General features: G+C 38.6%; 9 pseudogenes; all 9 read right to left on the reverse strand.

Annotated features, from left to right (window-relative positions):
* Positions 1-32,875: 32,875 nt before the first annotated feature.
* LOC149243460 (phosphatidylinositol 4-kinase beta 1 pseudogene) lies at positions 32,876-33,728 on the reverse strand (annotated as a pseudogene).
* Positions 33,729-33,856: 128 nt separating this feature from the next.
* On the reverse strand, positions 33,857-35,260 carry LOC149243461 (E3 ubiquitin-protein ligase HOS1 pseudogene; annotated as a pseudogene).
* A 3,434-nt stretch (positions 35,261-38,694) lies between these two features.
* LOC149243462 (phosphatidylinositol 4-kinase beta 1 pseudogene) lies at positions 38,695-39,601 on the reverse strand (annotated as a pseudogene).
* Positions 39,602-39,769: 168 nt separating this feature from the next.
* Positions 39,770-41,134, reverse strand: LOC149243463 (E3 ubiquitin-protein ligase HOS1 pseudogene; annotated as a pseudogene).
* Positions 41,135-44,483: 3,349 nt separating this feature from the next.
* LOC149243464 (phosphatidylinositol 4-kinase beta 1 pseudogene) lies at positions 44,484-46,549 on the reverse strand (annotated as a pseudogene).
* Positions 46,550-49,839: 3,290 nt separating this feature from the next.
* Positions 49,840-50,746, reverse strand: LOC149243465 (phosphatidylinositol 4-kinase beta 1 pseudogene; annotated as a pseudogene).
* A 128-nt stretch (positions 50,747-50,874) lies between these two features.
* LOC149243466 (E3 ubiquitin-protein ligase HOS1-like) lies at positions 50,875-52,431 on the reverse strand (annotated as a pseudogene).
* A 3,199-nt stretch (positions 52,432-55,630) lies between these two features.
* On the reverse strand, positions 55,631-56,619 carry LOC149243467 (phosphatidylinositol 4-kinase beta 1 pseudogene; annotated as a pseudogene).
* A 140-nt stretch (positions 56,620-56,759) lies between these two features.
* On the reverse strand, positions 56,760-58,228 carry LOC149243468 (E3 ubiquitin-protein ligase HOS1-like; annotated as a pseudogene).
* Between the last annotated feature and the right edge of the window lie 13,861 nt (positions 58,229-72,089).

A 72,089-nucleotide genomic window follows, 5' to 3' on the forward strand; every position in this document is an offset into this window, starting at 1 on the left:
TCAAAAGTCCTTTCTAATCGCTTTGACCATGAATCCAAATTTTTGGGGTGTCTTACTAAGCTCTGACAGATAGGAACAATGCAAGAATATATTAAAGCCTTTGAAGCATTAGCCTTCCGCACAGGAGGTCTAGTAGATGAATTCTACTTGGAATTTTTTATCAATGGTCTTAAAGACGCCATACAAGCCCACGTCTGACTACAACACCCAGTCTCATGGATGGCATCTTGCAAGATAGCTCGTGAAGTAGAACGCGCGTTAGCGGCCCAGTCAACGCTTCCAAATTTCATAGCCAAGGGATGCCCCACCCAGGCTCGGAGCACTACCCAAACACTTAAGGTTCTAAAGGTGTCACCAGCGGAAATGGAAGAAAGAAGAAAGCAAGGATTGTGTTACTACTGTGATGGAAAATACTCCCCGGGGCATAAATTCAAGGAACCCAAATTCTTTCAAATTTATGCTACTGATCAGAACTCATTTGAGGAAGCCCCACCATTTTGAGGGACTAGAGGAAGAAGATGAGGACAACCAGCTAGAAAATGAGCTCCCAGCTACACCTGAAGAACGAGTTAACCCGCTTCATGCTTTGGCAGGAATTTCTTCTCCCCAAACTCTCAAAATCAGAGTTTTTATTAAGCATCGCCCTGTAGTAGTCTTGATTGATAGTGGCAGTACGCATAACTTTATCCATCAAAGAGTCGCTGAAGCAGTGCATTATTTTGTCAGAGCAGTTTCTAATTTCCAAGTCCAGATTGTTGATGGGGGGACAATGAAATGTGAAGGCTGCTATGAAAATTTCAAACTTCAAATGGGGTATTATCACTTAAAGACCCACATGTTTGCCATCAACATGGGTGGGTGTGACATTGTCTTGGGTGCTGAATGGCTCCGCACACTCAGCCCAATCACAATGGATTTCCAGTAGTTATATATGAGTTTCAAGTAGAATCACCACACACATACCCTCCGCGGACTCCAAGCAAGTTCTCCTATCATCAACTCGCATAGGATGGAAAAATTGTTAAAAAAGGGCCACCATGGAGTTATAGCCCAATTTAATGCCATCCAGGCCTTCAAACCCACTTCTCTTCATATTCATCCTAAGATGCAACAGGTCTTAAACAACCATCTGTAGGTCTTTGATAAGCCGCATGAGCTTCCACCCTTGAGAGGGGAACATGATCATAGAATTACTTTGGTCCTAGGGGCACAACCACAAAATGTGTGCCCATATAGATATCCTTTCGTCCAAAAGAATGAAATTGAAAAAATCATCAAGGAACGCCTGGAAGCCAGTGTCATTCATCCTAGCATTAGTCCTTATTCATTGCTTGTGGTCATGGTGTTATAGACATTTTTGTGCCTTACAGCTCTAAGCATGAAATGTCCATAATCCAAAGGATCCAAAGTCCCTAAAAGTGTTGTTCCTACCCCTAGAGGAATAATGTCAACCAATTACAGCTTCTCCCAGAAGTTCTCCATCAGAAACTACTCAAAATTGGTCAAAACTGGATCAGAGCACCTAAATGCACTACCAGGGTGCTATGCAGCGCAGGTTGTACACACGGGAAGTGCGTTTCAGTGCACCTAAATACACTATGAGGGTGCGATGGACGGGAAAAGACAAGTGGCGGAGACAGTTTGCGAGGTGGATGATCATGGAATCTTCCAGAAACTTCTCATGGGACACTTGCCTCTCAAAATCGCCCAAGGATGAGTAAGAGATCAATGAGATCTCCAAGTGGCATCAAGAACTATCAGAGAGAAGACACTAATCAAAAACCCAGAGCTGACTCACACCTCTACAAATATCTATATATAGATCTCTCATCCCAGAGATCCAGAGGTTGGAGGCTGGAATTTTGTACTTTGCAGAGAATTGTTGTTGGTTTGAGATTGAGATTAGTACATTGGGTGATTTATGCTTTGTTGGAGGAGAGGAAGGGATTCCTTTGCTGGGAGGTAGATGCTGGATTGGGACTCACTTGGTTGTATCTCCTCTTGGACTTTCTTATCATATCAATAAAATTATTTGAGTTTCTCCTACATGCTGTGTATCAATGATGTTTTGTTATATTTGCATGTTTAGCTTAATCTGATCCTGAGCTTTTTATGAATGTATATCTATATCTTCGTGTAGTTTCTCTCTCTTGTGATCTTGCAGGAATTCGGTGAAGCTAGGTCGGTAAGGGAACAAGGAGCTGGGAGCTATTGAAGAGAGGAGTGATTGGATCAACAAACTAGAGAAAGACACAGGTTAGTTACATCCTTTCTCCTCATTTACATTTCGTAAAGAAGAATACTCAAGTAGTTTTCCTTGTTTGTTGCTAAGGCACTATCACACCTTAGAGTGGGATAGGGGCATTCTGAATAGATACTTTTCCCAACAACAAACTGGCGACTCCACTGGGGATCGTATCTAGTTAGTTTATTTGTGTTTCTATTGTTGTTCTTCTCATTACTTAGGAGTGGCGAATCGAACTGCATTTGCCATTTACAAATGCAAAGTAGAGATCTGCCACTCTAGTCCACTCACTGGGCCTGTTTATGATCTGAACAAGCTGATCCAAAAATGCTCTAACTGCCCTTTGTGATACCTCTTAGTCCTCCTTTAAATCATCCTTCTAATTATACCTTATTGATAGCTTTTATCCGGCCAAAAACATCAGATCAAACTGCAAACCGTGACCCAGAACCCAGAGACAATTCTTGTTTCTACTTCAGCGCAGGCTCTGTGAAGAGACTCTGCATTTCAACGCAAGTCCCGAGAGGGCTACCTGTGCTGCAATTCAGTTTCTATGTGCAACAAGTGCGTTGATCAGCCTTTGCCCTGTGCAACTGTGGTTCTTTGCATCCTTGTGTTCAGTTTTATCTCTGTTTTTTGCAGCCTGTTATCAGTGTGTGTACCTATCTGAAAACCCCTTTTCTCTGCCTTAATTCCACCTCAGTTGTATAAAAGAAACTGTATTTGTTACATCATTTGCAGTTTCCCATTACAAAAGTAAACTAGTCATACTGTCGCCCTTAGATCTAGACCTATCATAAGTGTCGTTTTGATCTTAGGAGTAAATTTGTTTGCTGTTGATAGTTGATTGCACTTTTACTTTTGTCTTTTGGTTTGAATTTGTGAATTTCTAGTGTCGAAACAAGTGTTTACTTCAAAATCATAAAGTGTCGTAATCGTCTTTTTGATTTCAAAAATAAACTTGTTTGTGTTTTCACTTGAAATCGAATTCAAATTTGTACAACAGGTTTCTTTTTAGGCATCAATATTAAGAAAGTGAAAACAAATACATGCATTTGTGCATTTGCATATTGATAGTTTGTATGGTTTGATTTAGGAAAAGTGCATTTACAGTGTGCTCTATGCTCTTTGAGAAAAGATTGTGTCTTTCTTTTCCCCTTGTAGCTAGGATTTTCATTGTTGAAAAGAGATAAAAGCTTGCTTATCATCTTTAGACTGCATTTAGGAATTGTACCTACATCTCGTGGTGATCCAAAAAGGCAAACTTCTAAGAAAGATCAACCTAAAATAAATTGAATGAACTTAACAACGCTTTGTAACTTAACGCACAACATAGAGGTCTAGGCTAGAGACGTGTTCCGGCATCGTAAAACCTGGTGACTGTCGGCCTCACTGATGGTTGGGTGATTCCTCCTGAGAGACGATAAGCGCCAGTACGGATTGTGCTCCCACGTACCATCGAGTATATATTGGGAGACCCCTATAAGAATAAAACCTTTATCCATAGGAAGCCGTGTCGGCCGCCCTACTGATCGCAATGCACTGAACACAGCATTCGGGAAGATTGACCGCCCATACCTTAAAAAGTATTCTGTGGTTTTGCGATTGGTTTGGCACACCCTCTACCTAGAACTCCAGAGCAGTCCCTTTCATTCCTTTTCAGACTCCTTAACGGAAAAGGTCCATCTGAGCACTTGTCACTTCAGGCTCATTAAAAATCGAAGGAGACTAGAGTCATCTTTTGCTTTTTCTCGACTCTTTAAAATTGAAAAAGTAAGTTGTGTCCAAGCGTCGTTAAAATTTATTTTAAATGGAATATTCATACCCTTTTCCTGCGTTGATCTTTAGGTTGAGAAAATGGAGCCTACCAACCAAGGAATTCCCCTTGGTGGAAATCCTAGTCCCTTCTCCTCTTGGGGAGATGTTGGTGCGCCCCATATGGCCACATTGTCGCTTCCAGGACTGACAATTGGCTTGCCAGTCTGGCTCTTCTCAACCAATGTCGTTTAGAACACCACTATTCCTGAACAGTCGAATCAGCAGTTAGACCAGTCCAGAGTTACCCACCAACCTTCTACTTCCTCTAATTCTTCCTCTCTCCCTTCCTCTTCGCTTGACGGGACTGGAAAAGCTAAAAACCAAGTTCCTAAGGAGAAGAAGGAAAAGAAGAAGAAAGAGAAGAAGAAGAAGGAGCCAAAGGTGACTGGGGGCAAACAAGTGTCGTCTAACGAAAATCCACACACTGCACTGACCAGGCCTAAATCACCATGTGTCATTTGCAAGGGAGACCACTTTCACAGAGATTGTCCCTGCATCCCTCGGATACTAAGGGACTGGTCTCCCCGTTTGCACAATCCGGTGGCATCAACCTCTGATAGCCATGTTGAAAGAACACCGTCAACTAGCGAAAGTGAATTCCCAGGACAAAAAGGGAGAGCTAGATCTCCATGTAGACTGTGCGAAGGCAACCACGCCATCCACCGTTGTCCCTTCTTAGACGAACCGAAAAGAGTTTTGGATGATCGTCCGGTTTCACCGTTACGGCTTCCTCCTGGATATAAAAAACTCTTGCCGAGTCCTTCGTTAGTTGAAAATCCAGCTGGCCCGCTCAAGTGGTCAGCTGAAGCGCCGGTCATTGAAGATGAACCAGTTGAATCCATACCCGACGAAAGTCAAAAGGTCGAGGCGGCAGTTGACCCGGTCTTTCCTTCAGAGGATTTATCTTCGAATGACACAATCACTGAAGAGGATAAAGATGACACCGTCCAAATTCTCTTCATCAACACAGACTCCGACGAACACGGGGGCAATCCACCCATTCCTTTATCACAGGAAGGAATTTCGTCAGAGCGATACCCGGCCGTCTACTCGGTCCCACCACCAAGCAACCTAGTTGTCTCCTTCGACTGGAACCAACTAGGCAGACCCCGTTTGCCAGCAAGCATACCATTCAGAATTATCGTCCAAATATACAGAATAGTCATGGCTGGCACCATCATTGATGAGGGGGCATCTGTGAGTATCCTTTCCTCTACTGCTTGGAAAGCGCTTGGTTCGCCATCGCTTTTGCCTGAAATGAGAAATCTGACAGGCTTTGATAAAGGAACCAGTCGACCTTTAGGGATCCTCCCCAGTGTTCCCATAACATTGAAAGGGAAGACTGTTCAAATGAACGTGATGGTCATTCAAGGACCCTTGGATTATAACCTACTCCTTGGACGAGACTATATATATTGCATGGGAGCCATCGTCTCCTCACTCTTTAGAGTAATGTGTTTTCCGCACGAAGGAAGAGTGGTCAAGCTCGTGGACCAGCTTTCATTTCCCGGATCACGCATCGCAAATAGTCATATACCATCCCTAAATGGTCTCTTCACGCAAGAAATGTCTCAACCCACGGTCCGTCCTCCCGATGAGCGCGAGTAATTCAGAGGGATATGACTGGAACCCAGGGGGCATGCATCCTGGTCTGCTTCGGCAGGAAAACTTTGGGTATAAGGTAGGTTTCCGCGGGAGAATATGACTAGTCCGTACCCCATCCGTGATTGGAAGAGGGGTTGTTCTAGAATAAGATTCTTTTGTCAAAGTTATGTGTTTGGCGCTCGTTGTCACTCACCTTTGTTTATCTCGGTAGACATCGCCAAAGAAGTGTTTTGTTTGAAAGATTAACAGAACAATCTTTGGGTGAACTTAAAGAGGTAGGCCTCTCTCGGTAAAACAATTTTTTTGGCGGAAGTGAAGTAGAGGTAACCTTGAAACTCTATTTTATACCTGGGGGCATGCAAACCTTTTGGAGTGCAAGCAAGGGGCGGCTATTTATTTTTTAAATTTTTAGGTCCTCCCTTTAAACCCGTAGGTCTAACCCTTTAAACTCATAGGATTAGTCGTTTTCGAACTTGCATAACGAAAGGATGCGGGGCATAGCTTTGTAAGGCGCAAGCTCCATAAAAAATGGCATCTTACATGAGACATTCTTATCATATGACTGGATTAATCGAGCAGTTTTAGCACATAGTTCATGCTCGTTAAAAAATAAACATAAGATCGAGAAATTTTAGCACATAGTTCATGCTCATTAAAAAATAAACATAAGATCGAGCAGTTTTAGCACATAGTTCATGCTCGTTAAAAAATAAACATAAGATAGAGCAAGTGTTTCAACCCGCGTTTAAGCTCGTTAAAAAATGAACTATCCTCCGGTAAATGACCACCGTGAATGTAACATTATCAGCCATTAAAGCCTTGGTCGTGTTTGCACCGTCACCTCCACTTTTCCATTGGCCGATCATTCACCTCCATTTGATTGTTTACCCATTTTGAGGAACAGCTGCGAAGAGTGATTTCACTAGCCATCCTTGTGACACTGTCGTGCTTGGAAAATTCCAACCCTTACCTGGAATCAGTTGCTACCCATTTTATCACTCGTTCCTCAAAAGACGAGTCTTCTTTAAGCTCTTTTCATCTGACTCGTAAAATATGAAAAGATTGCCGAGTTTTGGCCTTCCAGCTCGTTAAAGCGACCGGAAGTGCTATCCCTCCTCTAGATTTTAATCTTTTTGGACCTGAGGGATTATTGCACAAAAATATCGAGCGCTTGTTTTGTTCGGCTCGTTAAAACTATCGAAAATTCATCCCTTCTATATTGTTTTATACTTTTTCGGACCTAAGGGATTAGATGACGAAAAAGGACTTTCGGAGTTAACTTTACGTACCTTTTCAGACTCTCTAAAAATGAAAAGGATCGAGTTATCTTTGTCGTTAGACTCGTTAAAAAGATTAATAGCGACAAACTTGTCTTTAGACGAGAACGAGTTTCACTATCGCTAGGCTCGTTAAAACATAGCGATGGGTTTGCCCGAAGGGCGAATTATAGAACAAGCATATGTTATCCTCCTCAAGCTTGACAAAAATAAAGAGGTACTGGTCAGCAATGACTGGGGAAAAATTGGGAAGAAACTCAAAGAACCTTTATTGGTAGCAAGTCGCTCTTGAACATGACACTTCCACTCTGTGCCTGAGTCGGGTTGGGTTGTTTCATTCACCGGTCACATCACCATGGTCTCGCCATACCATACGCCTTTGGGGTAAATGCTACCAATCCATCATATAAGTGTCGCCGATATGTTCAAGAGAAGTCATCCAGAGAAGTCAACCGTGTCCCATCCACTACCATACATTATACTTCATTCTTTCATGACCGCCACCCTGAACCATATATCATCAGATCGTTTTCACCTCCATCAAAATCATTTGCTCCGTTCCGTGTCACTGATGTGGGATACATCAAGGCCCTCCTTTGACGGATCGCTTCTTGTCGACATCAGCTCATTATCCAAGAAGTTGATCTAGGAACACCCCATTTAGTACTTTGAAGCTTGCATGCCTCAATGGCAAGTTTCTCACTTCCGGCGACAGGTATACATCAATGACCTTCGACCGAAAGATTTTGCATGGTGTTCGACGCCAAGTCCTTTATTCACACCACGTGAATTGTACTGCAGTACCTTGAGGGTCATCATCCTTATCGGTGATTCCTCTCGCGCTTGTTAACATTTTACATCATTAACTGGTAATCAAGCGATGTCTTTCCATGTTCGACTTCAAAACATTTTTCACATGGATCGACTTGTACTTCGAGTGAATATCGGACGAGATTGAAGACCCCGGATCTAGTTTCATCCATCCGGGCTGTGATATATATTCAGGAAAAATAAAGACATTGACATGTACAGCATTGCAGCACAGATAATCATCCTACCAAAAGGATGATGACTTCATCAAAATCATCAGTCTACCATCAGACGATTGTCTGTCCTGTGTACATAAAAATGAATTTATAAAGTTGAGCATGGGAATGTCCGCCTCAGCTAGATCATGAAAACGGTATGAAAAATAATGTATTGTATTGTATCTTATTACAGGTCTCCTCCCAACATTGAAAGAACTTCGGATCCTCCTAATAAAGCATTTCACCCGATAAACGGCCTCATACTTTAGGGGGCAACTGTTATAGACAATTTTGTGCCTTTCAGCTCTAAGCATGAAATGTCCATAATCCAAAGGATCCAAAGTCCTTAAAAGTGTTGTTCCTACCCCTAGAAGAACAAGGTCAACCAATTACAACTTCTCCCAGAAGTTCTCCATCGGAAACTACTCAAAATTGGTCAAAACTGGATCAGCGCACCTATTTAAATGCACTACCAGGGTGCTATGCAGCGCAGGTTGTACACACGGGAAGTGCGTTTCAGTGCACCTAAATACACTGTGAGGGTGCGATGGACGGGAAAAGACAAGTGGCGGAGATAGTTTGTGAGGTGGATGATCATGGAATCTTCCAGAAACTTCTCATGGGACACCTTCCTCTCAAAATCGCCCAAGGATGAGTAAGAGATCAATGAGATCTCCAAGTGGCATCAAGAACTATCAGAGAGAAGACATTAATAAAAAACCCAGAGCTGACTCACACCTCTACAAATATCTATATATAGATCTCTCATCCCAGAGATCCAGAGGTTGGAGGCTGGAATTTTTTACTTTGCAGACAATTGCTGTTGGTTTGAGATTGAGATTAGTACATTAAGTGATTTATGCTTTGTTGGAGGAGAGGAAGGGATTCCTTTGCTGGGAGGTAGATGCTGGATCGGGACTCACTTGGTTGTATCTCCTCTTGGACTTTCTTATCATATCAATAAAATTATTTGAGTTTCTCCTACATGTTGTGTATCAATGATGTTTTGTTATATTTGCATGTTTAGCTTAATCTGATCCTGAGCTTTTTATGAATGTATATCTATATCTTCGTGTAGTTTCTCCCTCTTGTGATCTTGCAGGAATTCGATGAAGCTGGGCCGGTAAGGGAGCAAGGAGCTGGGAACTATTGAAGAGAGGAGTGATTGGATCAACAAACTAGCGAAAGACACAGGTTAGTTACATCCTTTCTCCTCATTTACATTTCGTAAAGAAGAATACTCAAGTAGTTTTCCTTGTTTGTTGCTAAGGCACTATCACACCTTAGAGTGGGATAGGGGCGTTCTGAATAGATACTTTTCCCAACAACACATGGTGCTCAAGAAAGATGGGGAATGGTGTATGTATCCAAACTTCATGGCCCTCAACAAGCTAATGGTCAAAGATAAATTTCCCATCCTGGTTGTTGATGATTTGATATATGAACTAAATGGGGCTCAATTCTTTACTAAACTCGACCTTCACTCAGGCTATCACCAAATTCGCATGAAAGAAGTAGACATTCCAAAGACTGCTTTCCAAACTCATGAGGGACATTATGAATTCTTGGTCATGCCATTTGGTCTCTTTAATGTCCCATCCACTTTTCACAGCCTCATGAATCACCTGCTCAAACCATATCTCAAAAAATTTGTCCTTTTTTTCTTTGATGACATCCTCATCTACAACCTCACCTGGGAAAAACATCTTCAGCATGTAGATCTGCTCTTGCAACTGCTCCAAAAGCATAAATTATTTGTCAAATTGTCCAAGTGCTCTTTTGGCATGGAAGAAGTTGAGTATTTGGGCCACATTGTGGGGCGTGAAGGTGTCAGGGTGGATCCCAAAAATATCCAGGCAATGCAGGATTGGCCTCAACCAAAGACCTTGAAGAGCTTGAGAGGATTTTTGGGTCTCATCGGATACTATTGCAAATTTGTCCGCAATTATGATCGCATTGCTAGACCCATCACTCACCTTCTCAAAAAAAAATTATTCATCTAGAATGATGAAGCACAATAGGCATTTATAGCTCTCAAACATGCCATGTGTTCCACTCCCGTATTGGCACTACCTGACTTCACCAAAACTTTTGTGATTGAATGTGATGCTTCAGGTACGAGTATTGGGGTTGTCTTAATGCAGGAAGGTTGACCCTTGGCCTTCACTGTCCAACAACTAAGTGGGAAAAATCTGGGACAATATACCTATGGGAAGGAGATGATGGCCATCTTACATTCAGTGGATACCTGTCGACCATACTTATTTGGGTGGCGTTTCCAAATCCACACAGACCATCAAAGCCTTAAATATTTTTTGGAGCAATGCCTATCCTCGCCACAACAAAATAAATGGCTAGCGAAAATGTTGGGATATGATTATGAGATAATTTACAAGAAAAGGCGAGAAAACGTCCTAGCGGATGCTTTATCATGCCAATTTGAGGAGGAAAGCACCCTGCTAGCAATCTCTCTTCCCATTCCAGAGTGGATTGAAGAGGCTTGCAAGGAATGGTTTTCGCATCCTTTGCTCTCCCAACTCATTAATAAATTGCAGGCGGATCTAAATTCCACAGCGGGCTACTCTTGGCAGGATGAGATTCTTCTCTACAAGGACAAAGTAGTGATATCAACAACATCCACCCTCAAAAGCCACATTTTGGTAGAGTTGCACTCATCTCCCACTATAGGCCATTCAGGCTTTTAGAAGACTTATGCTCGCACTCGACGTTTATTCTTTTGGAGAGGCATGAAAAAGGACATTCTTACTTTTGTAGCTGAGTTTGATGTGTGTCAACACCACAAAGGAGAAACAATCAAATCCCCAGACACATTATAGCCATTGCCCATCCCCACCTTAATCTAGACGAAGGTTTTTATGGATTTCATTACGAGTCTTCTAAAGTCAAGCAACAAGTCAGTCATCATGGTGGTTGTGGATAGACTTTCTAAGTATGCTCATTTTTGCACCCTACCCCACCCTTTTACACCAACTCTGGTGGCTCAATCTTTCATGGACTAGATTTTCAAATTGCATGGCATGCCCACTTCCATTGTGTCTGATCATGACCCGATCTTCACCAGTAACTTTTGGTAGGAACTCTTCAGGCTACAAGGTACCCAAGTACAACTCAGTACTTCCTATCATCCCCAAACTGATGGTCTAACTGAAGCAGTCAACAAATGTTTGGAGACCTACCTCAGGTGTTTCACTTCAGAAAAGTAACATCAATGGGTACAGTGGTTACCTCTAGCCGAATGGTGGTATAATACTAAATATCATGCCACCACCAAAATGACTCCATATGAAGCAATTTATGGTCAACTCCCTCCTTCACCTACTTCTTATATCCGAGGATGCTCAAAGGTACAAGCAGCAGATCAACTCCTATAGAACCATGCAACCATGTTGGCCCACCTCAAAGAGAATCTCCATCAAGCTCAAAATTGCATGAAGCAATAGGTAGACCAACATCGTTCAGAGCACAAATTTCAAGAAGGGGATCAGGTATTCTTGAGGCTGCAACCATATAAGCAAACATCACTCAAAGACAAGGGTTGTCAGAAATTATCTCCAAAAATTCTACGGACTGTATCAAATACTTTAGCGCATCGGAGAAGTAACCTACAAGCTAGCCTTGCCACCCACTGCAAAAATCCATCCCATCTTCCATGTCTCATGCCTCAAGAAAGTGGTTCGCAACCATTGAAAAATTCAAACCAATCTACCAGAATTGGATTAAGAAGGTTCAATCTGGCTCCAACCTGAATAGGTTCATGACACGTGAGAACGACACCTGCGCATCCGCATGATCAAGGAAGTCCTCGACAAGTGTAAAGACACCTCTCCAGAAGATGCAACCTAGGAACAAACCACTGTTCTTCAATAGTTTCCATAGCTTCAACCTTGAGGACAAGGCTACTTTTATGGGGGGGGCATGTTAGGGTCCAACCCTAACCCCGTTTATGTAATAGGGTCAAGTCATAGTTATAGTTAGTTAAAGAGTCAATAAAGCCCATATTAATAATTGTAAATGGTTGACCCACATTTAAAGAAGGGACCACAGTTAGTTGCAAATGGGCCATGGTATTAGATAGATGGTATTAATAAGAACCATTGGTACTGACCCATGGTATTACATGTATGAATCCTATATAAAGGATATATACTCCCCTTGAGGAGCGTCGTGTCTTATTTTGTAGTTAAGCCCAGCACTATTGGAGGTTGCCCCCTCGACGAGGCAAGTGAACATTGCTTTCCTTTCTGAAAAATAAAATACATGCTATTATTTCTTATTGTTCTATGTTCTGGGTATATTTATTCACATATTTGGTATTCTGGTATCTTCTCGCAGGTCAAGAGCATATCAATACACGTGACAAATAGATAATCTTAAAGTTGGAGCATGGCATTGTGACCCTTATGATATACCTATTGATGAGCCTCATCAAAGCTCATGGACATGCATATCAAGAACACTTGCCAACAGAGGATCCAACTACATCAAGTCATCAAAGTTGGCCAACTCCTTCACTAGGGCAAGTGGTTCACCAAGGACCAGGTTCAATAGAAATTTCCTCACCTCATGGAGGCTCTGCATGCAATGGAGACCATTGCTTCCTAAGTGGGGAGGACTGATCTAGGTGGATATTGGTGTCCACCCACCTATTCCACCTAGAAATCTAGTCGGTTTCATATGTTTCCTTGTTTATTCTAGCATTTACTATTTTTAACACTTTTTCGAGCCTAAACTTCTGGAACAATTTTGATCCCTACACAACATTTTTTTGAGGTCCACTGTAGGCCTACAGTTGTAGGCAAGTTCTTGCAAAAAATATTGTAGTACTTAAAGAAACCCTTCCAATAAGGTATCGTACATGCCAAACAGAGATAATATGGCCAAGTTACAACCCTGGGAAGTTTACTGCCCAGCTAACCCCAACAACGCCCGCAAACTCTTGGCCTTACATCTCCTGGGGTTATGGTTTTTGTTTTTTAAGGTTTTCTATTGTTATTAAATAATAAATAGTCCCATGAGCCTCATTGTAACAAAATTCAGACTGACAGTAGTTGTCACATCTCTTCTCAGAGATAAAATAGCATCGCTCGAGCTAGTTTATTTCCATTATGTTTGTAAGCATATTTCAATGTTTTAATATTAATGAAATGAAGTGTTATTTCTACTGCATCTTTGTATCTATGGTTAGATATGTATTTTTTGCATTCTTGTTTAAGTTTGGATCAACCTATGTGTAGATATGGCACTTATAGTTATGGAAATTACACATAAACATGCATGCATATGGCATCTCTAAAATGAGAAATGTTGATAATTCGACTGAATGAATGTATATACTTATTTACCTTAGAATGAGGTGCTGTGTTAAATTTTTCATTATTGTGGTTCATGACAACTAACATGCAATAGAAAGTAAAGTGCCATATAACTTGTGTAACACCCTCCTCTCACATCTACCCAAGCAACTAGCCAGCTAGGGTAAACATGTGACAAGAGGCCACTATGATATGATTCAACCTCCTAAATCAAGTTAAGGAAGTGGAACCGATGGAAACACACCATACATACCTTCAACGTTAACATTAGGACACTTAGGAACCAACCCAACCTTTCTACCAACTAGCCCCTAGGTTTCACTGACATATTAGACCACTTGACTCTCGAATGCTCCCATACTATAGGCCTTCCAGCATCCAGGAGGCTTTTTGCACTCCCATGCTATAGGCATTTCAACGTCTAGGGACTATTTCATTCAGTGTTGTGCTAGCGTCCCTAGGATTTGAGCCACTTTTTCAGGCCCAGAGCCCAGTTCACTACCTAGAATTGAATAACACCTTCAGAACAGTAATATAATAGGGAAATGATAGTACAAATGAAATTACTTGAATAAACCTTGACTAGACCCCTACTAGCCATGACAAGAATTTCATCAAACATATCACGAATATGTAATCTACATGTGTAAATAACATATTTGAGTATAGGGGCCTCATACTTAGCTAAGAATTGCTAAGAGACATTGATGCCTCAACACATTAATTTCCATTTCATCCATTAATTCATAGATACATTGTTCATTCATTTACAAGTAAAAACATGATGAGAGCTATACATAGCTACTATCATAAAACATATACATAACCAACATAATAGCAACAAAAATACCAAGGAAATCACAACCATATAATCTGCATGTGAACTGGTATAATACTCATGGAAAGACAAGGAGAAATAACATCATATTAACGATGCAAAATCCAAACTCGGGATGGGACTTCCATGTTCCACCCGACCATAGAATGGCTAAGCCAAATCTCTCTTTATCCATTCACCCTTGTGCCATATTCCAAGCATGAATGTGGGGTCTCATAGAGCACATCAATCCAAAACCATTCAGGGCTTCTAGAGGCCAACCACCTCAGCCCATCAAACAGTGATTCCACATCACAGTCGGACATCACAAAACCCTCATCAAATTGGTCTCTATCTACGCCTTCCAGGGATCTAGAGCGTTTGTTCCAACCAAGGCTCCAGGACTAGTAACTAAACCCATAGTTTATACAAGGATCTAGAGTGTTTGTCCAACCAAGGCTCCAAGACTAGTAACTCAAACCACCAAGGGCTCCAGAGCATTTGTCCAACCAAGCCTCTAGGACTAGTAACTCAACCCAAGTCGTTACAGGGTTCCAGAGCGTTTTTCCCACCAAGGCTCCAGGAACTAATAATTCAACCCAAGGTAAGGAAACATGAGAACCAACCCCCCCAAAGAAAAAAAACAAAGAAATAAATCCACAATCACCATGCATATCCAGGAAATGGCTAGGCTATGTAAATCCATTATCAATCCCATCCATCCTCCATGCCAATGACAAATCATGACCAACAAACCACATGCATATGCCATACATGCCAAAACTAGTGAGGAAAACATACATGAAACTCAGTACCTACAAGAAAAACCCATTGTAGTTGTTGACCCTGATGTCCTCTTGCGCCTTCCTACTCTTCCTTTGCCTTCTTTCTCCAAAAATTCAAGTATGTCACACTCTCCAACAGTGCTCCAAGAAACTCTAAGTATCCAAGAATGAGAGAGAGAGAGAATAATGAGAGAACTCCAAAATTGAACTGACAAAAGTATGTGTATTGATCCTCATAAGCCTTTTTATGAATGAGGCCTCTATTTTCTTCATTCTCCATTATTTTCCTTCATTTTTCTTCTCACATGCAACATGTGACCTTTCACCTCCCTTTTCTCCTAATTTCCATTATTTTTATAAATAAATGTGCCAAATAATGTCATTTTTCCTTTCCAAAGCCTTAGCCATTTCCTTTTCCAATTTCCTTAGCCATTAATAACCAAATGAACACCCATACTAGGATGTCTTGCCCAACATTCAACTTGGAATAAGTGTCCCATCAACCGTGGTTATTATTTTTCCTTTATTAACTTTTATTACATGGAATTTTCACTAGGGTTGTTACAGAACCCTCCCCCTTGGGGGAACACCATCCTCAGTGTTAAGCAACACCTATAACCACAAAATTGTTGTAAGTAAAACATACTATTGATGGAGCTTTATAACTTATCTCGTTGCAATATTTACAATGATCCACCTATTGAGAAGCAAACCAACCTGAAAACATAACAAACATAGCATCATAATGACATGACACCCATATCGCTTATCGGAGCTTTATATCATATCTCATGGAAGTATTTACACCCATAAACATATGTACATATACCAAACATCACCAAAACATATACCAAAACATATACCAAGACATATACCAAACACCATACCAAAACTGCTTTGCCTCAACTGAAAACAAGGAAGGATACATAGCCCACATCTGATCCGCCATCTCCCATGTAGCTTCATCGCGCCCAAAGTGCTTCCATTGCACCTTAACTTTCTCAATTTATTGGTTCCAAAGCATGATCACCTTTCTTTGCATTATACACTGAGGCTCTGATTGGAATTCTCCATCTAGTTCCACTTGCAATACCAACCATTCAATTACATGATCAACATCTTTAACATACTTCTTAAGAAATGACACATGGAAAACATCATGGACTTTCATTGTCAGAGGCAGAGAAAATTGGATAGGCTATTGGCCCATTGCACTAAAAATTTTCACCTTGACATTGTTAGAAAATTATATATTACGGAGCAATGGAACACATAAAATATTGCAAAAATATAAACACAGAAAACGCACAAAACAAGAGAGACACAGATATACGTGGTTCACCCATTTTGGGCTACGTCCACCCCGAACAGCCAGTCCTTCCTTTCTATTATCTAGCAAAATGAAGAGATACAACCTACAGCAAAACCGTTGTAATATCCTCTGTTTTCTCTCACAGTCTCACCTCTATGTTTCTCGCTCACCGAATACACATCTATCACCGCCTCAAATACAATGCCCTCATATAAAGAGAGGGGTTGCCTTCTAGGGCAAAAAACCCTAAACTAAACATAAGTTCTACCGTCAGATCATCTGCCTAATGAACGGCCCAGATTGACTAGAAATTACTATACTTTTACAAGGCAATTTTACAGCTGTTTTTAGCTTCGGGGGGGCGACAGCGATCATTTTACGGGCGGCGTTGCCGCCCCATTTTGAACTGGGGTCCAAAATGCCGGTACTATAGAAGATAATCAGGCTCCACACCCAACAATCTCCCACTTGGAGACTGATTGTAGCAACTCCACCGCTGCTCCATTTGCTGGACAATGACTCCTCTTTAGACCTGGCTGTTTCTCATCTTCATCGTCATCCTTGAAGACCAACTGAAACTGAGCATATTCTCAGTTTCTCCCTGGTTACAACTTTTGTTAGCATATCTACAGGGTTCTGGCTAGTGTGTATCTTTTCCAGCTTCAACTCTCCATCTTCCAAAACTGATCGTATGAAATGGTACTTGAGCTGTATGTGTTTTGTCCTGGAATGAAATGCCGAGTTCTTTGCAAGATGAATGGCACTTTGACTATCACTGTATAACGTGCCCATATCATGCTCCTTACCCAATTCACCCATAAACCTTTGTAAACAAATCATTTCTTTACTAGCCTCTGTAGCAGCAACATACTCTGCTTCTGTTGTTGAGAGTGCAACAACATTTTGGATTTTTGAAACCCAACTGACAGTTGTTCCTCCGACAGTAAATACATATCCTGTAGTGCTCCTCCTATTATCTCTGTCACCTGCCATATCTGCATCAACATATCCTTGTAGGGATATGTTTGAACCACCAAAGTATAATTCCTGATTTGTGGTGCCTCTCAAATATCTGAGAATCCATTTCACTTCCATCCAATGTTCCTTTCCTGGATTGTTCATGTACCTGCTTACAACTCCCACTGCATGTGCAATATCAGGCCTTGTGCAAACCATTGCATACATTAAACTTCCAACTGCTGATGCATATGGAACTTTAGACATATAATCCATGTCTTCTTGGGTCTTTGGGCACATTTCTTTGCTAAGTTTGAAATGGCTAGCAAAAGGTGTACTAATTGGTTTTGCATTTTGCATGTTAAATCTTTTCAACACCTTTTGTATGTACTCATTCTGAGACAATGTTAATTTTCTATTTTTCCTGTCTCTAGTTATTCTCATACCAAGGATTTGTTTTGCAGCACCCAAATCCTTCATTGCAAATGAATTTGCCAATTTTCTTTTGAGCACATTTATTTCCTGCATGTTAGATCCTGCAACAAGCATGTCATCTACATACAATAACAATATAATATAGCTGCCATCATTTTTCTTTTTCAGATAAACACAATGATCAGAGTGACATCTAGTATAACCTTGTTCAGACATAAACTTGTCAAATTTTAGATACCACTGCCTTGGAGCCTGTTTTAAACCATACAAGCTCTTCTTCAACCTGCACACAAGTTTCTCCTTCCCTTTCACCTCATATCCTTGTGGCTGCTGCATATATATCTCTTCCTCCAAATCCCCATGGAGAAAGGTTGTCTTTACATCTAACTGCTCAAGATGCAAATCTTCAGCTGCTACAAGACTTAAAATAGTTCTGATTGAAGTCATTTTAACAACAGGAGAAAATATTTCATCAAAATCAATACCTTTCTTCTGTGCAAACCCCTTCACCACAAGTCTAGCTTTGTACCTTTGCTTTCCTCCATCTTCTTCCTTCAGCCTGTAAACCCATTTATTCTTCAATGTAGTTTTTCCTGCAAGCAACCTGACTAAATCCCAAGTCTGGTTATGCATTAAGGAGTCCATCTCTTCTTCCATGGCTACCTCCCACTTCTTCTTGTTTTCAACCTACATTGCTTCTTCATAACATTCAGGTTCACCGGAATCAGTCAACAATAAATAATATAATGAAGGAGAGTATCGTTCAGGAGGTCTACCTATCCTGGTAGATCTTCTAACACCACTTTCAGGTGTTTGGGGTGCCTGTTGCTGTTGTGGTGGTTGTTGTTGTTGTGGTTGTTGATTATTATTATTTTCAGGCACCTTTACTTTTTCAGTGATTTCATCAAGGACTGCGTATTCCTTGTTTTCCTTTTCCTGTTTCTTTTCCTGTAACTGATTCTTATACAAGACCTTTTCATTATTACATCTCTGCTCCTAATGATTTTGTGATTTTCGTAATCATATAAGCGATAACCAAAATCATTAACACCATATCCAATAAAGGTACATTTCTTTGACTTTGCCTCAAGCTTTGTTCTATTTTCTTTATCAATATGGACAAAGGCCTCACAACCAAAAGGCTTTAAAATAGAGTAGTTTACCTTTTTACCTGTCCATGCTTCCTCTGGAACACCACCATCCAAGGAACTTGAAGGCCCTCTGTTTATTAGATAAACAGCAGTATCTACAGCATCTGCCCAAAACTGTAAAGGCAATCCTGCATGCAATCTCATGCACCTTGCACGCTCCATGATTGTTCTGTTCATCCTTTCTGACACGCCATTTTCTTGTGGTGTTCTTGGAACTGTCTTCTCTCTGCGAATTCCATGCTCTGAACAGTACCTATCAAACTCTTTGCTGCAATATTCACCTCCATTGTCTGATCTAAGACACTTCAATTTCTTTCCTGTCTCAATCTCAACCAAAGCTTTCCATTTCTTGAAAGTATCAAATACATCAGATTTATTCTTAATACAATAAATCCAAGTTTTTCTAGTTGCATCATCAATAAAAGTAACATAATAATGAGAGCCACCAAGAGATGATACCTGAGCAGGTCCCCATACGTCTGTATGCACAAGCTCTAATTTTTCGTTCTTCTTTTCTTTCCCAACTCTGAGAAATCTGACTCTCTTCTGTTTTCCATAAATGCAGTTCTCACAGAAGTCCAAATCAACATTCTTCAAACCTGGCAACAAATTCCTTGAGTGAAGAATCTTCATCCATTTTTCACTCATGTGTCCGAGCCTATGATGCCATAATGCTGCATCTGCTCCTTTGGAAGTCAAAGCATTGACAGAGTTAGAAATACCATTGCATAAATACAATGTACCAACCTTTTCACCTTTTGCTATTACCAGGGCTCCTTTTGTGACCTTCCAAGCTTTATCTGTGAAAGTTGTCACACAACCTTCACTGCCTAACTGCCCTGTTGAAATCAGATTTTTCTTTAGATCTGGAACATGCCTTACCTCCTTTAGTAGCCATTGGTTTCCATTCTGCTGTTTTACAAGAACCTTACCCATTCCAACAATTTTACAGGGTTTGTCATCACCCAGACGAACTTGTCCAAAATCTCCTTGAACATAGTCATAAAAGTATTTCTTTTCAGGTGTGGCATGGAATGAGGCCCCTGAATCTACCACCTAGGAATCAATAATATTTTCGAAAGAAAGAATCAAAGCATCTTGTAACACCTCACCTGTCACATTTGCTTCATGATTGTTTTCTTGTTGTGCATCTCCTTCTTTTCCCTTCCGAGATCTACAGTCTTTCTTTAGGTGTCCTTTCTTTCCACATTTCCAGCACACTATCCCCGATCTGGACTTGGATCTGCCTTTCCTTGATTTACTGCGATATCCTGAGCTCTTTCCTCTTTCCATTTTTCTTCCTCTAGACTCTGCACTCAAAGCATTTCCCGATGTCTCACCGGATCTTTTCCGTCACATTTCCTCGCTAAGGATAGCACCGACAACATCATCAAACTTTAAAGTACTAGATCCAGAAACGGAGTTACTAATGGCCATTACCAAACCATTCCAACTTTCTGGTAATGAGCACAAGAATAACAGAGCTCTAACTTCATCATCAAAGTTTACCCCTACAGAACTTAACTGGCTTGTAACTGTATTAAAATCATTTAAATGGTTTGCAACAGATCCACCTTCCGACATATTCATATTAAATAACCGTTTCATAAGAAATACCTTGTTTGAGGCCGAGGGTTTTTCATATAGTTTTGACAACGTCTGCATCAAACCCTCTGTCGTGGTTTCCTTCGAAATGTTGAAGGCGACTGACGCAGCAAGACACAACTGTATTGTTCCGAGTGCCTTTCTATCGAGAAGGTTCCATTCTTCGTCTTTCATACCCGTCGGCATCTTTGTTTTTCCGCCTAATGGTAGGTATAGATCTTTCTGATACAGATAATCTTCCATCTGCATCTTCCACAGCGAGAAGTTTTGGCCGTTAAATTTCTCGACCCTAAACTTACCATCTTCCGCCATTGCTCCCACTCGAACCAGGAACCCTTCTTTCCTGCGAGTTTATCAGCCAAATAGACCTTCGGCTCTGATACCAGTTGTTAGAAAATTATATATTACGGAGCAATGGAACACATAAAATATTGCAGAAATATAAACACAGAAAACGCACAAAACAAGAGAGACACAGATATACGTGGTTCACCCAGTTTGGGCTACATCCACCCCGAACAGCCAGTCCTTCCTTTCTATTATCCAGCAAAATGAAGAGATACAACCTACAGCAAAACCGTTGTAATATCCTCTGTTTTCTCTCACAGTCTCACCTCTATGTTTCTCGCTCACCGAATACACATCTATCACCGCCTCAAATACAATGCCCTCATATAAAGAGAGGGGTTGCCTTCTAGGGCAAAAAACCCTAAACTAAACATAAGTTCTACCGTCAGATCATCCGCCTAATGAACGGCCCAGATTGACTAGAAATTACTATACTTTTACAAGGCAATTTTACAGCTGTTTTTAGCTTCGGGGGGGCGGCAGCGATCATTTTACGGGCGGCGTTGCCGCCCCATTTTGAACTGGGGTCCAAAATGCCGGTACTATAGAAGATAATCAGGCTCCACACCCAACAGACATTCTGCTATCTGTGTGAGTTCATTACCACTCATACTTTCCCCCTCTGCAAGTCTGAAGCATTAGTTCCTCATATCAAGCCTTGAAAGTAAGAGAAAAGCCCTCAAAGTCTTTAAAACTCTGGTTCCGCACTTTCTCTTTGTCTTACCTGCGGTGCCGCACCTAATGGTCATGTCTCCTAGGCACCTAACCACTCTGTCTCTGTGTTAAAGGTGGAGACCCATGTAAAAGTTAAAAAGGTGTGAGTATATTCTGAAAAACTTACTTTCAGTGATTTCTAGAAGCTTCTGGAAGGAATCTTGAGTTGGCAAGTTCACTCTCTTAAGGTTCATGCATCCCAAACCTTAAGGAGCTAACACCTTGATGTGAGGATTTTATCCCTTTGAAGGAGGATTCTATCCCTTCATAGGTGGACCTGTAACCTCCTCCTCTGCACTATAAAAAGAAGCATTGGGCTGGTTACTGAGGAGGTTAGAAGTTGAATATTTTTGAGGTGAAATACTGTTGGAACTTAGTATTCTTAATTGATTTTTTATCAGGAGAGATTAAATACCTCTATGATCTCATTTGGAAAAGTGCAAGGCTTGTCAAAGTAAAGGAAATTCCTGTTTCATACCCCAGGAAGAGCTTGTTCAACATCAAGGTTGAAAAGGTTGTAAGGTTCTTCTACTTCAAAGTTAATACAAACAAGTTTATTTTTCTCAATAAGCTGTTGATTCATGGTTTATTTTATGGATTTCTTGATCACCATAATAGACATGATTTATTATATTTGCTATGCAGGTGCTATTTAATGTTTGCTTGTTTGTGATTGCAGGTTCTCAAAGGTAACTCTTTTGAATGATTGAAGGATGACTACTACGAACAAGTATTGGATCTAAGGCAGGGTCTTAACACCTTTATAGTATTTATTTATAAATCGCATATGTCTAGAGAAAGATAGATGTGTTTGTCTGTTTGCTGCTAGACTATCTTCTGATACTAGGGAGATTAGTCTTGTCCACAAGACCGATATATCCGATCAACAAATTGGTGACTCCGCTGGGGATCTGAATTTGGTTTTTGGTTTTCCTTTGTTTTGACTTGAGAAAATTGTTTTCGTTTTTGGTTTTTGATTGATGCATGCTGGCTTGGGTAGTTTTTAGAATCTGGATTACTTTTTTGTTTTTTTCGAAGTTTTCAGGGGACTGCACTTTCTCTTTATAGACAGTGCAGGCATCTCCACACTTTTCCTTTAGTAAACAGAGTGGGACCGCACCTGTTTCTTCTGGAGCCTGCGGACCCTGTAAAATTTTTTAAAAAACCTAAAATATCTTCTTCCAGTTAAGTTTAGGTTTCATTTATAATTTTTAATGTCTACCCAGATCTGTATTTTTCCTGTCAAAAATCTCTTGTGGGTGAGTTCTGATGGTATTTTTGTTTTAGATGATTTTCTAGAAGTTTTGCATGCCTGGAATGGTTTTCACTTGGTCTCTGTAGTGACTCAAAGATCATAAGCTTGAGAAACCTTAGATCACCCTGGTGTCTTTTCATCTTCTTGATGAGTCTAACTTGGTTGTGAAATCTATCCTTTGTGAGAAATAGATTTAGTTTTCTCCTTGCAAATCTTTGAACAAACTTTGTTATAAGTTTTGAATTTCATTTTTACAAAAGAAAACATATCTGGATGTTTTTGATTGGTTTGTTATTCTGAACAAATGAATCCTTAGTTTACTAAACAACTAAGCAAAATTTCCTCAAAAAGAATTGAAGCTTTTATTTAATTAGATTTTTAAAAGTTTTTAGATCTCAAAATTAGTTTTTGTAGTTTTGAGTGTTTTTCTAGAACTTGTAGATCTCTTTTGAAGCAAATTGTTTTTTGTAGTTTCGAGTTTTGAAAAAGGAAAGGGATTTATTGTGAGCATTAATTAGTAGTCTCGTTTTGAGTTCTTATTGAAAAAGACAAAAAGGTTTTCTTTCCATTTCCATGTTGAAAGAAAGATTTGTTTCTTAAAGAATTGCATTCTCGAACTCTTTCTTTTAGCTAGAATTTCATTGAAAGAAAAACGAATTGCTTATCATTTTAGGTGCATTTTTAGTGTTTTTGGAGTCGATTCTTCACACCATCAAAGTTTCATTTCCATACGTATTAACTTAAAGAACAACCCATAAAAGAAACGCTTAATTAAAATTGATCTAGTAATCTGTTCTATTTCTAGGGCTTTTATCACCAATATAGCTTAGGCTAGTATCTTGGAGTAGGGAGTAATTAACTCTCCAAGATAGTTAAAAAAAAACAAGTAGATACATCTTGTGGTAGGAAATAAATCCAATTGTAATTGATACATTCTGGGAAGCTTCTCTTAAATGAGTCAATCACGAGATCATGTCTGAACCTTTGAGACAATCAATTCTGTTTCATTGGGAAAGATAGAATATTTGCGCGTATTATAAACGGTAAACCTCAGATTAACCATTATCGAGGAGCCTGGGGTGACTTGTTGGTAAACCTCAGATTGACCATGTCGAGGAGACTTCAAGGGGATTAAGCTTTGTTACTCTACTCTTGCGCATAGATCGGATCGTAGACTGTTCCCCCAGTTGTATTTGTTGTTGTTGGTAACCTTAGTGTCCATAAACTTAAGATTATTTCCTAAGGTGACGGTGAAGAAAGGATCTCACTGTACCTAGAGCAGACATCGACTAGACTCACTTGGACAGTCTGGGGTGTTCTCTTCACTCGAGATGGTTTTGTGAAGAAACTTGTGCCAGTCTGTTTCATTAAGAAGGTTGTTGGGGTAATTGTTCCAACCGCCCTTTCTGTATTAAACTTCTACTACATTGGATTTCATCACCAACTAGTGTTTTTAGTACAGGAAGTTATTGTTTCTGTGTGGTTTGAACTCTTAGATTTTTTAGGTGTGTGATTCAGTTGTTTGTTTCTTTAGAGACTTTAGGTGGTTTTATTGAAATTTTCTTTGTTTACATGTGATTAATTAAATATTTAATCATGGCTGAATTATCGAGACAATCTCATAGACTTCAGGGGAAACCTCCTGAGTATACACCAAGTCAGCTTGAAGGGCTTTGAGCTCTTGTATCACCTAGTGACAGTAGAGTTGGATCACCAGAAGCTGGAGAGTCATCTTTAATTTTTCATCTGGATTATCAAATAAAAACAATAGAGTATATTCAAGAGCCAATTTCATTTTCCAAAGTTACTGGTAGTATTTCTCCTTCCAGTGAATTAGCTAAAGAACCTAAAAAATTTTAGCCTGACACTAAACCTGCTACTACTCCAAATTCAGGATTTTCTTCTCTAACTTCTAGTGTTCATGGTTCACCTAGGGTAGGAAACATCATTACTCAAAATCTTCCTTCTGGCCTCATTTCTATTGAAGAACTTGTTAGTCCAGATGAATACGTAACTCTTCCCTAAAACCAACACACTTTAAATGTTAGGGAGTGTGAATCAATATTCTACAGTCCTTTTAGGAGTGATGCTTGGTATGTATCATTGACAATTTTTTAAGAAAAACCAGGTCTTAGTTTTTCACCACCTTGAATTCCTTTTCATCCTACACCAAGAGGTTATTATCCTTCATCGATCATGTCAAGACAGTCATCTATGTTTTCCCAATCACCGGAAACATTTTTATATGGCGGTCCTTCTATTCCTTCGGGGTACCAGTCACTCACTGGTACTTTTTCAGGAGCATCTCCTCGACCGACTGAACATGAGTTATCAACTGGTAGTAATGGAACTCAAGCATTGAATGCAGAACAAATCCTTATGATGTCTGGTAGTATTCCAAATCCTCAACCTCAAGGTAGTCAGTTATCGCTTGGGGGGCAACCCAAAGTTAGTCAATTACTGCTTGGAGGGCAACCCCAAGGTAGTCATTTACCGCCTGGGGGGCAACCTCAAGGTAGTCAGTTATCACCTGGGGGGAAACCTCAAGGTAGGTGGTTACCACCTAGGGGGAAACCTCAGGGACAGTATATACCTCAAGGTCAACCCCAGACTTAGTACATACCTCAAGGTCAACCCCAGTTTCAGTACATACCTCAAGGTCAACCCTAGTTTCAGTACGTGCCTCAGGGTTATCAACCTCAAGGTCAATACCCAACTCAAGGTTTCCAACTTCCTTCTGGTCAATCATTTTTACAAGGAGCTGGAAATGTACCGCTTAATTTTCAGCCCTACGTTCAACCAGGTTATGGCCCTCCATATGCACAACCTTTTATGGGTCCATACTCCAGATGAATATGGTGTGGGATCCATCTCAAACTCAACAGACTATGCAACTTAATGTGTAGTTATCTAATCAACCTGGACAACCTTTGGTTTCTGGTCCAACCTAGAAACCTGTCCAACCTACTGTTCAAACCCTTGCACCTGGTTTAGTTCAGCAGCCTGGGCCTAGCTCACCTCAGACTCTACCTCAAACTGCTGCAACTACTGCAACTTATGTTCAACCTACCACACCTGTTTCTGGAGTATTTGTAGCTCCAGTTTCTACTATCCCTGCATCAGTGCAAACTCCTCAAGTCTCTGTGCCACAGTCAGGACCTACAGTTTAGACTTCGGTCCAGATGCCTGCAGGACAAGCTAGTCCAAGTACGATTATCACAAGTCAACCACAATTCACCTATCAACCGTACCAAGGACAGTATCAATTTGGTCCTACTATATAAAACCTAGTTTATCAGTATCAACTGTATCCTAGCTATACTTATCAACAGCCTCAACAACCCCAGTTTGGTCCGGTTAATCCTAGTTTCCCAGGAGGTTATAACATTCCTAATGCAAATCCAATTTCCGGTTATCCTGGATATCCTCCTCCTGGAGCTGTTCTCGTTACTCAAGGTTTTCGCGACCCTAACCGTCAATTACCATTTATTGCAACTTTGGATTTACCTGATTTCTCATGCCTTACGAACGATCCGATTTACTATCTTTCGTATTGGCCACCAATGCCTAGTAAGTTGCTCAGTGATATCCCGAAATTCGAGGGTAAGTTAGGAGAGGATTCGTCAAATCATGTTATGAATTATCACCTCTGGTGTGCATCTAATTCAATCATTGATGTTTCAATTCGATTGCGTCTTTTTCAACGAACGCTTAATGGTCTTGCCACCAAATGGTACATTGAGTTACCACGAGCCTCTTTTTATAATTTCAATTAGTTAGCCACTTCTTTCTTAACTCATTTTCAGTTGCCTGTCAGATATGAAAATGGCATGGAACTGTTAACTTCACTAAAACAATCCACGTCCACATATATTTCTGATCATATTCATGAATGGCGACATAGAAGGCGTTTAGTGAAAGTTTTCATTCCGGATCAAATTTTAGTGGAATGGTTCATTAAATCATTGTTACCCAAAATCACTAAAGATGTAGCTAAGGGAGGAGTTGTCACTGAAGAGAAAGTCATTGCTCAGGCTTAGTACCTTGACCTCGTCTATACGCAATCAGGTACTTTACATGAAAAAATCCCTGATCTTCCAAAACATGGTCAAATAATTGCAGCTCCTTCAAGGTCTCATGCCACTGATGGTATGATTGGTTCAAGTAGTACTAAAAGTAAGAAGAAATCTTGAAAGAATTCTTCTCCTATAATAACTTTACCTGATTCCTCGAAAGGAGATTCTTCCATTGAATTTTCTGTCGACATCCATGTCATAGACTCATCTACGACCAAATCAAAATCTGGTAGTAAAAGGAAGGGGAAGAAGAAAAACAAAGAAAATTCAAAAGATAAAACGGATAAAATTTAATCTACTGAAGAAAAATGTAAACCTCGCTATCCTTGTTTCATTTGCGACGAGGATCATTTTACCAAAGACTACCCACATCGAGCAGAGGTTTTGAAAATCGTTAAAGGTTCTCAAACGCCTGTTGTCTTGAAGGATCCTTTTCCTACTCAATATAGTAAGATGATTGGTTCTTCCTCGAATGCCTCAAAAAACCCATTATGATGATGTCTCATGTTAGGATTGCAACGCGATCGGAAGATTATGGTAGTAAAAATCCTGTTGGTGGTAAAGAAGCAAAATCTTCTAATTCAAACACATCAACTACAACTCCTCCTGGTTCTGATGTGCTATAGATCGAGAAACCCAACCCTGAACTAGTAATCAAACCGCCTGCTAAAGGGATACTTCATAAATCAGCTTTCAATCCACATGCGAGACCTGCTCAGAATTGTAACATTGTTGAAGACTTAGCTATTTCCTCTTTAGCAATGTCAGCTTTGGAAGTGCTGCAATCATGCCTAGCACAACGTAAATTACTATTGTCTGCTATAGGAGCTATCGATATATAGGATTTGAACCTAATAATCTTCGATTTAGAGAATAATACACCTCGCCTACCTCATCAAATGGCTTTCCAGATTCCAGTGTTAATCAAAAACAGGCCTTGCTTTCGGACTGTGATTGATGAAGGGGATTCTACGTGTATTATGTCGATCCAGTGTTGGAGATCGCTTGGTTCGCCCACACTCAATCAGTCTCTGACAATTCTAAAGGCTTTTGATGGCCGAGGGTTCCATCCTTTTGGTATTTTTCAGGATTTACCTATAGGGGTCGAAGGCAAAATAGTAAATCTAGATGTGGAAGTGGTTGATGCCCCTCTAGACTACACCCTTCTCTCGGGTCGTAGTTGGTCTTATGCTATGACTGCTATTGTTTCATTGGTCTTTCGGCTTATCAAGTTTCCTCATAACAGAAAGATTGTTACGATAGACCAGTTGACTTATTTCTCATCTGACCTAGCCTCTACAGATAGAATTCAACACGTCGGTAAAACAACTATCCCTTACAAGGATGTTGGAGTAGGTTTGATTAAAGATTCTAGTTTACTAGGAACTTTTTCCTTCTCTCCTCCTAACGTATCATCTTCTATGGCAACTATTCATATGATTTCATTGAACACTATTTCTTTTGATGATCCTTGGATCATACCTCCAATTCTGAGGTGGATTCATTTAATGGCGCGATGCCTTTGAGTCCCTTTGAAATTGCATATCAGGCTGTACAATCATTTTCTGATTCTTGTTCAACTGAAATTGATCCAATGAATGTGGTCCATGGGGAATCACTTTCAATATCAACCTCAGCTACAACAACACTTTCTGATCCTGTTCATACTGATGAGCAGATTCGTGAACTTTTGTCTATTGATGATTTACCATGGGAAGATCTTCATCACCGATCTTCATTTTTACCTGAGCTTGATCATTTTGAAAATGATTTTTCATCTATTTTTACTACTGACTATGTCAAAGAACCACAGAATCCATTGCAACATTCTGATTTTGAGTTAAATTTGGGAAATATCTCTTGAACGGTTCCTATTGACATTTCAGTTAAGCCCAAAATTATTGAAAACATTCATATAGGTGCTTCCTGTACAGACGATGAAATCCAAACTTACAAAGCCCTATTTCAATAATTCCACGACGTGTTTGCCTGGTCATATGAAGAAAGGCTAGGAATCGACCCATCAATTGTTGTCCATGAAATTAAAACATACTCGGATGCTAAACCTGTCCGCAAACATTTATGTCAGATACATCCGAGAAAAGCCGTTGCTATTAAAGCTGAAGTTGAGAAATTACTTCATGCAGGTTTCATTTATCCAGTTCCTTTAACCGATTGGGTATCAAATATTGTTCATGTTAACAAAAAACAAGGAATGATAAGAATATGTATCGACTATAGGGATATTAATCGAGCTTTTCCTAAAGACAATTATCCAACCCCCTATATCAATCAAATTATTGATGATTGTGTCGGTAGTGAAATGTTCTCCTTTATGGATGGTTTTTGCGGTTACAATCATTTCAACATACTCCCTGCTAATTAGCCTAAAACAACTTTCATTTGTCCATGGGGGACATTTGCTTATTCCAAATTACCCTTTAGATTGAAGAACGTTGGAAAAACTTTTCAAAGGGCTATGTCTTACACATTTCATGACATCAAGCACATTGTGCAACCTTATTTCGATGATCTACCTACCCATTCATCACGTAGAGCTGATCATCTCACTCATTTATGAGCTATCTTTATGAGATGTAGGCATTATCGAATTCGGCTGAATCCACACAAATGTGTTTTATGTGTAGAAATGGGTTGCTTACTGGGATTTTTCATTTCAAAGGCTGTCATTTGTGTCGATCCCTCGAAGGTTGAAGCTATCGTCAATCTACCTCCTCCTTCAACTCTTCGCCAACTCCAAAGTTTGCAAGGGAAAGAAAACTTTTTACGTCGTTTCATTCCTAACTATGCCAAGATAACGAAAGGTTTTACCAGGTTGTTGAAATAGAATACTCCATTCTTTTGGGATGAGATCGCTGACAAATATTTTGATGCACTTAAACACGTGTTAACCCATGCACCATTACTGCATCCTCCCAATTACAACCAGGATTACTTTTTGTATCTCGTCGCTTCTCATTCCACCATTGGCATGGTTTTAGTTCAAGAAGATGAATTCAACAATGAACATGTGATTTACTATCTTAGTCGAACTTTGCATCTGATTAACATTAAATATTCACATGTGGAGAAATTGGCCTTGGCAGCTGTCCAAGCTATCCAAAGATTTCGTCACTACATCTTATTATGCAAAACCACGGTAATTTTTAACTGTAATCCTATGATGTATATCTTGACCAAACAATTGCTAGGGGGCATGTATTCCAAATGGATAGTTATCTTGCAGGAATTTGAAAAATCCAAGGCAAAGTAATCTTTGGTTTTTGCTGAACTGATGTGTGATTTCCTACATACTGATACTGAAACATTGGCAGAGCAGCCCATTGAAGATGAATCCTTGTTTCTTATGAATACTTTTGATCCTTGGTATGGAGATATTATTGTTTATCTCAAAACCCAATATTTTCGGCCTGAAATTTCACGATCTCGGCGACGAAAAATACGTTTCTAATCCCAACAATACAATATTATTGGTGATATGCTTTATCGTTATGGAGCGGATTCTATTTTCCGACGTTGTCTAACTCATGAAGAAGCGGAAAAGGTTCTGAATGACTGTCACTATGGAGCATGTGGCGGTCATATGTTTGGGTATGCCACAACCCAAAAGATATTGCACACTGAGTATTTCTAGCCATCCTTATTCAAAGATTGTATCTATGCAATCCGAAAATGCCATAATTGTCAAATCTTTGATCGTAAAATGCGTGCTCCACCTGCTCCTATCCACCCTATTGTTACACAAAAATATCGTCACCATGACTATTTGCAGTCAGTATGGGTCTATCATCACTTGTACTGTCCTCCTAAGAAAGTCTCAGACCTTAGCTCTTCAAGTCAAGCTTTGAAAATGAGAGAAAGACATTGAAAATCAACAAATCTCTGGTTTCACACTTTCTCTCAATGTTGCCTGCGGTCCCGCAACCCCTGTTCACATTACCTACGGACCTGCCCGCTCTATCCCTAAAGGAGTGGGTGTGGACCCCTGTGAAAGTCAAAAAGGCGCAAGTTTATTCTAAAAAACTCACTTTGGGTTAGTTCTAGATGATTCTAGAAGGAATTTTGACGTGGATTGTTCGCTCTTAGGTGGTTCATGCATCCCAAAAGAGAAGGAGCTAATCCCTTGATGAGAGGAGCTATCCCTTTGAAGAAGGACTTTATCCCTTTGAAGGAGGACCTAATAACTTCCCTCCATTGCACTATAAATTAAGGCATTGGGTTGTTGCCAGGGAGGTTAGAAGCTGAACATTTTTTAGGGTAAATGCTGGTGGAATTGACCAGCTATCTATTTTATATACATATGGTTTGGCTCTTACTTATGCTTCAAATGGTCTGAATTCAATTCCATGTTATTCCTCAGTGATCTATCTATGGCTCATAAGTCTGTTGAATATGAATGAATCATATGCTTATGAAGGAAGGTCAGATCCAAACCTCTTCCTGAGACGAACTGTGACTGGGTTAGTGTACTTACTAAGCTTCCTCACTGACTTGATTCAAGATACCAGGAGATGCCGGCCATAATCGACCGTCATGAGTCGCGAGCTAGCAGTGGAGTCACCTTCCAATTTCTTATTCGATGTGTGGAGTCGCCAAGGTAGTTTTGCAGCTTCAAAAAGATGTCTGAGCTCCTGCTACCTTCAGAAGTTCAGCCTCTTAATTTCGGGAATGAATAGACTTCAGGCTCCTGGCAGACGCACCAAAATGTTATCTCAAAATCAGACCCTGATAGGCTGCTGGTCAGGTTGACTCTAAGTAACTATTTCAAACCTACTTTAGGCTGAGGCTTAGCCTCCTCAACCTGAGAGGGCTCTCTCTGGGTGTAATAATGATTTTGATTAAAACTAAGATGGCTAACTCTTGTAGAACAACTGTGACAAATATGAATGCTGGAAATACATCAAACAAGTATCCATTGGGCCTATGCAGTCAACAACACGTCAATACAACAAAGATCTTGACCTTACATGGAAGTCAGGGCATTCAGCATTTGAATATTCAGAATATACACTTATAAGGAACCACACAGTTTATAGATGCATACAGGAAATCAGAGCACATTCAGTGAATTCTGAGTGATTATACATCCATACCACTGTAAACAAAACTAAGAAGAAGACAACATCACACATTCTGAATATGGAAAATCCTTCATGAATCCTGAGAAGTAAAATCAAAATTATATTACTGAAAGTGAGTCTTTACATAAGCCAAATACTATGCTCTGTTATAAAGTTTTCCAACCCTGATTACATTGTTGTTTCAGCTATATATAGAGCTCTTCCACCTAACTAAGGTTCCTCCTCCAGCGTGAGGGGAACTCCAATTCTTCCTATGATGACACCTACTAACACTTTAACTAACTAATAATTACAACTGACTACTAATTGACAGCTCTTGAATCCTAAAACAATTAAGATTCTAATTCTACTAAATCTTCTAGACTTCTAAATCAAATAGGACTCTAATTCCATAACAGCCTTGGTCTACAATCATTTTCGTTCTCTGGCATCTGGTTCCCTTCTGGCGGTGGCTGTGATGGACCTTTAATGCTTCATGTTGCTCTTCGATATCACATGTTTTCCAATGCCCTGAAACATAGGAAACTGCCCCTGTTTATTGGTCCTCGGTTTGCCTCAAAATGTTCGAATCCAAAGAAGCATGCCTTTTATCCTTTAATTACCCAAAATGGAGTAGACTGCCACGTCCTTGATGTGCTGTAAGCCTTTACCATGTACCTGTGTGATGACAAAACCTTTCAAAAAGATTTTCCGCTTTATCAATCATAATTGATCAACTCAATTGTAATATGCAGCTACAGCAGTTTCGTAGCGCGCTACGAAACTGCTGTGTAATTTCAAAAACACAGTCTTGTGCCTTGATTTTGAGCATTGCTAGGAAATAACCGTTCTTTATGTGAAGGCTGTTTCATGTCAAGATAACTGTATCCTCCTGAAGGTGAAGCAAAAGCCCCTCAACAAAGATGGCTAACGGAAAACAGAAACCTGAGAATGAAATGCGCCCGAGCAATATAAATTCTCACAAGATACCATTCAACACACGTTGGTAATAATCATAGTGCCTTGATCGCCAGGCATCTAAACTGCTGCTGATGAGAGATAGAACCAAAGAAACACATTGCTCTTCTGTCAAACTTAAATGAAAGCGCTTTCACAAATTTTGTATTGTTTTTGGTCCACCTTTAAAACATGGGAAACCAGAGTCCTGCAACATTTCAACCAGTAATATGATCCGTTCTGCATGTTTTCTACATGTCAAAAATCCCTGAATGCATAGGACTTTGAAATAGTCGAAGAACTCGCTCGGACTACCCTCTGCATCAGAATCCATTACCTCTAGAAGTTCTCGAGTCAACTTTGAAGGGAGCACTTTCAAAATTCACACCACCAGGAGAATTGGATAGCATAAAACCAAAATCAATATGTATGATATGTCCTTCCTCATCCATCAACAAGTTTCCATTATGTCGATCTTTCACCTGAAGTAGGTAGCACAATATGGAATATCCAGCCATGCTCTCAACAAAGTTTCTCTGAGCAAGCTTGAAAGAAGGTGAGTTTTCCTTGTATTTGTCTGTAAAGAGCTCCCGCAAGCTTGTGATGTTTGGATGCCTGCTTTTAATAGCATGTAATGATGCTGTGTCTGGAATCGTTTCGATCAAAGCAGTATACGAAGAAGTAACAAGAACTTCATAAGGACGCAACCAAAGCGGTAGCCCTGCCTCCTGGAAAATATCATAGAAATGAGAAATAAGCCGCACAGCAAGATGCTCCTGCCTGCAATCATCACCACTTTTCACAATAATAGAGCGGAGATCCCAGCCAGGTAATTTCCCATAGATAGAAGCCTTTCTGATCCTTTCCTTTTTAGTGTACTCTGTACAAAAGCGGAAAAAATTGAACTTCTTTCTTCTGTCCAATTCCATGTGCACGATCCTGGGCTTGTAGATCAACTTGTGGATTCCAGTCACTATCATACAAAATGACCACATCTGTTGTGGCAAGGTTAATACCAAGGCCTCCAGCTCTAGTTGAAAGCAAGAAAACAAACTTTTCACTCCTTTCTTGATTGCAACCAAAAACAGGGCTGGCAGCTATGAAATGATTCCCTTGAAAATGAGACTGGAATACTGAATACACAGCAAAAATTCTGATATATGATAAGATATGCAACTGATGGCTCAAATATCAACAAGATTTGCTCAGCAGATGGATTCGAAACAACGGAAAATATTGTTTGCTCTATTTCCATATCAAAAGGTTGGTACTGCTCTCCTGTTAAAGGAGAAACAGGACATTCAGAAATATTTCCACTTCTTAGATCTCGACGTTGTATTTCTGGTAGCAACTCAATACATTTTTCAATCAACCGCGTTCTCCATTCACACGCAATTTCAATTCTCTCGACCATTTTCTTATCAATACTTTGGGATATAGATTGTTGTTCCAAGTCGCAAAGCCTTTTATGAATTTGATATGCTTCAGGGTAGCGACATCGTTGGATGAAAAACACAACTAGAAGATTTCCAGCAGAAGATGAAGGATCTTGAACAGTTCTATCTAAAAGGCACTTTTGCAAGAACTTTTCCTCATTGTTGTTCCAAGGTAACTCAATCATCCTATCCACTAATTTTCTTCTAATACATAACCAGCATATCTCACCCACTAGAATCTCCATTTCTGTAAGCCAATCCCGACACCTAATCATATCTTCTGCTCCACGTACTCCAGCTGTCATTTGACGATGTTTTGTTTGCTCTGCTCTGACTCGTTGGCAGTGTGTTTTCTGATAAAGATAAGCCTCAGTTAGAAGTCCACACTCAAGCCTGACTCTGACAGCCGTCACAGCCTCAGGAAGAGAAACTACACCTGCCCTCTGGAAGCCTGAATCTGTGATTCCAAACTGGCCATCATGTCCAGAGCAACGTAAGACCATCAAAGCTGCATCTGGATTTTGCCTTTCAAGTAAAACACGTGCCACTTTCGGATGTGTAGTCGAACTGACAATTTCTGGAAGAAGATGACAGGCCTCCTCTGTATTATCATCCAACAGATAAAAGACTAATGATTCAACAACTAAATTTCTGGTGATGCCAAAGGTTCCAGCATAATCATCCACTATATTTCTCCAGTCCGTGTTAGGAACATTCCAATGGCGATCAAATAAGTAATAAAGAAAAATTTCTCTTTTTGCAAGGATGAGACCAGAACTTCCTTCTAGAAAAAGGAGATCAACAGCTGCACGCAAATTTTCTGGTGGATATGTGGGTCAATCCAGTCCATCCTTGAATGGCGACTAAGATAAATTCCCACCTTATCGCAGCCAGCTTAGTTCATAGGCCTCTTTTCCTAGTTCTCCATCGTAATCTTGCCCTACGCTCAGATTAGCCAAGGCATCCTCGATGAACAAAGTTGCTTGAGATTGAGACACAGACAGTGATGTATTATTTAAAACCATGATCTTCCAAAAGTTCATGACTTGGATGCTGAAAAGAAGGAAAAGACTTTGGCATGGAACCAACTAGCGAACTACTTCCAGCAAAACTGCCACTGCCAAGACATGATCCATGAAGAGAAGATGCAAGCTTTGAGGATGCCATTGTTCCCCCATGGTTGTCTGATGGTGTTGATCCAAAGAAAAACCCAACAGAATTACTAGGTGGACTTTCTGATATGGTGCTTTGTCGGTTGCGAAATATTGGCTATGGATTCAAACAAATCCCCAATTTCGTAGCGCAATATGAATTATGCGCTACGAGATCACCTAAAACATGTTGCGCTGCGAATCTGATAAAGGGATTTATGTGCTGCGAAATCACCTAGACAATTTCAGCTTTGAAACGAGTTTGGACATATGATATCCATGTGAGATGTGAGACCAATGATAGACTAAGACAGAGAATTGACCCCTTTACACATACCAACAATACTCTTAACAAGACTCCTATTCAAACTATTTAGACTCTAAAACCAGATGCAAAGACTAGACCCAAAATTGACACCAACCCTTTGACAAACAATCGAAATGGGGTGAACAATTTAAAAAAAAATTCTTGAGTGATAACAGTGGCTCCACTAGGGATAGTGTGCCCTTGTGGTACATTAAGAACCTGTAGCTCCAGTGCCGCTATCCATCCTCTAGAAGAAAACTTTGAACTTCTGCCCAATCTGCTCCTCAAGCCTTGAATAATTTTTTGTAAGAAGAATTCAAACTGCACCTACTGAAATAGATGCTCAGTCAACCTACCCTGAGCTTATTTGCATTTTCTTACCTACCTACCCTATCAGCTGCAAGCTCCACTTGTAGCTCAAGCAACATGATATTTCCAATAAAGCCAATCAATTGTCCTCTCTGATATTGGAGGCTCTTGACTGCATTCAACCTCAAAATAACCATGGTAGTGAGATGACCAAATCAACTCATAATATATTTGATCTTCATAATGCAAATGAAAATGAAAGACCGGAGTGCAAAGCTTGTCGATATATTCACTTATAGGGTCAAATAATACATGGTTATGTTGATGATCATCATAACATTCTACATCTTTAGACAGCTGATTCTCAACCACACAAGATTCTTTTGATATGCTATCGAACTGCTTTTCTGAATGCTGCCTACAAATAATGTAATTTTCCTCTTTCTTATGATCATTTATTGTTGTAAGCTGCTAAGAAGTTTGACATAAAAAACCAACCTTTTCCTCTGCCTGAGGGTCGTAAAAGCTATCTTCCAGTACTTCTTCTTGCTGTTTGCAATCAATTTCATATTCTTTATGATCAAAAGACCGACAAATCTGCTGCATCTTTTCATTCATGTCAAAGGATGAAACATGGTTTTCACAAATAAACCCCTGCTGATCTTCATGTTGCGTTTCATGAGATGTTATACTTTCTTCTTGGTGCTAAAATGCATTGTTATGAAGAGCCTCTAAAATTTCTTCATCCATAAATTCATCATCATCATAACAATCCTCCAAGTACTGAATAAGACTTAAAGAATGTCTACAGCAATCTTTGAGCAGCAATAAGGAAGGATAACATTCTTTATACATCTCATAGAATTCATCATGAAAACTAGCAAGCGAATATATTGAACCATTTTCCAAATTTTTATACCAAGACCATGCTTTTCCTTCTAAAATGGTCATAAACATCTTCATGAGACAATCTTCAGGGAAATGAACCTTAAGACTGCGTACATGCATATGAAACCTAACCAAATGAAGAGCAGCATCGTCTTTCTTTTCATTTTTGAATATTGGAAGATCCTCTAACCAATCAACCTTTGGCATAGGATTTGGAAAACCAGGGATATGAGACCGATTCATAGGAGCATACCTGGCATTCATTCTTGTAGTGGAACTCATTTTGAAACTTCATCAAGCTACTGATCTTCTAGCAGTGGAGTCACCTTCCAATTTCTTATTCGATGTGTGGATTCGCCAAGGTAGTTTTGCAGCTTCAAAAAGATGTCTGAGCTCCTGCTACCTTCAGAAGTTCAGCCTCTTAATTTCGGGAATGAATAGACTTCAGGCTCCTGGCAGACGCACCAAAATGTTATCTCAAAATCAGACCCTGATAGGCTGCTGGTCAGGTTGACTCTAAGTAACTATTTCAAACCTACTTTAGGCTGAGGATTAGCCTCCTCAACCTGAGAGGGCTCTCTCTGGGTGTAATAATGATTTTGATTAAAACTAAGATGGCTAACTCTTGTAGAACAACTGTGACAAATATGAATGCTGGAAATACATCAAACAAGTATCCATTGGGCCTATGTAGTCAACAACACGTCAATACAACAAAGATCTTGACCTTACATGGAAGTCAGGGCATTGAGCATTTGAATATTCAGAATATACACTTATAAGGAACCACACAGTTTATAGATGCATATAGGAAATCAGAGCACATTCAGTGAATTCTGAGTGATTATACATCCATACCACTGTAAACAAAACTAAGAAGAAGACAACATCACACATTCTGAATATGGAAAATCCTTCATGAATCCTGAGAAGTAAAATCAAAATTATATTACTGAAAGTGAGTCTTTACATAAGACAAATACTATGCTCTGTTATAAAGTTTTCCAACCCTGATTACATTGTTGTTTCAGCTATATATAGAGCTCTTCCACCTAACTGAGGTTCCTCCTCCAGCGTGAGGGGAACTCCAATTCTTCCTATGATGACACCTACTAACACTTTAACTAACTAATAATTACAACTGACTACTAATTGACAGCTCTCGAATCCTAAAACAATTAAGATTCTAATTCTACTAAATCTTCTAGACTTCTAAATCAAATAGGACTCTAATTCCATAACAGCCTTGGTCTACAATCTTTTTCGTTCTCTGGCATCTGGTTCCCTTCTGGCGGTGGCTGTGATGGACCTTTAATGCTTCATGTTGCTCTTCGATATCACATGTTTTCCAATGCCCTGAAACATAGGAAACTGCCCCTGTTTATCGGTCCTCGGTTTGCCTCAAAATGTTCGAATCCAAAGAAGCATGCCTTTTATCCTTTAATTACCCAAAATGGAGCAGACTGCCACGTCCTTGATGTGCTGTAAGCCTTTCCCATGTACCTGTGTGATGACAAAACCTTTCAAAAAGATTTTCCGCTTTATCAATCATAATTGATCAACTCAATTGTAATATGCAGCTACAGCAGTTTTGTAGCGCGCTACGAAACTGCTGTGTAATTTCAAAAACACAGTCCTGTGCCTTGATTTCGAGCATTGCTAGGAAATAACCGTTCTTTATGTGAAGGCTGTTTCGTGTCAAGATAACTGTATCCTCCTGAAGGTGAAGCAAAAGCTCCTCAACAAAGATGGCTAACGGAAAACAAAAACCTGAGAATGAAATGCGCCCGAGCAATATAAATTCTCACAAGATACCATTCAACACACGTTGGTAATAATCATACTGCCTTGATCGCCAGGCATCTAAACTGCTGCTGATGAGAGATAGAACCAAAGAAACACATTGCTCTTCTGTCAAACTTAAATGAAAGCGCTTTCGCAAATTTTGTATTGTTTTTGGTCCACCTTTAAAACATGGGAAACCATAGTCCTGCAACATTTCAACCAGTAATATGATTCGTTCTGCATGTTTTCTACATGTCAAAAATCCCTGAATGCATAGAACTTTGAAATACTCGAAGAACTCGCTCGGACTACTCTCTGCATCATAATCCATTACCTCTAGAAGTTCTCGAGTCAACTTTGAAGGGAGCACTTTCAAAATTCATACCACCAGGAGAATTGGATAGCATAAAACCAAAATCAATATGTATGATATGTCCTTCCTCATCCATCAACAAGTTTCCATTATGTCGATCTTTCACCTGAAGTAGGTAGCACAATATGGAATATCCAGCCATGCTCTCAACAAAGTTTCTCTGAGCAAGCTTGAAAGAAGGTGATTTTTCCTTGTATTTGTCTGTAAAGAACTCCCGCAAGCTTGTGATGTTTGGATGCCTGCTTTTAATAGCATGTAATGATGCTGTGTCTGGAATCGTTTCGATCAAAGCAGTATACGAAGAAGTAACAAGAACTTTATAAGGACGCAACCAAAGCGGTAGCCCTGCCTCCTGGAAAATATCATAAAAATGAGAAATAAGCCGCACAGCAAGATGCTCCTGCCTGCAATCATCACCACTTTTCACAATAATAGAGCGGAGATCCCAACCAGGTAATTTCGCATAGATAGAAGCCTTTCTGATCCTTTCCTTTTTAGTGTACTCTGTACAGAAGCGGAAAAAATTGAACTTCTTTCTTCTGTCCAATTCCATGTGCACAATCCTGGGCTTGTAGATCAACTTGTGGATTCCAGTCACTGTCATACAAAATGACCACATCTATTGTGGCAAGGTTAATACCAAGGCCTCCAGCTCTAGTTGAAAGCAAGAAAACAAACTTTTCACTCCTTTCTTGATTGCAACCAAAAACAGGGCTGGCAGCTATGAAATGATTCCCTTGAAAATGAGACTGGAATACTGAATAACACAGCAAAAATCCTGATATATGATAAGATATGCAACTGATGGCTCAAATATCAACAAGATTTGCTCAGCAGATGGATTGGAAACAGCGGAAAATATTGTTTGCTCTATTTCCATATCAAAAGGTTGGTACTGCTCTCCTGTTAAAGGAGAAACAGGACATTCAGAAATATTTCCACTTCTTAGATCTCGACGTTGTATTTCTGGTAGCAACTCAATACATTTTTCAATCAACCGCGTTCTCCATTCACACGCAATTTCAATTCTCTCGACCATTTTCTTATCAATACTTTGGGATATAGATTGTTGTTCCAAGTCGCAAAGCCTTTAATGAATTTGATATGCTTCAGGGTAGCGACATCGCTGGATGAAAAACACAACTAGAAGATTTCCAGCAGAAGATGAAGGATCTTGAACAGTTCTATCAAAAAGGCACTTTTGCAAGAACTTTTCCTCATTGTTGTTCCAAGGTAACTCAATCATCCTATCCACTAATTTTCTTCTAATACATAACCAGCATATCTCACCCACTAGAATCTCCATTTCTGTAAGCCAATCCCGACACCTAATCATATCTTCTGCTCCACGTACTCCAGCTGTCATTTGACGATGTTTTGTTTGCTCTGCTCTGACTCGTTGGCAGTGTGTTTTCTGATAAAGATAAGCCTCAGTTAGAAGTCCACACTCAAGCCTGACTCTGACAGCCGTCACAGCCTCAGGAAGAGCAACTACACCTGCCCTCTGGAAGCCTGAATCTGTGATTCCAAACTGGCCATCATGTCCAGAGCAACGTAAGACCATCAAAGCTGCATCTGGATTTTTCCTTTCAAGTAAAACACGTGCCACTTTCGGATGTGTAGTCGGACTGACAATTTCTGGAAGAAGACGACAGGCCTCCTCTGTATTATCATCCAACAGATAAAAGACTAATGATTCAACAACTAAATTTCTGGTGATGCCAAAGGTTCCAGCATAATCATCCACTATATTTCTCCAATCCGTGTTAGGAACATTCCAATGGCGATCAAATAAGTAATAAAGAAAAATTTCTCTTTTTGCAAGGATGAGACCAGAACTTCCTTCTGGAAAAAGGAGATCAACAGCTGCATGCAAATTTTCTGGTGGATATGTGGGTCGATCCAGTCCATCCTTGAATGGCCACTGAGATAAATTCCCACCTTATCACAGCCAGCTTAGTTCATAGGCCTCTTTTCCTAGTTCTCCATCGTAATCTTGCCCTACGCTCAGGTTAGCCAAGGCATCCTCGATGAACAAAGTTGCTTGAGATTGAGACACAGACAGTGATGTATTATTTAAAACCATGATCTTCCAAAAGTTCATGACTTGGATGCTGAAAAGGAGGAAAAGACTTTGGCATGGAACCAACTAGCGAACTACTTCCAGCAAAACTGCCACTGCCAAGACATGATCCATGAAGAGAAGATGCAAGCTTTGAGGATGCCATTGTTCCCCCATGGTTGTCTGGTGGTGTTGATCCAAAGAAAAACCCAACAGAATTACTAGGTGGAATTTCTGATATGGTGCTTTGTCGGTTGGGAAATATTGGCTATGGATTCAAACAAATCCCCAATTTCGTAGCGCAATATGAATTATGCGCTACGAGATAACCTAAAACATGTTGCGCTGGGAATCTGATAAAGGGATTTATGTGCTGCGAAATCTCCTAGACAATTTCAGCTTTGAAACGAGTTTGGACATATGATATCCATGTGAGATGTGAGACCAATGATAGACTAAGACAGAGAATTGACCCCTTTACACATACCAACAATACTCTTAACAAGACTCCTATTCAAACTATTTAGACTCTAAAACCAGATGCAAAGACTAGACCCAAAATTGACACCAACCCTTTGACAAACAATCGAAATGGGGTGAACAATTTAAAAAAAAAATCTTGAGTGATAACAGTGGCTCCACTAGGGATAATGTGCCCTTGTGGTACATTAAGAACCTGTAGCTCCAGTGCCGTTATCCATCCTCTAGAAGAAAACTTTGAACTTCTGCCCAATCTGCTCCTCAAGCCTTGAATAATTTTTTGTAAGAAGAATTCAAACTGCACCTACTGAAATAGATGCTCAGTCAACCTACCCTGAGCTTATTTGCATTTTCTTACCTACCTACCCTATCAGCTGCAAGCTCCACTTGTAGCTCAAGCAACATGATATTTCCAATAAAGCCAATCAATTGTCCTCTCTGATATTGGAGGCTCTTGACTGTATTCAACCTCAAAATAACCATGGTAGTGAGATGACCAAATCAACTCATAATATATTTGATCTTCATAATGCAAATGAAAATGAAAGACCGGAGTGCAAAGCTTGTCCATATATTCACTTATAGGGTCAAAGAATACATGGTTATGTTGATGATCATCATAACATTCTACATCTTTAGACAGCTGATTCTCAACCACACAATATTCTTTTGATATGCTATCTAACTGCTTTTCTGAATGCTGCCTACAAACAATGTAATTTTCCTCTTTCTTATGATCATTTATTGCTGTAAGCTGCTGAGAAGTTTGACATAAAAAACCAACCTTTTCCTCTGCCTGAGGGTCGTAAAAGCTATCTTCCAGTACTTCTTCTTGCTGTTTGCAATCAATTTCATATTATTTATGATCAAAAGACCGACAAATCTGCTGCATCTTTTCATTCATGTCAAAGGATGAAACATGGTTTTCACAAATAAACCCTTGCTGATCTTCATGTTGCGTTTCATGAGATGTTATACTTTCTTCTTGGTGCTGAAATGCATTGTTATGAAGAGCCTCTAAAATTTCTTCATCCATAAATTCATCATCATCATAACAATCCTCCAAGTACTGAATAAGACTTAAAGAATGTCTACAGCAATCTTTGAGCAGCGATAAGGAAGGATAACATTCTTTATACATCTCATAGAATTCATCATGAAAACTAGCAAGCGAATATATTGAACCATTTTCCAAATTTTTATACCAAGACCATGCTTTTCCTTCTAAAGTGGTCATAAACATCTTCATGAGACAATCTTCAGGGAAATGAACCTTAAGACTGCGTACATGCATATGAAACCTAACCAAATGAAGAGAAGCATCGTCTTTCTTTTCATCTTTGAATATTGGAAGATCCTCTAACCAATCAACCTTTGGCATAGGATTTGTAAAACCAGGGATATGAGACCGATTCATAGGAGCATACCTGGCATTCATTCTTGTAGTGGAACTCATTTTGAAACTTCATCAAGCTACTGATCTTCTAGCAGTGAAGTCACCTTCCAATTTCTTATTCGATGTGTGGATCGCCAAGGTAGTTTTGCAGCTTCAAAAAGATGTCTGAGCTCCTGCTACCTTCAGAAGTTCAGCCTCTTAATTTCGGGAATGAATAGACTTCAGGCTCCTGGCAGACGCACCAAAATGTTATCTCAAAATCAGACCCTGATAGGCTGCTGGTCAGGTTGACTCTAAGTAACTATTTCAAACCTACTTTAGGTTGAGGCTTAGCCTCCTCAACCTGAGAGGGCTCTCTCTGGGTGTAATAATGATTTTGATTAAAACTAAGATGGCTAACTCTTGTAGAACAACTGTGACAAATATGAATGCTGGAAATACATCAAACAAGTATCCATTGGGCCTATGCAGTCAACAACACGTCAATACAACAAAGATCTTGACCTTACATTGAAGTCAGGGCATTCAGCATTTGAATATTCAGAATATACACTTATAAGGAACCACACAGTTTATAGATGCATACAGGAAATCAGAGCACATTCAGTGAATTCTGAGTGATTATACATCCATACCACTGTAAACAAAACTAAGAAGAAGACAACATCACACATTCTGAATATGGAAAATCCTTCATGAATCCTGAGAAGTAAAATCAAAATTATATTACTGAAAGTGAGTCTTTACATAAGCCAAATACTATGCTCTGTTATAAAGTTTTCCAACCGTGATTACATTGTTGTTTCAGCTATATATAGAGCTCTTCCACCTAACTGAGGTTCCTCCTCCAGCGTGAGGGGAACTCCAATTCTTCCTATGATGACACCTACTAACACTTTAACTAACTAATAATTACAACTGACTACTAATTGACAGCTCTCGAATCCTAAAACAATTAAGATTCTAATTCTACTAAATCTTCTAGACTTCTAAATCAATAGGACTCTAATTCCATAACAGCCTTGGTCTACAATCATTTTCGTTCTCTGGCATCTGGTTCCCTTCTGGCGGTGGCTGTGATGGACCTTTAATGCTTCATGTTGCTCTTCGATATCACATGTTTTCCAATGCCCTGAAACATAGGAAACTGCCCCTGTTTATCGGTCCTCGGTTTGCCTCAAAATGTTCGAATCCAAAGAAGCATGCCTTTTATCCTTTAATTACCCAAAATGGAGCAGACTGCCACGTCCTTGATGTGATTTAAGCCTTTCCCATGTACCTGTGTGATGACAAAACCTTTCAAAAAGATTGCCGCTTTATCAATCATAATTGATCAACTCAATTGTAATATGCAGCTACAGCAGTTTCGTAGCGCGCTACGAAACTGCTGTGTAATTTCAAAAACACAGTCCTGTGCCTTGATTTCGAGCAATGCTAGGAAATAACCGTTCTTTATGTGAAGGCTGTTTCGTGTCAAGATAACTGTATCCTCCTGAAGGTGAAGCAAAAGCTCCTCAACAAAGATGGCTAACGGAAAACAGAAACCTGAGAATGAAATGCGCCCGAGCAATATAAATTCTCACAAGATACCATTCAACACACGTTGGTAATAATCATACTGCCTTGATCGCCAGGCATCTAAACTGCTGCTGATGAGAGATAGAACCAAAGAAACACATTGCTCTTCTGTCAAACTTAAATGAAAGCGCTTTCGCAAATTTTGTATTGTTTTTGGTCCACCTTTAAAACATGGGAAACCAAAGTCCTGCAACATTTCAACCAGTAATATGATCCGTTCTGCATGTTTTCTACATGTAAAAAATCCCTGAATGCATAGAACTTTGAAATAGTCGAAGAACTCGCTCGGACTACTCTCTGCATCATAATCCATTACCGCTAGAAGTTCTCGAGTCAACTTTGAAGGGAGCACTTTCAAAATTAATACCACCAGGAGAATTGGATAGCATAAAACCAAAATCAATATGTATGATATGTCCTTCCTCATCCATCAACAAGTTTCCATTATGTCGATCTTTCACCTGAAGTAGGTAGCACAATATGGAATATCCAGCCATGCTCTCAACAAAGTTTCTCTGAGCAAGCTTGAAAGAAGGTGATTTTTCCTTGTATTTGTCTGTAAAGAACTCCCGCAAGCTTGTGATGTTTGGATGCCTGCTTTTAATAGCATGTAATGATGTTGTGTCTGGAATCGTTTCGATCAAAGCAGTATACGAAGAAGTAACAAGAACTTCATAAGGACGCAACCAAAGCGGTAGCCCTGCCTCCTGGAAAATATCATAGAAATGAGAAATAAGCCGCACAGCAAGATGCTCCTGCCTGCAATCATCACCACTTTTCACAATAATAGAGCGGAGATCCCAGCCAGGTAATTTCGCATAGATAGAAGCCTTTCTGATCCTTTCCTTTTATGAATCTGATATGCTTCAGGGTAGCGACATCGCTGGATGAAAAACACAACTAGAAGATTTCCAGCAGAAGATGAAGGATCTTGAACAATTCTATCTAAAAGGCACTTTTGCAAGAACTTTTCCTCATTGTTGTTCCAAGGTAACTCAATCATCCTATCCACTAATTTTCTTCTAATACATAACCAGCATATCTCACCCACTAGAATCTCCATTTCTGTAAGCCAATCCCGACACCTAATCATATCTTCTGCTCCACGTACTCCAGTTGTCATTTGACGATGTTTTCTTTGCTCTGCTCTGACTCGTTGGCAGTGTGTTTTCTGATAAAGATAAGCCTCAGTTAGAAGTCCACACTCAAGCCTGACTCTGACAGTCGTCACAGCCTCAGGAAGAGCAACTACACCTGCCCTCTGGAAGCCTGAATCTGTGATTCCAAACTGGCCATCATGTCCAGAGCAACGTAAGACCATCAAAGCTGCATCTGGATTTTGCCTTTCAAGTAAAACACGTGCCACTTTCGGATGTGTAGTCGGACTGACAATTTCTGGAAGAAGACGACAGGCCTCCTCTGTATTATCATCCAACAGATAAAAGACTAATGATTCAACAACTAAATTTCTAGTGATGCCAAAGGTTCCAGCATAATCATCCACTATATTTCTCCAGACCGTGTTAGGAACATTCCAATGGCGATCAAATAAGTAATAAAGAAAAATTGCTCTTTTTGCAAGGATGAGACCAGAACTTCCTTCTAGAAAAAGGAGATCAACAGTTGCACGCAAATTTTCTGGTGGATATGTGAGTCGATCCAGTCCATCCTTGAATGGCGACTGAGATAAATTCCCACCTTATCGCAGCCAGCTTAGTTCATAGGCCTCTTTTCCTAGTTCTCCATCGCAATCTTGCCCTACGCTCATATTAGCCAAGGCATCCTCGATGAACAAAGTTGCTTGAGATTGAGACAAAGACAGTGATGTATTATTTAAAACCATGATCTTCCAAAAGTTCATGACTTGGATGCTGAAAAGGAGGAAAAGACTTTGGCATGGAACCAACTGGCGAACTACTTCCAGCAAAACTGCCACTGCCAAGACATGATCCATGAAGAGAAGATGCAAGCTTTGAGGATGCCATTGTTCCCCCATGGTTGTCTGGTGGTGTTGATCCAAAGAAAAACCCAACAGAATTACTAGGTGGACTTTCTGATATGGTGCTTTGTCGGTTGTGAAATATTGGCTATGGATTCAAACAAATCCCCAATTTCGTAGCGCAATATGAATTATGCGCTACGAGATCACCTAAAACATGTTGCACTACGAATCTAATAAAGGGATTTATGTGCTGCGAAATCACCTAGACAATTCCAGCTTTGAAACGAGTTTGGACATATGATATCCATGTGAGATGTGAGACCAATGATAGACTAAGATAGAGAATTGACCCCTTTACACATACCAACAATACTCTTAACAAGACTCCTATTCAAACTATTTAGACTCTAAAACCAGATGCAAAGACTAGACCCAAAATTGACACCAACCCTTTGACAAACAATCGAAATGGGGTGAACAATTTAAAAAAAAAATCTTGAGTGATAACAGTGGCTCCACTAGGGATAGTGTGCCCTTGTGGTACATTAAGAACCTGTAGCTCCAGTGCCGCTATCCATCCTCTAGAAGAAAACTTTGAACTTCTGCCCAATCTGCTCCTCAAGCCTTGAATAATTTTTTGTAAGAAGAATTCAAACTGCACCTACTGAAATAGATGCTCAGTCAACCTACCCTGAGCTTATTTCCATTTTCTTACCTACCTACCCTATCAGTTGCAAGCTCCACTTGTAGCTCAAGCAACATGATATTTCCAATAAAGCCAATCAATTGTCCTCTCTGATATTGGAGGCTCTTGACTGCATTCAACCTCAAAATAACCATGGTAGTGAGATGACCAAATCAACTCATAATATATTTGATCTTCATAATGCAAATGAAAATGAAAGACCGGAGTGCAAAGCTTGTCCATATATTCACTTATAGGGTCAAAGAATACATGGTTATGCTGATGATCATCATAACATTCTACATCTTTAGACAGCTGATTCTCAACCACACAAGATTCTTTTGATATGATATCGAACTGCTTTTCTGAATGATGCCTACAAACAATGTAATTTTCCTCTTTCTTATGATCATTTATTGTTGTAAGCTGCTGAGAAGTTTGACATAAAAAACTAACCTTTTCCTCTGCCTGAGGGTCGTAAAAGCTATCTTCCATTACTTCTTCTTGTTGTTTGCAATCAATTTCATATTCTTTATGATCAAAAGACCGACAAATCTGTTGCATCTTTTCATTCATGTCAAAGGATGAAACATGGTTTTCACAAATAAACCCCTGTTGATCTTCATGTTGCGTTTCATGAGATGTTATACTTTCTTCTTGGTGTTGAAATGCATTGTTATGAAGAGCCTCTAAAATTTCTTCATCCATAAATTCATCATCATCATAACAATCCTCCAAGTACTGAATAAGACTTAAATAATGTCTACCGCAATCTTTGAGCAGCAATAAGGAAGGATAACATTCTTTATACATCTCATAGAATTCATCATGAAAACTAGCAAGCGAATATATTGAACCATTTTCCAAATTTTTATACCAAGACCATGCTTTTCCTTCTAAAGTGGTCATAAACATCTTCATGAGACAATCTTCAGGGAAATGAACCTTAAGACTGTGTACATGCATATGAAACCTAACCAAATGAAGAGCAGCATCGTCTTTCTTTTCATCTTTGAATATTGGAAGATCCTCTAACCAATCAACCTTTGGCATAGGATTTGGAAAGACAGGGATATGAGACCGATTCATAGGAGCATACCTGGCATTCATTCTTGCAGTGGAACTCATTTTGAAACTTCATCAAGCTACTGATCTTCTAGCAGTGGAGTCACCTTCCAATTTCTTATTCGATGTGTGGAGTCGCCAAGGTAGTTTTGCAGCTTCAAAAAGATGTCTGAGCTCCTGCTACCTTCAGAAGTTCAGCCTCTTAATTTCGGGAATGAATAGACTTCAGGCTCCTGGCAGACGCACCAAAATGTTATCTCAAAATCAGACCCTGATAGGCTGCTAGTCAGGTTGACTCTAAGTAACTATTTCAAACCTACTTTAGGCTGAGGCTTAGCCTCCTCAACCTGAGAGGGCTCTCTCTGGGTGTAATAATGATTTTGATTAAAACTAAGATGGCTAACTCTTGTAGAACAACTGTGACAAATATGAATGCTGGAAATACATCAAACAAGTATCCATTGGGCCTATGCAGTCAACAACATGTCAATACAACAAAGATCTTGACCTTACATGGAAGTCAGGGCATTCAGCATTTGAATATTCAGAATATACACTTATAAGGAACCACACAGTTTATAGATGCATACAGGTAATCAGAGCACATTCAGTGAATTCTGAGTGGTTATACATCCATACCACTGTAAACAAAACTAAGAAGAAGACAACATCACACATTCTGAATATGGAAAATCCTTCATGAATCCTGAGAAGTAAAATCAAAATTATATTACTGAAAGTGAGTCTTTACATAAGCCAAATACTATGCTCTGTTATAAAGTTTTCCAACCCTGATTACATTGTTGTTTCAGCTATATAGAGCTCTTCCACCTAACTGAGGTTCCTCCTCCAGCGTGAGGGGAACTCCAATTCTTCCTATGATGACACCTACTAACACTTTAACTAACTAATAATTACAACTGACTACTAATTGACAACTCTCGAATCCTAAAACAATTAAGATTCTAATTCTACTAAATCTTCTAGACTTCTAAATCAAATAGGACTCTAATTCCATAACAGCCTTGGTCTACAATCATTTTCGTTCTCTGGCATCTGGTTCCCTTCTGGCGGTGGCTGTGATGTACCTTTAATGCTTCATGTTGCTCTTCGATATCACATGTTTTCCAATGCCCTGAAACATAGGAAACTGCCCCTGTTTATCGGTCCTCGGTTTGCCTCAAAATGTTCGAATCCAAAGAAGCATGCCTTTTATCCTTTAATTACCCAAAATGGAGCAGACTGCCACGTCCTTGATGTGCTGTAAGCCTTTCCCATGTACCTGTGTGATGACAAAACCTTTCAAAAAGATTTGCCGCTTTATCAATCATAATTGATCAACTCAATTGTAATATGCAGCTACAGCAGTTTCGTAGCGCGCTACGAAACTGCTGTGTAATTTCAAAAACACAGTCCTGTGCCTTGATTTCGAGCATTGCTAGGAAATAACCGTTCTTTATGTGAAGGTTGTTTCGTGTCAAGATAACTATATCCTCCTGAAGGTGAAGCAAAAGCTCCTCAACAAAGATGGCTAACGGAAAACAGAAACCTGAGAATGAAATGCGCCCGAGCAATATAAAATCTCACAAGATACCATTCAACACACGTTGGTAATAATCATACTGCCTTGATCGCCAGGCATCTAAACTGCTGCTGATGAGAGATAGAACCAAAGAAACACATTACTCTTCTGTCAAACTTAAATGAAAGCGCTTTCGCAAATTTTGTATTGTTTTTGTTCCACCTTTAAAACATGGGAAACCAGAGTCCTGCAACATTTCAACCAGTAATATGATCCGTTCTGCATGTTTTCTACATGTCAAAAATCCCTGAATGCATAGAACTTTGAAATAGTTGAAGAACTCGCTCGGACTACTCTCTGCATCAGAATCCATTACCTCTAGAAGTTCTCGAGTCAACTTTGAAGGGAGTACTTTCAAAATTCATAGCACCAGGAGAATTGGATAGCATAAAACCAAAATCAATATGTATGATATTTCCTTCCTCATCCATCAACAAGTTTCCATTATGTCGATCTTTCACCTGAAGTAGGTAGCACAATATGGAATATCCAGCCATGCTCTCAACAAAGTTTCTCTGAGCAAGCTTGAAAGAAGGTAATTTTTCCTTGTATTTGTCTGTAAAGAACTCCCGCAAGCTTGTGATGTTTGGATGCCTGCTTTTAATAGCATGTAATGATGCTGTGTCTGGAATCGTTTCGATCAAAGCAGTATACGAAGAAGTAACAAGAACTTCATAAGGACGCAACCAAAGCGGTAGCCCTGCCTCCTGGAAAATATCATAGAAATGAGAACTAAGCCGCACAGCAAGATGCTCCTGCCTGCAATCATCAACACTTTTCACAATAATAGAGCGGAGATCCCAGCCAGGTAATTTCGCATAGATAGAAGCCTTTTTTATCCTTTCCTTTTTACTGTACTCTGTACAAAAGCGGAAAAAATTGAACTTCTTTCTTCTGTCCAATTCCATGTGCACGATCCTGGGCTTGTAGATCAACTTGTGGATTCCAGTCACTGTCATACAAAATGACCACATCTGTTGTGGCAAGGTTAATACCAAGGCCTCCAGCTCTAGTTGAAAGCAAGAAAACAAACTTTTCACTCCTTTCTTGATTGCAACCAAAAACAGGGTTGGCAGCCATGAAATGATTCCCTTGAAAATGAGACTGGAATACTGAATACACAGCAAAAATCCTGATATATGATAAGATATGCAACTGATGGCTCAAATATCAACAAGATTTTCTCAGCAGATGGATTCGAAACAGCGAAAAATATTGTTTGCTTTATTTCCATATCAAAAGGTTGGTACTGCTCTCCTGTTAAAGGAGAAATAGGACATTCATAAATATTTCCACTTCTTAGATCTCGACGTTGTATTTCTGGTAGCAAGTCAATACATTTTTCAATCAACCGCGTTCTCCATTCACACGCAATTTCAATTCTCTCGACCATTTTCTTATCAATACTTTGGGATATAGATTGTTGTTCCAAGTCGCAAAGCCTTTTATGAATCTGATATGCTTCAGGGTAGCGACATCGCCGGATGAAAAACACAACTAGAAGATTTCCAGCAGAAGATGAAGGATCTTGAACAGTTCTATCTAAAAGGCACTTTTGCAAGAACTTTTCCTCATTGTTGTTCCAAGGTAACTCAATCATCCTATCCACTAATTTTCTTCTAATACATAACCAGCATATCTCACCCACTAGAATCTCCATTTATGTAAGCCAATCCCGACACCTAATCATATCTTCTGCTCCACGTACTCCAGCTGTCATTTGACGATGTTTTGTTTGCTCTGCTCTGACTCGTTGGCAGTGTGTTTTCTGATAAAGATAAGCCTCAGTTAGAAGTCCACACTCAAGCCTGACTCTGACAGCCGTCACAGCCTCAGGAAGAGCAACTACACCTGCCCTCTGGAAGCCTGAATCTGTGATTCCAAACTGGCCATCATGTCCAGAGCAACGTAAGACCATCAAAGCTGCATCTGGATTTTGCCTTTCAAGTAAAACACGTGCCACTTTCGGATGTGTAGTCGAACTGACAATTTCTGGAAGAAGACGACAGGCCTCCTCTGTATTATCATCCAACAGATAAAAGACTAATGATTCAACAACTAAATTTCTGGTGATGCCAAAGGTTCCAGCATAATCATCCACTATATTTCTCCAGTCCGTGTTAGGAACATTCCAATGGCGATCAAATAAGTAATAAAGAAAAATTTCTCTTTTTGCAAGGATGAGACCAGAACTTCCTTCTAGAAAAAGGAGATCAACAGCTGCACGCAAATTTTATGGTGGATATGTGGGTCGATCCAGTCCATCCTTGAATGGAGACTGAGATAAATTCCCACCTTATCGCAGCCAGCTTAGTTCATAGGCCTCTTTTCCTAGTTCTCCATCGTAATCTTGCCCTACGCTCAGATTAGCCAAGGCATCCTCGATGAACAAAGTTGCTTGAGATTGAGACACAGACAGTGATGTGTTATTTAAAACCATGATCTTCCAAAAGTTCATGACTTGGATGCTGAAAAGGAGGAAAAGACTTTGGCATGGAACCAATTGGCGAACTACTTCCAGCAAAACTGCCACTGCCAAGACATGATCCATGAAGAGAAGATGCAAGCTTTGAGGATGCCATTGTTCCCCCATGGTTGTCTGGTGGTGTTGATCCAAAGAAAAACCCAGCAGAATTACTAGGTGGACTTTTTGATATGGTGCTTTGTCGGTTGCGAAATATTGGCTATGGATTCAAACAAATCCCCAATTTCGTAGCGCAATATGAATTATGCGCTACGAGATCACCTAAAACATGTTGCGCTGCGAATCTGATAAAGGGATTTATGTGCTGCGAAATCACCTAGACAATTTCAGCTTTGAAACGAGTTTGGACATATGATATCCATGTGAGATGTGAGACCAATGATAGACTAAGACAGAGAATTGACCCCTTTACACATACCAACAATACTCTTAACAAGACTCTTATTCAAACTATTTAGACTCTAAAACCAGATGCAAAGACTAGACCCAAAATTGACACCAACCCTTTGACAAACAATCGAAATGGGGTGAACAATTTAAAAAAAAATTCTTGAGTGATAATAGTGGCTCCACTAGGGATAGTGTGCCCTTGTGGTACATTAAGAACCTGTAGCTCCAGTGCCGCTATCCATCCTCTAGAAGAAAACTTTGAACTTCTGCCCAATCTACTCTTCAAGCCTTGAATAATTTTTTGTAAGAAGAATTCAAACTGCACCTACTGAAATAGATGCTCAGTCAACCTACCCTGAGCTTATTTGCATTTTCTTACCTACCTACCCTATCAACTGCAAGCTCCAGTTGTAGCTCAAGCAACATGATATTTCCAATAAAGCCAATCAATTGTCCTCTCTGATATTGGAGGCTCGTGACTGCATTCAACCTCAAAATAACCATGGTAGTGAGATGACCAAATCAACTCATAATATATTTGACCTTCATAATGCAAATGAAAATGAAAGACCGGAGTGCAAAGCTTGTCCATATATTCACTTATAGGGTCAAAGAATATATGGTTATGTTGATGATCATCATAACATTCTACATCTTTAGACAGCTGATTCTCAACCACACAAGATTCTTTTGATATGCTATTGAACTGCTTTTCTGAATGCTGCCTACAAACAATGTAATTTTCCTCTTTCTTATGATCATTTATTGTTGTAAGCTGCTGAGAAGTTTGACATAAAAAACCGACCTTTTCCTCTGCCTGAGGGTCGTAAAAGCTATCTTCCAGTACTTCTTCTTGCTGTTTGCAATCAATTTCATATTCTTTATGATCAAAAGACCGACAAATCTGCTGCATCTTTTCATTCATGTCAAAGGATGAAACATGGTTTTCACAAATAAACCCCTGTTGATCTTCATGTTGCGTTTCATGAGATGTTATACTTTCTTCTTGGTGCTGAAATGCATTGTTATGAAGAGCCTCTAAAATTTCTTCATCCATAAATTCATCATCATCATAACAATCCTCCAAGTATTGAATAAGACTTAAAGAATGTCTACAGCAATCTTTGAGCAGCAATAAGGAAGGATAACATTGTTTATACATCTCATAGAATTCATCATGAAAACTAGCAAGCGAATATATTGAACCATTTTCCAAATTTTTATACCAAGACCATGCTTTTCCTTCTAAAGTGGTCATAAACATCTTCATGAGACAATCTTCAGGGAAATGAACCTTAAGACTGCGTACATGCATATGAAACCTAACCAAATGAAGAGCAGCATCGTCTTTCTTTTCATCTTTGAATATTGGAAGATCCTCTAACCAATCAACCTTTGGCATAGGATTTGGAAAACCAGGGATATGAGACCGATTCATAGGAGCATACCTGGCATTCATTCTTGCAGTGGAACTCATTTTGAAACTTCATCAAGCTACTGATCTTCTAGCAGTGGAGTCACCTTCCAATTTCTTATTCGATGTGTGGAGTCGCCAAGGTAGTTTTGCAGCTTCAAAAAGATGTCTGAGCTCCTGCTACCTTCAGAAGTTCAGCCTTTTAATTTCGGGAATGAATAGAATTCAGGCTCCTGGCAGACACACCAAAATGTTATCTCAAAATCAGACCCTGATAGGCTGCTGGTCAGGTTGACTCTAAGTAACTATTTCAAACCTACTTTAGGCTGAGGCTTAGCCTCCTCAACCTGAGAGGGCTCTCTCTGGGTGTAATAATGATTTTGATTAAAACTAAGATGGCTAACTCTTGTAGAACAACTGTGACAAATATGAATGCTGAAAATACATCAAACAAGTATCCATTGGGCCTATGCAGTCAACAACATGTCAATACAACAAAGATCTTGACCTTACATGGAAGTCAGGGCATTCAGCATTTGAATATTCAGAATATACACTTATAAGGAACCACACAGTTTATAGATGCATACAGGAAATCAGAGCACATTCAGTGAATTCTGAGTGATTATACATCCATACCACTGTAAACAAAACTAAGAAGAAGACAATATCACACATTCTGAATATGGAAAATCCTTCATGAATCCTGAGAAGTAAAATCAAAATTATATTACTGAAAGTGAGTCTTTACATAAGCCAAATACTATGCTCTGTTATAAAGTTTTCCAACCCTGATTACATTGCTGTTTCAGCTATATATAGAGCTCTTCCACCTAACTGAGGTTCCTCCTCCAGCGTGAGGGGAACTCCAATTCTTCCTATGATGACACCTACTAACACTTTAACTAACTAATAATTACAACTGACTACTAATTGACAGCTCTCGAATCCTAAAACAATTAAGATTCTAATTCTACTAAATCTTCTAGACTTATAAATCAAATAGGACTCTAATTCCATAACAGCCTTGGTCTACAATAATTTTCGTTCTCTGGCATCTGGTTCCCTTCTGGCGGTGGCTGTGATGGACCTTTAATGCTTCATGTTGCTCTTCGATATCACATGTTTTCCAATGCCCTGAAACATAGGAAACTGCCCCTGTTTATCGGTCCTCGGTTTGCCTCAAAATGTTCGAATCCAAAGAAGCATGCCTTTTATCCTTTAATTACCCAAAATGGAGCAGACTGCCACGTCCTTGATGTGTTGTAAGCCTTTCCCATGTACCTGTGTGATGGCAAAACCTTTCAAAAAGATTTTCCGCTTTATCAATCATAATTGATCAACTCAATTGTAATATGCAGCTACAGCAGTTTCGTAGCGTGCTACGAAACTGCTGTGTAATTTCAAAAACACAGTCCTGTGCCTTGATTTCGAGCATTGCTAGGAAATAACCGTTCTTTATGTGAAGGCTGTTTCGTGTCAAGATAACTGTATCCTCCTGAAGGTGAAGCAAAAGCTCCTCAACAAAGATGGCTAACGGAAAACAGAAACCTGAGAATGAAATGCGCCCGAGCAATATAAATTCTCACAAGATACCATTCAACACACGTTGGTAATAATCATACTGCCTTGATCGCCAGGCATCTAAACTGCTGCTGATGAGAGATAGAACCAAAGAAACACATTGCTCTTCTGTCAAACTTAAATGAAAGCGCTTTCGCAAATTTTGTATTATTTTTGGTCCACCTTTAAAACATGGGAAACCAGAGTCCTGCAACATTTCAACCAGTAATATGATCCGTTCTGCATGTTTTCTACATGTCAAAAATCCCTGAATGCATAGGACTTTGAAATAGTCGAAGAACTCGCTCGGACTACCCTCTGCATCAGAATCCATTACCTCTAGAAGTTCTCGAGTCAACTTTGAAGGGAGCACTTTCAAAATTCATACCACCAGGAGAATTGGATAGCATAAAACCAAAATCAATATGTATGATATGTCCTTCCTCATCCATCAACAAGTTTCCATTCTGTCGATCTTTCACCTGAAGTAGGTAGCACAATATGGAATATCCAGCCATGCTCTCAACAAAGTTTCTCTGAGCAAGCTTGAAAGAAGGTGATTTTTCCTTGTATTTGTCTGTAAAGAACTCCCGCAAGCTTGTGATGTTTGGATGCCTGCTTTTAATAGCATGTAATGATGTTGTGTCTGGAATCATTTCGATCAAAGCAGTATACGAAGAAGTAACAAGAACTTCATAAGGACGCAAGCAAAGCGGTAGCCCTGCCTCCTGGAAAATATCATAGAAATGAGAAATAAGCCGCACAGCAAGATGCTCCTGCCTGCAATCATCACCACTTTTCACAATAATAGAGCGGAGATCCCAGCCAGGTAATTTCGCATAGATAGAAGCCTTTCTGATCCTTTCTTTTTTAGTGTACTCTGTACAAAAGCGGAAAAAATTGAACTTCTTTCTTCTGTCCAATTCCATGTGCACGATCCTGGGCTTGTAGATCAACTTGTGGATTCCAGTCACTGTCATACAAAATGACCACATCTGTTGTGGCAAGGTTAATACCAAGGCCTCCAGCTCTAGTTGAAAGCAAGAAAACAAACTTTTCACTCCTTTCTTCATTGCAACCAAAAACAGGGCTGGCAGCTATGAAATGATTCCCTTGAAAATGAGACTGGAATACTGAATACACAGCAAAAATCCTGATATATGATAAGATATGCAATTGATGGCTCAAATATCAACAAGATTTGCTCAACAGATGGATTCGAAACAGTGGAAAATATTGTTTGCTCTATTTCCATATCAAAAGGTTGGTACTGCTCTCCTGTTAAAGGAGAAACAGGACATTCAGAAATATTTCCACTTCTTAGATCTCGACGTTGTATTTCTGGTAGCAACTCAATACATTTTTCAATCAACCGCGTTCTCCATTCACACGCAATTTCAATTCTCTCGACCATTTTCTTATCAATACTTTGGGATATAGATTGTTGTTCCAAGTCGCAGAAGATGAAGGATCTTGAACAGTTCTATCTAAAAGGCACTTTTGCAAGAACTTTTCCTCATTGTTGTTCCAAGGTAACTCAATCATCCTATCCACTAATTTTCTTCTAATACATAACCAGCATATCTCACCCACTAGAATCTCCATTTCTGTAAGCCAATCCCGACACCTAATCATATCTTCTGCTCCACGTACTCCAGCTGTCATTTGATGATGTTTTGTTTGCTCTGCTCTGACTCGTTGGCAGTGTGTTTTCTGATAAAGATAAGCCTCAGTTAGAAGTCCACACTCAAGCCTGACTCTGACAGCTGTCACAGCCTCAGGAAGAGCAACTACACCTGCCCTCTAGAAGCCTGAATCTGTGATTCCAAACTGACCATCATGTCCAGAGCAACGTAAGACCATCAAAGCTGCATCTGGATTTTGCCTTTCAAGTAAAACATGTGCCACTTTCGGATGTGTAGTCGGACTGACAATTTTTGGAAGAAGACGACAAGCCTCCTTTGTATTATCATCCAACAGATAAAAGACTAATGATTCAACAACTAAATTTCTGGTGATGCCAAAGGTTCCAGCATAATCATCCACTATATTTCTCCAGTCCGTGTTAGGAACATTCCAATGGCGATCAAATAAGTAATAAAGAAAAATTGCTCTTTTTGCAAGGATGAGACCAGAACTTCCTTCTAGAAAAAGGAGATCAACAGCTGCACGCAAATTTTCTGGTGGATATGCAGGTCGATCCAGTCCATCCTTGAATGGCGACTGAGATAAATTCCCACCTTGTCGCAGCCAGCTTAGTTCATAGGCCTCTTTTCCTAGTTCTCCATCGTAATCTTGCCCTACGCTCAGATTAGCCAAGGCATCCTCGATGAACAAAGTTGCTTGAGATTGAGACACAGACAGTGATGTATTATTTAAAACCATGATCTTCCAAAATTTCATGACTTGGATGCTGAAAAGGAGGAAAAGACTTTGGCATGGAACCAATTGGCGAACTACTTCCAGCAAAACTGCCACTGCCAAGACATGATCCATGAAGAGAAGATGCAAGCTTTGAGGATGCCATTGTTCCCCCATGGTTGTCTGGTGGTGTTGATCCAAAGAAAAACCCAACAGAATTACTAGGTGGACTTTCCGATATGTTGCTTTGTCGGTTGCGAAATATTGGCTATGGATTCAAACAAATCCCCAATTTCGTAGCGCAATATGAATTATGCGCTACGAAATCACCTAAAACATGTTGCGCTGCGAATCTGATAAAGGGATTTATGTGCTGCGAAATCACCTAGACAATTTCAGCTTTGAAACGAGTTTGGACATATGATATCCATGTGAGATGTGAGACCAATGATAGACTAAGACAGAGAATTGAGCCCTTTACACATACCAACAATACTCTTAACAAGACTCCTATTCAAACTATTTAGACTCTAAAACCAGATGCAAAGACTAGACCCAAAATTGACACCAACCCTTTGACAAACAATTGAAATGGGGTGAACAATTTAAAAAAAAATTCTTCAGTGATAACATTACCGATGGAATTCAAACATAGAATTGAGTTCGATGAGCCTAGATCATTCGAGGTGTCCATCCAAAAGCTAAAGCATTTCTATGAACAATCAAAGCACAAATCCAAGACTAATCTAGATTGGAAAGGTAATGTAAAGAACAAAGGGAAATAGGACAAGAAGTGGCAAGAGATCAATGTACAGGTAATAAAGAGATTGCAGCGCCCTCTAAGAAGGTCAATGCATCAAACAAAAGATAGGAATTTTGATCAGAAGAGTATAATAAGGATGCAAGCTAGAAGCCTATATATTTTTGGACTTGTGGCAAAGGTCACTGCAGGAGATATTGTCTGCAGAATCAAGATGGTAGGCCTCCAATATATAGTGCGTAGGATGCACAGAATGTTGGGGATGTTGGTCAGAACATTCCTTGTATCTATGCAACATTAAATAACAAATAGGCAGACCATTCGACATCTATCATTGATATGGACGATAAGATTTGTACAAGTTATTTCTATTTTGGTTGATGATGGATCTAATTATAGCTATGTTAATCTTGACTTGGTGGATTAGAGTGGTTTGAGTAAGGAATTGCATGTAGAATCTTGGTTAGTGCAGTTGGCTACAGGTACAATGAATCTAGTTCATCATTGGGTAAGAGCATGTGAATTTGATTTGAATGGTATGCCTACTATAGCAAATTTGAATGCTTTACTGTTTAGATCATACAGTACGTTGTTGTGCATGGACTGGTTGTACCTTCATGTAACCAAGGTGGATTGTTATAACAAATCCATTGAGTGTGTTGATGACAATGGGGAACCAAGAGTCTTAAAGGGAAATGAGAAATCCACATCAGTTAGGATGGTAACAATTATGCAGGAAAAGCACAGTTGCAGGAAATGATGTATGTTATTCATAGTGCACATTTCTAGTGACAAAGGTAAGGAAGTTGAGGATGCAAATGTTTTGAGTAGGTACCCATTTGTATAGTAGTTTCAGGATGTATTTCCTGAGAAAATTTCAGAGTTTCCACCTCACAGGGAGGTAGACATTTCTATTGAGTTGGTGCCAAGGGTAGCTCCGACATTAAAAGCACCTTACAGGATGAGCACACCTGAGTTGGTAGAATTGAAGTTTGAGTTGAAGAAAATGTTGGACAAGGGATACATTAGGCCAAGTGTATCACTTTGGGGCGTTCTAATATTGTTTGTAAAGAAGAAATATGGTACTCTTAGATTATGCGTTGACTATAGGAAGTTGAGCAAAGTGACCATTAAGAATAGGTATCCAATATTGAGGATTGATGACTTGTTCGATCAGTTGAAGGGAACAACAATGTTCTCAAAGATTGATCTAAGATCCAGATATCATCAGGTATGAATCAAAGAGGAGGACATTTACAAGACAACTTTCTGGACTAGGTATGGGCGTTATGAGTTTGTTGCAGTTCCATTCAGTTTGACTAATGCACCATCTACATGTATGTACTTGATGAGTAGTGTATTGAATTCATAGTTGGATAAGTTTGTTATTATGTTCATTGATGACATATTGGTATATTTTAAAAATGAGGAAGCGCATGCCAAGAATTTAGCAGTAGTGTTGAGGTTGTTGAGAGAGAATCAATTGTATGCTAAGCTCAACAAGTGTGGTTTCTTTCAGACTGAGGTACATTACTTGGGGCATGTTATCTCCAAGGAGGGAATTGTAGTAGATCCAAAAAGGACAAGGGACATCATGGAGTGGGTATCTCCTAGGAATGCAGATGAGGTGAGATCCTTCATTTGGTTGGCAGTTTATTGTCGGAGGTTCATCATGAACATCTCACATGTTGCTTATCCTATCACATCCTTGCAGAGAAATGTTAAGAATTTTGAGTGGAAAAAGGAGTGTGAGGCTAATTTTGAGCAACATAAGAAGTTGTTTACACATGCACCTTTGTTAAATATTGTAGATCTGAACAAATAGTTAATAGTATGCACAGATGCTTGCAAGAAAGGACTTAGTGGAATCCTTATTCAAGATGGACGGGTGGTATGCTATGAGTCGTGAAAATTGAATGAGCAAGAGCAAAACTACCCCACACATGATCTTGAGTTGGCAACGATCATACATGCATTAAAGATATGGAGACACTATCTTCTAGGCAGAAGATTTATGTTGATGAGTGATCACAGTGGGTTACAATATCTATTGGACAAACCAAACATGAATGGTAGGCAGGCTCGGTGGTTTGCCACGATTAGTTAGTTTGATTTTGAGATCAAAGACATCAAAGGTAAACATAACAAGGTGGTAGATTCCCTTAGTAGGTGAATATAGGTAAATCACTCAGCAACTATGAGCTCCTATGGGATATACTTAGAAGATAGGATCTTGTAGACAAGTTAGCGGGATGTAAGGTATATGGAGATTATGCAGAGGTTGTAATAGAGTACATGTACAGGTACAGGTAGTAGTACAGGGAAAGGTAGTGGTACAGGTACAGGGTGCAGGTGCATAGGATGTGGACTATGGCCTTACAACAGACCGATTAGTTAGATTCAAAGACAAGATATGTGTGCCAGATAGTAGTGAGCTCAAGAAGGTGATATTGAGAGATTTTCATGTGAAACCATATTCGGGTCACCCAAGTTATCAGAAGACATTTATTGTAGTAAAGAATTTTTATTATTGGCCAAATCCGAAGAAGGATGTAGTAGAATATGTGACTAGGTGTTTCTATTGTTAACATGTGAAGGAAGAATGTAAGCATCCATGTGGGCTACTATAGCCAATTGTGATTCCAGAATTGAAATGGGAAGTCATTTCCATGGAATTCATCATAGGTTTGCCAAGGACAGTGAAACAACATGATTCCATCATGGTTATTGTGGACATGTTAACAAAGGTTGCACACTTGATTCCAGTGAAGTCTATATTCTCAGATAGCAATGTTGCATAGGTATTCATTAGAGATGTGGTCTAGCTGCATGGTGTTTCGAAGAATATTGTGTCAGACAGGGATGCAAAGTTCACTTCCAACTTTTGAAAGGATTTATTTGAGAGGGTCGACAACATATTGAAGGACATGTCGAGGATGTATGTGATACATCAACAATGAAAGTGGGAGGACTATCTTCCACTGGTAGAGTTTGCTACAACAATGGGTATCAGGAATCTTTTAAGATGATTCTGTTTCAGGAATTGTATGGGTAGAGTTTTAATACTTCCATCAGTTGGAGTGATCCAGTTAATAGGGTGTTTATTGGACCGAACATGTTGGCAGACATGGAACAAGAAATGCAGGTAATCAAGAAAAATATAAAGGCATCGTAAGATAAGGAGAAGAGCTATGCAGATCAGAATATGTTGTTCAAGGAGTTCTAGGTTGGGGAACAAGTGTACTTGCACATCAAACCAAAGAAGAGATCCTTACAGATTGGATCATGTGCCAAGCTGACACCATGGTTTTGTGGACCCTTAAACATTATTAAGAGGATTAATCCGGTAGGATATTGACTCGCACTTCCTCCGACAGTGAAATTTCATGATGTTTTCCATGTGTCATTGCCTAAGAAATATGTTAAATATGTTGATCATGTGATTGACTGATTTGTATTGCAAGTGGAACCAAATGGAGAATTCCAGCTGGGGCCTCAGTGTATATTGTAGAAAAATGTGCTCATTCTCCGAAACTGAGGAATCGAGCAAGTTAAAGTGAAATGAAGCAATTTGGGCCCGATGAAGCTACATGGGAGATCGAGGATTAGATGCAAGCTATGTATCCTTCCTTGTTTTCTGGTTGAGGCAAAGTAGTTTGGTATGGTGTTTTGGTATATGTCTTGGTATATGTTTTGGTACATGTTTTGGTGATGTTTGGTATATGTACATATGTATATGGATGTAAATATTGCCATGAGTTGTCTTATAAAGCTCAAATAAGAGGCATGGGTGTCATGTCATTATGCTATTATGTTTTTTATGTTTTCATGTTGGTTTGCTTCTGAGTGGTTTGATCATTATAAATACTACAACGAGCTTAGTTATAAAGCTCCATCGACAACATATTTTGCTTACTTTGCTTACTATAGTCTTATGGTTACAAGTGTTGTTGAACATTGAGGACAATGTTCCCCTAAGGAGGAGGGTTCTATAACATCCCTAGTGAAACTTACATGTAATAAAAGTTAAAACGGGAAAATTAATAACCACGATTGATGGGACACGTATTCCAAGATGAAAGTTAGGCAATACATCCTAGTGTGGGTGTTCATTTGGTTAGTATTGGAAAAGGAAATTGGGAAAGGGAATGGCTAAGGATTTGGAAAGGCAAAATGACATTTTGGCACATTTATTTATGAAAATAATAGAAATTGGGAGAAAAGGGAGGTGAAAGGTCACAAGATGCATGTGAGGAGGAAAATGAGGAAAATTAAGAAAATAGAGGCCTCATTCATAGAAAGGATTTTGAGGACCAGTACACAGAATTTTGTCACTTAAGTTTTGGAGCTCTCTCATTATTCTCTCTCTCTCTCTCTCTCTCTCTCTCTCACACACACACACACACACTCATACTCTTGGATACTTAGAGTTTTCTCGCGGCACTCTTGGAGCGTGTGGCACACTTAAATTTTTGGAGAATGAAGGTAAAGGAAGAGCAATAAATCACAAGAGGACATCAAGATCAGCAACTACAATGGGTTTTGCTTGCAAGTCCCGAGCTGCATGTATATTTTCCTCACTAGTTTTTGCATGCATGGCATATGCATGTGGATTATCTGTCATGATCTGTCACAGACAAGGAGGATTGCCTAGATTGATAGTGGATTTCCTAGCCTTTCCATTTCCTAGATTACCATGGAGATTGTGGATTTATTTCCTTGTTTTGTTTTGGTTGGTTCTCATATTTCCTTATTTTGGGTTGAATTACTACTCTTGGAAGCCTTGGTTGGACAAACACTCTGGAAGCCCTGTAACAACTTTGGTTGAGTTACTAGTCTTGGAAGCCTTGATTGGACAAACACTCTCAAAGCCTTTGGTGGGTTTAGTTACTAGTCCTGGAAGCCATGGTTGGAAAAACACTATGGAAGCCTGGAATAATTTGTGGCTTGAGTTACTATTCCTAGAAGCCTTGGTTGGAAAAATGCTCTAGAGCCTTAGAAAGCTCGGATAGAGACCAATCTAATGATGGTTTTGCGATGTCCAACTGTGAGGTGGAATCACTGTTTGTTGGGTTGAGGTGGATGGCATCAAGAAGCCCTGGATGATTTTGGTTTGATGTGTTCTATGATTTCCCACATTTATGATTGGAATATGGCACAGTGGGTGAATGGATGAAGAGATATTTGCTCAGCCATTCTATGGTCAAGTGGAATATGGAAGTCTCATCCCGGGTTTCGATTTTGCATCATCAATATGAGGTTATTTTCCATTGTATTTCTATGACTATTAGACTGGTTTATATGTGGGTTATATGGTTGGGATTTCATTGGTATTTCTATTTCTATTATGTTGGTTATGTATATGTTTTATGATAGTACCTATGTATGGCTCTCATCATGTTTTTACTAATAAATGAATGAACAATGTATCTATGACCTAAAGGATGGAATGCCAGTTAAGGTGTTGAGGAATCAATGTTTCTTAGCGATTCTCGGCTAGGTATGGGACCCCTATTCTCATATATGTTAGTTACACCTATAGATTACATATTCATGATATGTTTGGCGAAATGCATGTGATGGCTAGTAGGGTTCCAGTCAAGGTATTGTTCAAGTAATTGTATTTGTACTATAATTTCCCTATTATCTTACTGTTCTGAAGGTGTCATTCAATTATGGGCAGTGACTTGGGTTCTAGGCCTGAAAAAGTGGCTCAAATCTTGGGGACGTTGGCACAACACTAACCAAAATAATCCATGGATGCTGACACGCCTTGTCATGAGTGCGTCTAGAGCCCCCTAGACATTGGTAGGCCTATAGCATGGGAGCATGAAGGGGTCAAGTTGTCAAAAATCTAAGTGGGACCCAAGGGCTCGTGGGCAAAAAGGTTGGGATGGTTCGTGAGGGTCATAATGTTGATGTTGAAGGTTTGTATGTTGTGTTTCTATCAGTTCCACTTCCTTGATGTAACTTAGAAGGTCGAATCATATCATAGTGGCCTCTCGTCACATATTTACCCCGGTTGGCCAGTTACTTGGGTAGATAAGGGAGGAGGGTGTTACAAGTGCAATTGTGAATTAAAGATCAACTGCATCTGACCCTTCATCATTTGGAGTGTCAGGGGTAACATTTCAAAAGGAAGTTTGTAGAACCCAGGTTTGGAAATTTTCCTTCAGTTAGGGACTAGTTATATGTGAAATTTATAATGTTGAAAGCAGTGAAGTATGAATTCATATTTTTTCAGTTAAATATACAATTTAATACTCCACACTTTTTCAATTCTTATTTGTCAATCAAGGACAAAATGCATTTCCTTTAAAGGGATGGCCATTGACTGTAAGTGTCTTCTTAATTAGGAAAATTTGCAATGATATTATTGTCTCGCCACATCTCGCTTCCGCCATTTTTCTTGTATTTTTCCTATTTGGCATTTGTGACCTTTTGTTTATGGTAAGTTTGTTTTGAAAACTCATACTTCAACTTGAAATATGTTCTAAGTAATTTTTTGTTATAGAAAGTTAAAACCTATATTTTTTTCATAGTTCATAATATTTAGCATCGCAGTAGTGTTAGAGTTTAAGAAGTCAACATTGTGGAAAATGTGGGCATGATAGTTAAATAAAAAATATCTAATGTTATGTGCTTATGTATCATATGGAATTCTAGGAAGAATACAAATGTGCAGGAGGGATTGACCTAAACATTGTTCTTTAGGAGATATAAGTGGACATAGTTGAATTGAATGGGTGGCCATAGTGTTGTAATTCTAAAAATTGGAATGAAGGGCATAGAATTATATGAAAGACACCTGTATTTTGAATGTACATGTATACATTATGTTACCCAAATAGTAAAATTATTCAAGTTTTAGTGCATATGTTCCAATATAACTTGTGTTTCTGTGTGATAATTTCTAAGTGTTTGTGTATTCCAAGTGGATTCACACAGGGTGCATAATTGGATTAAGATAAATAAATCATTAACTTTCAGCTGAGGTGTACTAAATTGTTCCAATGAGACAATACTCCATTTCCGCAGGGACACAACCAAAATTTTCTTACAGATTTGCAAAGAGGTTGATTAAAGTAAAGTTCAATACCAAGAGGCATAAGCTGGTTGTTCAGGGTTACTAAAGTTATGCGACTCAAATTTATTCTAAAGTGCATTTGGATGGTTTTGAGGGAATATGTGAATGTTTAAGATAAATATTTACTTTCTATAACAAGGCATATTAATGTATGTGGAAATGAACATCTGTTTTTAGTTTTTAAAAATTACGTCCACAGGTGTTGGATCTTAGGATCTTAGGATGCATGCCAGAAATATTTCCCTTTGCAAATACAATTTATTCCAACCATTGAAATTTATCGTTGCCAATACAATTTGTTCGAGTGAGATTTGTAGCTATAGCTCATTTAGTCCAGAGTTCACCAAAATGGCCATTAAGGTTGGGTACATGTTTGAAACTATTACATACTGACTTGGAAAAGAAGGTAATCAATCTGTAACAATTTTCCTAGTTATTGTTATTGTGTTCATTGCTTTTGTTCATGTTCTGATTACCATAATACAATTCTGAGCCTTTTTTTAATCCTTTGTGTGAAATTTGAAGTTCTATTGCAGCTTTTGTCCTTGAATTTACACTCAACCAACTTGAATTTACTCTCCATGATAGGAATTGGTGCCTTATTTGCTGCATGCAAGTGAGATAATACATTACATGTTGTAACCCTTTATTTTGTATACTTACAAACAAAAGCTAACATGAAGGAAATGAAAGAGAAGAAATTGAACCATTTTTTCTCCACAGGGTAACATCACAACCATACCCTTCTTTTGGAACCTTGAATCCTATACATCTTATTGTCACAATGAAAGCTATGATGTGGATGTAGGGGATGAAGACAATGTGTGCACTTTTTGTCTCTTCATGTTTTATTCTTTTTAGCAGGTATGTGCAACGTAGTTCCCCCAAGAGCATAAATTATATAACATGTGGATATATGAATTTTGAATTGGTATCTTAACGTGGTCTATATAATCAACTAATATACCCGAGCATCAAAATGGAAGTGATCACCACCATTCCAGTTATCCAAATCATAGGTAGTGTAATGTTTGAAACATGCAGCAACCTTTAGTCTGTTAGGATCCAAACTATTTTTTAACTGTAATCTCCTCACATAGTTGGCGACATATTGACTAACAGGTAAAAGATTCTCTCTTGGAGTATATTGAACTCGTCCCCATCTAGGATCACGAAATATATTCACATTAGGGATACAATATGCCAATCCTACTAATCTTGTCTTATACATTACACGAGCCTATGGTGATATCGGATGCACATGAAATTCCAGTTAGAGTTGTTTTTACCAAATTCAATCCATCCTGAAATAGATTGGTTATAATTTGTAGTAAACTGTAAACATACTGATGAATGCCTGAGAATTAAAATTTCCAACTACAAATTCATGCGACTGTGGCTAATCCTATAAATCTAAAAGATAATCAGAAATTGATTCATTTTTAGTAACATCTAAACATAGTGATGAATGCCTAAGAATTAAAATTTTGAACTACAAATTCATGCGACTATGGCTAATCCTATAAATCTAAAAAATAATCACAAATTGTTTTTTCTTCATTTTCTAGCTTTGAATGACATTTTGTTTACTAATTTTTATCTTCATGTCATGATTCTTCTGGAATTTATGCCTTACGACATTTCTTCATTTTCTAGCTTTGAATGACATTTTGTTTACTAATTTTATCTTCATGTCACGATTCTGGAATTTATGCCTTACAACATTTCCTTTGCAACATCTAGTGCAATGTAATATTCCCTTTTCTGGATGTGATCAAAATGGACGAAATCTATCCATGGTATTTACCATGTATTTTCCCATGGGATCTGTTCATAGTATTTGTCTTCATTTTTCGAGGGAAAATAATAAAATAAGGTTTCTAGAGAGTCCCTAAAGCTGCCACGATGCATAACTCTAATACCACTGTAAGATTCCCAATAGAAAAATTCTGGAGGGATCTAGATCACCAAAACGTTCCAATTAACAACTAGTATTAGATCTTTTTATAATGCATGCATTCACAATTAAAGCATATTTTCCAAAACAAGGAACACAAATAACCCAAAAATAACAACCACTTTATTTTAATAAATAACTACAAGACAATGTATGGCAAGACGACTGTTAAACAAAATCTCGACCAACTGAACTCTGAAACACAATCGTGGACCTTGGATGGATACCCCAAACAATTATACTCACGAGGTACTGAACTGGCCTTGCCAAGTTCTTAACAAGAAAAAAGATAGACAACTCAGGATGATACAAATGCCTGGCTCTTATCCCCTTTAATAGGCTTACAACTCAGGATGATACAAATGCCTAGCTCCTATCCCCTTTCATAGGCTTGAGGGATGCTGTAAAAACATTATTTTATTATTTTCCCTCGAAAAACAAAGACAAATACTATGGGCAGTCCCATGGGAAAATACCATGGGTAGATTCTGTGCATTTTGACCACATCCAGAAAAGGGAATATTACATGCAATTGCTAGTTATAACTTACAACTAATCATAACTGCACTCATTTCTTTTCGTGAACAAGTGGATATATATATATATATATATATATGAATGATTATGACTAAAAGAAATGTGTTATTAACTCTTCAATGAATAAATACATTTCTAGCAGTGTCAAATTCACATTTTTTAGTTACACTTATTCATACAAGAAATTACAATATTTATTAAAATCAAATTCATAAATTTTCTTATGTTTAATCAAATTTATTATTTAAAATAAATTTATTATTTAAATTATGACATTGAAAATTTAAATCATATTAAAAACTAATTTTTTAGTTACCAAATTTTAAATATAAGAATATTACAATTTCAATTGCAAGTGGGATATAATTTTTTTTTACTATTCATAGATCAAAATGCTAGAAGTGTCATGATAAATTAATCCACACCATTGTTAATTACCTTTTCAAATGTAATTAGTAATTTTTTTTTAAACTATACAATTTTAAAGTTTGTATATCATTATCCATATTTTTTAAAATTTCCAACTTTAAGGCTCCATGGAGCCATAAAAATCCTAACATTGGGTTACACGGGAGTTTGATCGAGAGTTAGTTTTAATGCTAGATGGAGCTATTTTTTTAGCGCTCCATCAAACGCTTAAAATGCTCAATTATAACATCTTTTTTTAAAGTGTCTCCATTTTTTGACCCATAAGTAGTAATACTAGTAGTACTAATAATTGAATGTTACTATTAAACTAGACACAAAATTGATATATGAAATACTCCTTTATTTTTTCAACAAATTGTTTTTTAAACAAAAGACTCACTTCCACTCAACAATTTGATTGCTAAAATCTAGTAAGATATACACACTCTACCCAACCTGAAGTAGAAATTATATCCTTTTAGGAAAAAATACATACTCTTACAAACATACCTATAAAACAAGATTTAAAACGATTAAATTCCAACATATTCTTAAATTTCTAAAAACAAAAAAACAAAAACAAACAAACAACCTCATAAATTATATAATAAGAAAAAATTAATACAAATTAAATTAAATAATAAAATTTCATATTAAAAAATATAATCTTACAAATTTAAAATAAAATTAATTAATAATATAATAAAGATTAGTTATAATCAACTTAATTTTATCTCTCATATATATATAACCGCTTTATTCAATGGAATAAAATGTATTCGTATCTAAACAAATTTTCCAATTCATACCATCACTATTGATTTTTCTTTTAATTCGATTTAGAATAAATCAAAATTGGGTTATAAGAATACAAACTTGGCCTACAGGAAAATGTAAACTTTGATAAATAAATAGATTTGATTATGTGTCAATGTAATCAATTATTGATATATATATATTTTTTTTATATCACGTCAACTATAATAAGTGGTTCTGTTCTTATTGAGCAAACTAATTAAATTCGATAAATAAATAGATTTTATTAAAGTTTAAATTAAGAGTGAATTTAGTAGGAAGTGATATTAATGTGTAATTATTTTAATAATTTGAGGCGTAGTTTAACTTATAAACGAAATGGATTTTTTATAACTATTTTTCTAATTAATTTTAATTAAACTCTGAAAGAGATTTTGAAAATTTTGAATTTAAATTGTGTAATCTGTATAATGAGTGTCCTAGGTGTTTTTTTTACAATGTTGAATCCATTTATGAATGCAAACATGTATTTTAAACAACGAAAAATCTTAAAATTGTATTGCCAGATATTAGTGAATTCCGGTGGAAAAGGTTATTTCATCTATAACTTAAACAACGCCATTTGATATTGTCTTTTTTATCACGTCAAGGTTTTTACAGTGTTGAATCCATTTATGCATTCAAAAATGTATTTTAAACAACAAAAAATCTTGAAATTGTATTGTCGAATTTTGGTGAATTCGGTGAAAAAGGCTATTTCATCTATAAGTTAGACAACGCTATTTGATATTGTCTTGTTTAGGGTGTTGAATTTATTTATGCATTCAAAAATGTATTTTAAACAACAACAAAAACTTGAAATTGTATTGCCGAATTTTGGTGAGTTCAGGGGAAAAAGGTTATTTCATCTATAAGTTAGACAACACTATTTGATATTGTCTTTTTTAGGGTGTTGAATCCATTTATGCATTCAAAAATGCATTTTAAACAACAAAAAATCTTGAAATTGTATTGCCGAATTTTGGTGAGTTCAGGTGAAAAAGGTTATTTCATCTATAAGTTACACAACGCTATCTGATATTGTCTTTTTTATCACGTGAACTATAACATATTGTTCTCATACTATGGAACAAACCAATGAAATTTGATATATAAATAAATTTTATTAAACCTTAAATAAAGAGTGAATTCAATAGGAAGTGACACATTTTAATAATTTGATATTATATTTTTTATCATGTGAACTATAATGAGTCATTCTCATTTTTTCAGGATGGGAAAACCTATGATAGCTCACATGTCAAACCAAGAGTGAAGACAACCATCTCTCCACAAATTCAGGGTAACTCATCACCATAATTCAAAGAAAAATAACCCTTAATGGTCTGTAACGATGCAGCGTTTCACTCCTACCAAATAATAAAATAATAAAAAATAAAAATCATGTGTAACCACTTTAATAATTTGATATTATCTTTTTGATATCTTGTGAACAATAACAAGTGGGTCCCATACTACCGAACAAACCAATTAATGTTGACATGTGTGGATATGTCTCAATGAATTAATGTGGACATGTGTGGATATGCCTCAATGAATTGCGATGAGTGTGGATATTATATTGGAGTCGTTACCGAGGCTGAGAAATTGCCTGGACAGTTAAAAGTGGTCGGAATGTGGGCAAACAAAATTCAAAAGATCTTTTAGAGGGAGTGTTTTAATCATGTTTCTGATGGTGGAAATGGATTCAACACTATCAAAAACGTTTAAAACACCTAAAATTTTGAAATTTAACAACTATAACTTGTATTTACAAAAATACTTGCCGAATTTTCTCTAAATATGACCGAATTTCCATAATTTTCCAAGCAATTCCTCCTACTAGTTAGAGTATAGCGATTATATATAACATGTATGCTACTTTATGAAATGATTATCTATTAGGTTCATGAAATGATTATCTATTAGGTTCATGATTAGATTCTCATATATTGGAATAACTTTCATTTTCGTTGGTAAAGTTTAGTGGAATGTTATTTTATTAATGTTCCAAATTTTTGACCATACAAATAACTTAGTGATGAAGGGTCATGGGAATATAAAAATTATATTACTATGGGGCATGGGTTCAAGGAATAATATTTTTAGAAAAGTGAGTTTAGTATCAAAATTATGGATTCATTTTTGGGATGACAGTTTTATGTGGTTGTAATTTGATTTTTTAGAATCTGTGGTTTAATTGTTAAGTGGGAATGGCAGATAGGTTTATGTGGTTGTAACTTGATTTTCTAGAAGATGTAGTCTAATTGTTAGGTGGGGAATTTAATTTGTGGTCTAATTATTAAATGGGGATTGTTAGGTGGGGAATTTGATCTATGGCTTAATACTGCTAAGACTACCATGTCTCATATTACTCTAAACACAATTGAGAGTATGCCTTTTTTGGTCTTTCTTTTCAAATTAACTGAGAGTTCATGTGGGGCAGTCTAAATGTAACATTAGAAATCCCATTTTATAATTAGATGCAACAACT

Source organism: Pinus tabuliformis, chromosome 8 (genome assembly GCF_031772625.1).
Source record: "Pinus tabuliformis cultivar Carrire ecotype Pingquan chromosome 8, CPIR1, whole genome shotgun sequence".
Lineage (NCBI taxonomy): Eukaryota > Viridiplantae > Streptophyta > Pinopsida > Pinales > Pinaceae > Pinus > Pinus tabuliformis.